This window comes from Bidens hawaiensis, unplaced genomic scaffold (assembly GCF_021521415.1).
Source record: "Bidens hawaiensis isolate Kalapana, Puna unplaced genomic scaffold, B.hawaiensis_p1.1 tig00003244_1, whole genome shotgun sequence".
Classification (NCBI taxonomy): Eukaryota; Viridiplantae; Streptophyta; class Magnoliopsida; order Asterales; family Asteraceae; genus Bidens; species Bidens hawaiensis.
The window spans coordinates 1,296,423-1,358,902 of NW_027491178.1; the positions used below are offsets into that span (position 1 = coordinate 1,296,423).

At 33.6% G+C, this 62,480-nt stretch overlaps 10 protein-coding genes and 1 pseudogene across 11 annotated transcripts in view; 9 read left to right on the plus strand and 2 right to left on the minus strand.

Annotated features, from left to right (window-relative positions):
• LOC143622980 (uncharacterized) overlaps positions 1–2,787 on the plus strand; it is a 3,926-nt gene extending 1,139 nt beyond the window's left edge. Inside the window, exons 2-5 of one of the 2 annotated variants that reach the window (XM_077093988.1) lie at positions 483–583; positions 1,511–1,624; positions 1,706–1,807; positions 2,489–2,787. In XM_077093988.1, the coding sequence (XP_076950103.1) occupies positions 483–583; positions 1,511–1,624; positions 1,706–1,807; positions 2,489–2,659 (488 nt within the window). In that variant the 3' untranslated portion in view covers positions 2,660–2,787. Of the gene's footprint in view, positions 1–482; positions 584–1,507; positions 1,625–1,705; positions 1,808–2,488 lie in introns of both variants that reach the window. The other variant, XM_077093987.1, reaches the window with a different exon arrangement.
• A 3,691-nt stretch (positions 2,788–6,478) lies between these two features.
• On the plus strand, positions 6,479–7,671 carry LOC143622982 (S-adenosylmethionine synthase 3-like). Its single transcript, XM_077093989.1, has one exon. The coding sequence runs from the start codon at positions 6,499–6,501 to the stop codon at positions 7,669–7,671; it is 1,173 nt and encodes a 390-aa protein (XP_076950104.1). The 5' UTR covers positions 6,479–6,498.
• A 129-nt stretch (positions 7,672–7,800) lies between these two features.
• Positions 7,801–9,297, minus strand: LOC143622983 (thioredoxin-like 3-3). The gene is made up of 3 exons (XM_077093990.1): positions 9,137–9,297; positions 9,002–9,027; positions 7,801–8,149 (listed from the first exon to the last, which is right to left on the minus strand). Exons 1-3 carry the CDS (start codon positions 9,278–9,280, stop codon positions 7,930–7,932), a joined length of 390 nt encoding a protein of 129 aa, XP_076950105.1. The 5' UTR covers positions 9,281–9,297; the 3' UTR covers positions 7,801–7,929.
• A 2,204-nt stretch (positions 9,298–11,501) lies between these two features.
• On the plus strand, positions 11,502–14,608 carry LOC143622984 (serine/threonine protein phosphatase 2A 57 kDa regulatory subunit B' beta isoform-like). The gene is made up of 2 exons (XM_077093991.1): positions 11,502–12,698; positions 14,215–14,608. The coding sequence occupies exons 1-2, from the start codon at positions 11,562–11,564 to the stop codon at positions 14,518–14,520; spliced, it is 1,443 nt and encodes a 480-aa protein (XP_076950106.1). The 5' UTR covers positions 11,502–11,561; the 3' UTR covers positions 14,521–14,608.
• A 2,633-nt stretch (positions 14,609–17,241) lies between these two features.
• Positions 17,242–19,148, plus strand: LOC143622806 (uncharacterized; annotated as a pseudogene).
• A 1,678-nt stretch (positions 19,149–20,826) lies between these two features.
• On the plus strand, positions 20,827–21,474 carry LOC143622892 (uncharacterized). The gene has a single exon (XM_077093911.1). The coding sequence runs from the start codon at positions 20,827–20,829 to the stop codon at positions 21,472–21,474; it is 648 nt and encodes a 215-aa protein (XP_076950026.1).
• A 9,117-nt stretch (positions 21,475–30,591) lies between these two features.
• Positions 30,592–35,356, plus strand: LOC143622807 (carbonic anhydrase Nec1-like). The gene is made up of 7 exons (XM_077093852.1): positions 30,592–31,008; positions 31,179–31,396; positions 32,165–32,271; positions 32,394–32,496; positions 34,782–34,949; positions 35,034–35,087; positions 35,193–35,356. The coding sequence occupies exons 1-7, from the start codon at positions 30,912–30,914 to the stop codon at positions 35,268–35,270; spliced, it is 825 nt and encodes a 274-aa protein (XP_076949967.1). The 5' UTR covers positions 30,592–30,911; the 3' UTR covers positions 35,271–35,356.
• Positions 35,357–37,805: 2,449 nt separating this feature from the next.
• On the plus strand, positions 37,806–40,708 carry LOC143622809 (carbonic anhydrase Nec1-like). The gene is made up of 7 exons (XM_077093854.1): positions 37,806–37,896; positions 38,083–38,300; positions 39,255–39,359; positions 39,832–39,936; positions 40,031–40,198; positions 40,479–40,532; positions 40,631–40,708. Exons 1-7 carry the CDS (start codon positions 37,809–37,811, stop codon positions 40,706–40,708), a joined length of 816 nt encoding a protein of 271 aa, XP_076949969.1. The 5' UTR covers positions 37,806–37,808.
• A 1,274-nt stretch (positions 40,709–41,982) lies between these two features.
• On the plus strand, positions 41,983–45,051 carry LOC143622808 (carbonic anhydrase Nec1-like). Its single transcript, XM_077093853.1, has 7 exons — positions 41,983–42,162; positions 42,249–42,466; positions 43,918–44,024; positions 44,131–44,245; positions 44,457–44,624; positions 44,714–44,767; positions 44,903–45,051. Exons 1-7 carry the CDS (start codon positions 42,081–42,083, stop codon positions 44,969–44,971), a joined length of 813 nt encoding a protein of 270 aa, XP_076949968.1. The 5' UTR covers positions 41,983–42,080; the 3' UTR covers positions 44,972–45,051.
• Positions 45,052–45,778: 727 nt separating this feature from the next.
• Positions 45,779–47,903, minus strand: LOC143622985 (aquaporin TIP1-1-like). Its single transcript, XM_077093992.1, has 2 exons — positions 47,457–47,903; positions 45,779–46,219 (listed from the first exon to the last, which is right to left on the minus strand). The coding sequence occupies exons 1-2, from the start codon at positions 47,838–47,840 to the stop codon at positions 45,851–45,853; spliced, it is 753 nt and encodes a 250-aa protein (XP_076950107.1). The 5' UTR covers positions 47,841–47,903; the 3' UTR covers positions 45,779–45,850.
• Positions 47,904–59,514: 11,611 nt separating this feature from the next.
• On the plus strand, positions 59,515–60,614 carry LOC143622810 (zinc finger protein ZAT5-like). The gene has a single exon (XM_077093855.1). It carries the CDS (start codon positions 59,601–59,603, stop codon positions 60,438–60,440), a length of 840 nt encoding a protein of 279 aa, XP_076949970.1. The 5' UTR covers positions 59,515–59,600; the 3' UTR covers positions 60,441–60,614.
• Positions 60,615–62,480: the final 1,866 nt, after the last annotated feature.

Here is a 62,480-nt window from a genome sequence, read left to right on the forward strand (position 1 = left end):
TGTGATATTGTTATGATGTTTGACTTGTAGACTTGTAATAGATGGTCAGATTCTTATTAACATGATTACAGATGTGAATTTTTGAAGCGTTGGTGTTGATTGGTTCTGTTCTGGTGCTCGATTTGTTTTTAACTTTGTTATATACATCTGAATTAAGAGGCAATGCTTTGACTACTGTTAATTATGAATATTTGGATATTTTAGAGCGAGTTCAATATGGAGAAAGTTATAGCTTGAAATCAAGATATTTAGGGCTTTTTTGTTGGTGAAAGTTCTTAGACAGATGATAATCATGGTCAAAGACTAGGTTATTATGATTTTTTAGCAAATTGCATATGATTAGTAAACACTTTTCCTAACATCTTATTCTTATCATGCGTTAGGTTCAAATCATATATATACCCTGCATATGTCAATTTTAAGCATCCTGTTATGTTAACATTATTTCATGAGGTTTTTAAACGTACCTAATATAATTGCAGGTATTGAATGGGAACAACAGGAAACAATTACATTGTTCACTGCTGATGGGCTTGTTCAAATTGGAGGATTAATGGTTCCTAGGCGTGTCTCTTCATCACAGGTATGTTCAAGATTAATTCTCTCTCTCTCTCTATTCTTATTAACAATGATAACAAGTTAACAACCTAGGAACCAGGTACATTTGTTGTAGTAATTTACTGTTAGATTCCAACATAAACCTAAGTGTGTTCACTCTTAATTGCATGTTCTGTCATAAGCTGGTAGAGGTAGCGTAATTGGGTGGGTAGGCAAATCGAGTAACGGGTCAAAACGAATAATGATTTGGTAACAGTAACAGTTCAGGCTAGCCAGAAACTCCCTTTTTTGGGGGTTCTTTTTGACTTTCTCACAAATAATTAGTGTCAAATACGATTACAGAAACTCAGAAAGAGGACACTTTCTCATTAGTTGATTTACTATCGAATTGTAATTGGGCTTTATCCATTCGTTGAGAAACAGGTATAAATAGTTTGCTGGTATCACGTAGTTTTGAACTTGGTAGCATGGTTCAGGATTTTTGGCGATAATCACCGTGTACAAAATAACAGGTTTGTTCAAGGCCCAAGTTAACAAACCCGAAATGTCCTAACCCTCCTTGTTTAGTACCCTTGATACCACGTCTTCAATGCAAAATTTTCCGAGGATGAAGCTTGGACATTTGATTCAAAATGATCTAAATCACCCTTGGAAAATCTTGCATTGGAGATATGTGGTATCAAGGGAACTAAACTAGGCGGGTTAAGGCCTTTCGGGTTTTTAACTTTAGCCTCGAACAAACCGATTATTTGTACACGGAAAATTTTTAAGAAAGCCCAAACCAGGTTAATGTATTTGTTTTTGTGTGTCGAGTTTGAATTTTATTGGAACAAAGTTCAAGACACGTTAGTCTTCAAATTGTTTGTTCGCTTGTTTTGATCACAATTTAGGCCTTCACGGTTTCCTTTTTATCATCAATTTTAATGATAATCTAAGTTTTTGGGTTTAGAAGAAGCAATCCAAGGTGAAGAGTTCCCCAAGAGCACATCAATTTAAGGAAAGCAATTATATGGATCCGGCTCAAGGCCTATGTTTGGGTGCACTCTTTGATATTGCAGCTACCAATGTAAATCTTCACATTGTACCAACTACAATATCTTTGATTATTTAAATTATTCTTTGTATGAATTTGAGGTATTGGTTTCAGGGACTTGATTCGGGCCGAAGACTTTGCATAATTGGGTTTTGTCGTTCCATTGAGATGTTAAGTGATGTAGTTGAGGACACTGTTTTGGAGCATGGTGGAGAGGTTTTTACTATGTACTTGTTTTGCACAAAGCATGGGCTCAAGGCCAAGCCTGGTTCTTGACCAAAACAACTGGGCTGGGTTGGTCTATAAGTTTATACAGGCTCAAATAGGGGTGTGCATGGGTTGGTTTTGGGCGAAAACACGGTTTTTAAGTTTTTAGAAACCGTTCGACTTTGATTTTTTTATTTGGGTTCGGTTTTGGTTTTTCGGTTATACCGTTCGGCTGGCTTTGAAATTGGGGAAAAATGTTGGCCCAAATTAATGAAACTGGGCCTAAATTTATTTGTTGATCTGTAACTAATTGATTATTATACATTTAAGCTAAGAATATATGGGTTACACTATTTATTAAATTCTTACAAATTACTTAAAGTTCAAAATTAAAAATGAAAATTCATAATTCGTTTTGCATTGTTTTTAATTATATATAAAACTAAAACCAAATCAAAAATTTGGTTTCTACGAAAATATAAAACCAAACAATTGGTTTTTGTTTGTGTTTGGTTGTTTATGTTAACTTTATTATTGGGCTTCAGGCTTACCCGGGCCATTTGGAGCTTTTTTTTTGCCTGTTTTGGACATGTGTCAGGCCTAAGCCCATTTGTGCATTTATAATTGTAATTCATGTTTATGATGAACACATTTCTGAACATATTTAATTATTTTGTATATTGATGTCAGGTTGTTGCAGCAGAGAAGGCTAGTAAAGGGGGTTTAAATGAAAAATTAAAGATGACGGTTGCGGTGCCACTACTTTGGGGGGTGCCTCCGGCATCTGAAACACTTCAGATTGCGGTGCGTAGCGGTGGAGGAATTGTCGACAAGATTTTCTGGCAATGGAACTTTTGGTAAATCAATCTAAAATAATGGACGATGCTTTGTACATAAATTGCTGTATAAAACTTATGTTGTATCATATCACACTAACATTAATAAGTGTATATCTAATCATTCATGTGAATATCAAATTGATTCAAGAATATTCACATCTTTGTTAATAATCTAAGAAAATGTGTATTGATCTACGACATGTTATCGGTTTTTGGTTTGTTGAGATGGCGGTTCATGTGGCATGTCACATCATCACGATTCACGAATGCCTACATGGTGGTGCATGTGACAAGCCATGTTATAAGCTCGCCTATTTAGATGCATGTATAACAAAAAGGGTAATTGTGAATGCTTACATAGTGGTGCCTGCGGCAATCCATGCCATAAGCTCGCCTAACATTTTAAATGGTGTATCGGTTTGGTTAATTCGGGTTTCAGAGGTATGGACCGAAACCGAGTGAAAAAACTGTTAGTAAACAAATCATCAGAGGATGTATCTTGCTTGGGTAGACTTTGTGTGTTTACTCTGGGAACTACTTTTGATTCGTTTCTCCCCTATTCTGACATGAAAATAACAGTTTTTGGGTAGTCATGTCTAGCCTGCTTTTAAAGCAGACTCGTTCTTAGGGTTGACATGTTTAACATGTTGAATGAACAGGTCTTGTTCGGGTTATCTAATTAAACTTGCTAATTAAACATAGTGGCATGCCGAACCCTTTGAACCAGAATAATTTTCTTATATATATATATATATATTCATATGGTCAACCAACCAACACGACCCGTTTAACCCTTTTAATTACGAAGTTTATGATTTGTCTAACCATTGTTAAATTTTATTACAACTTATTTACTATCTGACAAAATGTTTACAACTCGCCAATTCCTTTGACTCGTTTAGATAGATGGGCTATATGAGTCATGACTTCAATGTGACAGACAAGATACCATCGTGGAGTAAAAGCATCTACAACAACAAACTCATACAAACAAACACATCATTGCCACATCGGATTCCAAATGTTTTCTCAAAAACCCCACTTTTTTCCCACAACAACAAACCACAACAAACCCATTTAAAAAATATTAAGATTATATATATTAAGTGTATATATATATATATGTGTATGTGAGGAAGGAGACAAAATGGGCCCACATGTGAAGATTTTTAAAGGGTTGAAGGCAATGACTTGATCTCATTAACTTGTGACCAACAATGGTGGAGTTAGATATATGTGTTGCCATGTAGATTCAGACAAGAGGGAAACCCCCTTGTGATGCTCTAAGTTTGTGGGTGAAGTTTGTATTCAAGTACCCATGGAATGAGGTCTTCTTACATACACACGTGTATATTTATAATACAATAATAATTTTTAATAAGATTTGTGGAGGTTTGGTGTAGTTATAAATGAGTGTTTTTTAATGAAGTTTGGAATTTGATGTGAAGCTAATGTGGCCGTTTGTTGAGGTCCCGCGTTGGAATTTATTGGAGATGCTATTATTAAAGTCCTTAAAATGGGGTTGTTGGTTTTAGAGCATTCACATCTCATCCCCTAAATTTATGTGAGATTGTGAGGAGAGTATGTAAATTATAGGGTAAGGTTTTGAGTGGTTGTGAGTGTAAATTGTAGTGTTGAGAGAAAAATGTAGTGATTTTTTGTAAATTTGGGGAACATTGTTTGCCCCTATTTATTTTTTAATATTTGTTGGATTGGTTGTGAGTGAGTAGAGGAGAGATAAAACTGTAATGATAAAGGTATAAAAATATTATTTAATTAAACATGAGAGAGAAATGTAGTGTTTTTAGTGTAATTATAGAGATAAGGATGGAGAATGGGATGAGAATGCTCTTACAAATTTAGTTCACTTACTCGGATTCAAGGCATTCAGTATCCTTTACCATATAGAAACACCCACCCAAAGTCCGGTCTAGGTCGGTGTTTCCTCATAGAGGAAAGATGGATCATGGTTCAAAACATTGATGAAAGCAATAAGGGGAACGTTTTGTATTTCATCATATTTTTCCGTTATTTGGAATTTGAATATTAGCAAGGTCAAAACATTCGACTATATAGTCGTCTATTTTGACAATTCATTTCGTCTACCACCACACACACACAAGGTTGAAGGTCCTCAAGCATATAAATTGGCTGTGACTCAATGGTAGAACACTAACTTTACAAGTGAGAGGTAGGGGTTCGAATCTCACTATCACCAATTTATATGAGAGATATGAGGGATGACCCTGGCTTGCCAGGGTTCGAGTCCTGATCTCACCCGGTTTTACCGGCCCCTCGTTGTCGTGCCATTTGGCGGGCGTGGGGGTCGGGTTTTATCCGGTGAATCTCTCAATAGGTGGACCGCTAGGGGCTCCGTCCGTCCGGACTAGTGGCCGGCTCGGGCTACCTTTAGCCAATGGGGGCTACGTACGAAGTACCCAGCGTTACTTAGTTGGTCGTTCAAAAAAAAAAGAAGGTCCTCAAGCAAGTCATTTTCATCAATCCAATACCAATTCGTAAGAGAAGTTTTTAAAGATCACGTCACTAGATTAATAAATTTCTACATTTTTTATACTACGCGGTTGTTGTACATTGTAATAAACGTAATCCAAGCGCCTTTCTTTTAATAATCGTCTATAACTAAAGGGGCACGAACATGTTTATGATGCTATGCATTGTTTTCAAAAGATGTAGAACATCAAATTGACTTTTAGAATAGAGGCAGCTCAACATATTTTAGGGCCTAAAACGAACTCTGAATTGAGGCCTTCAAATAAATATTCTACATATATGTTTTTCAAAATGTTATTTTATAGAGCATCAAAACATGTTTTTTTTTTAAATTTAAGGGCCCATAAAATTTGGGGACCTAAAGCGATTACTTAAGTTATTTGTATTGTTGAGCCACCCCGAATTTGAAAAATGTGAAACAATGGACATATGATAGTAATGCCTTCGAAAAGACTTCGAAAGTTCGAAGTCACACCAAATAAGTTGTAGCGTTATGCAATAATCAAATACTTTACACAATCTTGAACATGTCAAAAAAAATAGTACCGGTCGTCTATTTAAAAAGCTGATCACTTGAACATGAGTTGCGTATCCACAATTTATATAAACACGACCTGTTTAACTGAAGAGTTTTTATCAAACAACTCTAACGCTAGCGAAAACCAATGTTTTCAGACCCGGGCCGGGCGTCGACCCGGAAGCCTTACTAGGTCAAAGGTCGGGCCGGTGTTTGAGCAGGGTGACGTCATAAATAATTTAAATATATATTTATTTATATATGTAATTCATATACATAAAGAAATTAATGATAACCAAAAATAATAATAATAACAAATTTAATGTTTATTTATGTTTCATACATCGTTTTTTGCAGGGCCGTCTTTGAGGCATGGCAGGGTAGTCGACGGCCACAGGCCCGACACCCCACTAAGCCCGAAATTTTTTTTTCAAAAAAATTTATATGTATTTTTATCAAAAAAAAATTTGTATAATCAATGTTTCAACAAAATTATGTAACCACTAGCTTAGTGTAGTGATAAAGGGGCATAACATCTAACCAAAAGGTTGTGGGTTCTAATCTTATTCGAGACAATTATAAGCTTATTTTTTTACAAAAGTTTTATACACAACTCAAATCATAATCAGGTAAGCCCATTTAAAAATAAATTGTTTAAACCCAACAAAATGTTTCTTTTACTTAAGGCCTAAAAAGAATTTCGCCTTTGGTCCAAAAAAAATTTCGTCTTCTCGGAGCCGGCCCTGACTCAGCTGAATCTTAAACCACCTTCTAATTTATCTGATTCCTATAGTTATTAATATTTTTGTTTCTTGAATCTATTTGTCACAGAGATGGAAACTTTCCTATACACATCCGAGTCAGTCAACGAAGGTCACCCAGACAAACTCTGTGATCAAGTCTCGGACGCCATTCTTGATGCGTGTCTAGAACAAGACCCCGAAAGCAAAGTAGCATGCGAAACGTGCACCAAGACCAACATGGTCATGGTCTTTGGTGAGATCACCACAAAGGCTAATGTAGACTATGAAAAGATTGTCCGTACAACTTGCAGAAACATTGGGTTCACATCCCCTGAAGTCGGGCTTGATGCTGACCACTGCAATGTTCTGGTAAACATCGAGCAACAAAGCCCTGATATTGCTCAGGGTGTCCACGGCCACCTCAGCAAGAAGCCTGAAGAAATCGGTGCAGGTGACCAAGGTCACATGTTTGGTTATGCAACAGACGAAACCCCTGAACTTATGCCTTTAACACACGTGCTAGCGACCAAGCTCGGGGCTAAACTAACCGAGGTTAGAAGAAACAAGACTTGCCCATGGCTCAGGCCCGACGGCAAGACCCAAGTCACGGTCGAGTATTACAATGATAACGGTGCGATGGTCCCAATTCGGGTCCACACGGTTTTGATCTCGACACAACATGACGAGACCGTGACTAACGAGCAAATCGCAGCTGATCTTAAAGAGCATGTGATTAAGCCTGTGATTCCAGCTAAGTATCTTGATGATAAGACTATCTTTCACTTAAACCCGTCTGGGCGGTTTGTTATTGGTGGCCCCCATGGAGACGCGGGCCTAACCGAGAGGAAGATTATTATTGACACTTATGGTGGATGGGGGGCACACGGAGGCGGTGCGTTTTCCGGAAAGGACCCAACAAAGGTCGATAGGAGTGGGGCTTATATTGTTAGACAAGCAGCTAAGAGTGTGGTGGCTTCGGGTCTTGCTCGTAGGTGCATTGTTCAGGTTTCTTATGCGATTGGTGTGGCAGAACCGTTGTCGGTGTTTGTTGAGACGTACAAGACTGGGACGATTCCGGATAAGGATATCCTTGTTCTGATTAAGGAAAATTTCGACTTTAGGCCTGGGATGATGGCGATTAATCTCGACCTGAAGAGGGGTGGCAATTATAGGTATCAGAAGACTGCTGCTTATGGTCATTTTGGTCGTGATGATCCTGACTTCACCTGGGAGACTCCGAAGATTCTTAAACCTAAAGCTTGAGTGAGGTCACACTTTTGCCGCTTGATCTGAACTTGTCAAATCTTTGTGTTTGTGTTTTGCTGGAAATGTTGTATGTTTTTTCTATTATATCAAAAGCCCATATCTATAAAATAATTCCATTTGATTTAAAATAGTTACGAGTATGAAACAAACAAACTTACACAGGTCCACTATAATCTCACTCATAGCAAATATAGTTATAAAGATTACATAAATAAAAGTGACTTACATTGCAACAATTAATTTGGGATACTTTAGTTAGGAGTGTAACCATAAACGGTCGTGTAACCTTTCTTCACCGGTACCATACATGGCATCAACACGTTCACCGTCTCTATAGAAGTGAAAAGTAGGCGTGTAACGAATATGTTGGGTTGTTTCGGGGCATTCGTCGATATCTGCATACACAAATGTAAGTTTTGGGAACTTGCTGCTAAACTGTTTGAATGCAGGGAGGACGTCTACACAACCACGACACCTGTAAACAACAAAAAGATTGAATATTAGTTAAAGCACAAAAAGACGGTCTCCAAATATATAAACAAACATGCTCTTTTCTCACTTTCACGAACTTGTTATGATATTTGTTTGGCACGACCTGTTTGGACCCGTAATTGTTGTTTTTAATGTTTACGGTTTATTGCTAACAATTTTTAGCTTTCCATAACTAGGGCCTAGGGGTGTAACTGAGCTAAGCTTATTGTGAGCTACTCAAGATCGGATAGCTAAAAGCTCAAATCGAGTCGGGCTTAAACGAGCAATAACCTAAAAATGTTTTAGTTTAATAAACAAGTCCGGGCCCGATCTGTCACTTATCAAGCTCAAGCTGGCTCCCGAGCCTAAACGAGACCAAGCTGGCTCACAAGCCTTAATAAACAAGTTTGGGCCCGAGCATCACGTATCGAGCTCAAGCTGGCTCCTGTGCCTAAAACTAAGCTTGTTTGAAAAACTATTCACTAGCAGAGCTCGAGCTCTTGTAAGTTAAATGAGCTGAGCTTGAGCCTAGCTGAGCTCATATTCAGCTCAGCTTGTGTACACCCCTACCCGTGACCAAAATTCTTGAATCTACCATATGATTGCTTAATAAAAACCCTAATACGAAGCTTACGGTAACAAATTATATTTGTAAAAAAATTTACATGATCAGGTACTACATTAAAATGCTGATCTTAAAGCAACAATAACATAATTTTGCATTCCTTGATGTGTTTAAAATTTGTTAAATAAAGGGGCTTAAATGAAACAATTCACTTGGGCATTTCATCAAACACCTTGTCTACAACTTTGGTTTCACAATAGAATAAATTTAAAACTTAAAACTGTCACATACCAAGATGCACCGAATTTGATGACCGCCTGCAATCATAGATAATAATAATAATAATAATTAACGAAAGCAAATAATTAATAAGATATATGACGAGGCAAATAGATTAAAAAGTAGTGAAGAGTCAGTCATACATACAGGGGATTTGGAAGTTCTGATTTGATGAAAGATGTCTGTCAGATTCTCATCGTTGGATGCAGTTATCAGGTTATCTTTGCCATTCATTTCCTCCTTTTGGCTGTTTGTTGCTGTTGCTGTTGCTGTTACTGTATTATTCTCCATGTTCAATAGCTATGGCGGATGAAACTTTACCCTTTCCCCTATATCGTATCAATAATATTATTATTATTATTATTATTATTATTATTATTATTATTTTATTTTAATAATAGAATTTTATTATAGAAAAGAGAAATATTATTTGCGACCACTAAGTTTATGAGCGGAAGCACGTTGCCGCCCTAATTCTCAAAATGTGCATGTTGTCTCCTCATGGTCGTTCGTCCTACCAATCTCAGTCTCTGATTAAATTATTATTTTACCCTTTAATAAATAAGTGAAATTACCATTGTTAGACAAATACAAACATAAGTAAAATTAACTACAATAATGTAATATTTAAAAAAACAAAAGAAAAAAGAAACAATTATATAATTAAGAGGTCAAACACATCGTGAAAGAAGCGTTAGAGGCTAACAGGTTATGAAATACGCGTTTGGTGGCCGAATATGTCGTGAAAGACACGTTGAGGCTAAACATGTCGTGAATTACGCGTTGAGACCAGACATATCATCAAAGACGTGTTTATAATGAACATTTCTGAAAACTAATATCTATAGCTTTAAAAATGTGATCTCTCTCAATTAATATGACATTTCGAAATATTCGTTAATACTTATTAATAATAAAAAAATAGTTATTTGTTAGATTTATTTAATTTAGGTATTTGATTCAAGTCTCATACGTGATAAAATATAGTGTTCTAAGTTTTGCATAGAAAATTTTCTTCTCTATGATGTATTTAGGGATGTCAATGGGTCTGGTTTGGGTCGGGTTTAGGTATTCCCAAACCCATACCCGGTTATTAATGTCCATCTCAAACCCGTCAGGTTTTAATCGGGTAATTACCCGTCGGATTTCAGGTTTTCCCATCGGGTTTCGAGTTTCATATCAGGTTTTGATAAAATACCTGTCGGGTATACCCGGCCGCCGGGTTTTGACAAAATATAACTAATCGATTACAAAGATGGTTACCATAAAGATAAAATATCTCAAATAATTAACATAAAGACAAAAAATATATTTGGAATACAGTATATATATATATATAATATAATATAATAAGCTATGTTGGGTACATCAGGTAGGGGTGTGCATGGATCGGTTTGGGGCATTTTGAGTCAAACCCATAATCATAACCGATCCGTTATGGCGGTTTCGGTTAATCGGTTTTGAAGGTTAAAGCGAGTTGGTTATGGGTCAGTTAACCGTAACCAAAACAATATAGTTGGGCCTAAAAGTTTGATATCAAATATTAGAAAAAATGGCTTGACATAATTCAACAAAACATATAATCCATAATATCAATATCAAATATTAAAAAAATAAACATTATATAATCTAACATTGAAATTTAAGTTAATTTGATAACAAAGTTGAACCGAACACATCAAAATGGTATAATCCGACAATATGTTTGTTGAAAATAAATCTCAAACATATTGTTGGTTAAATAAATGGGTCAGTTTGGTTATGGCGGGTTTGGAAGTATCTTTAACCAAAACCGACCCGCATTTGGCGGTTTTCAAAAATTTATTAAAACCGACCCACCGGTTATGACGGTTATCGGTTAAAGTTGGTTCGGTTATGACGGTTATGGTTCGGTTAACGGTTATGACGGTTAAATTGCTCACCATCAGGTATATAATCGGGTAAATGGGTTTATGTTATCGGGTAATCGTCGGGTATATTAGAAATCTCAAACCCGTTCCAAACCCACGAAAAATATTAAAACTAATCCCAAACCCGTCCCAAACATTAATAATCGGGTATTACCTGTTCCATTTATATCAGGTTTTGAATTTTACTATCGAGTTCGGGTTTCATTACCCCTATGTATTTCCTTCTAAAAGTGTTAGTTATCCAAATTATCCGTATAGAAAAAATAAAAAAAAAATATCTATTTGGCAAGTCTCAAGTTGCAATTAATCTTCCCCAATTTTAACTGCACTCCTCTTCCTATCAGATTTGCTTTCACTCACTCACCCACTCACTCTATCTTCTCTCTCATCTCTTCTCATCACCACCGCCGGCCACCGGATCATACACATCACACCACCGCCGGCCGCCGGATGCACTCCACTCTCAATCCACCGTCACTCATCTCCAACTTTAAACCACTTCATACTGGTACGACACACCGATTTCACTTTATGTTCGCTTTTAATTGCTAGCATAACTTTAAACTTAGGGTTTTGATATTAGCAACATAAGTTATTATGTTGATCGGATGATAGTATACATATTAGGGTTAGTAACTTCCCTCGATTGACAAATCTGGAATATGTTGAACAAATTAATGAAACGTGGCCATCGGAAGGCATCCAAGTCCGATACCGATGGTTACGGAACCTCTGAATCCGTTGCTTCCAATGTTACTCCTAATCAGTCGTCTCGTGGTGGCACTGCTGCTTCTATCCCTAATAATTTAGGCCTACCGCAGTCCGGTGGAGCTGCGACCACGGTTGAAGCTTTACCGATGTTTCGAGACGTTCCGGTGTCGGAACGACAGCATTTGTTCTTGAGAAAGTGTCAGGTTTGCTGTGTTCAGTTTGACTTCACAGATACGTTGAAGTCGGTTAGGGAAAAGGAGATTAAGAGGTTGAATCTCGTTGAGCTTGTGGATTATGTTCAGTCGGTATCGGGGATGATTGCCGAGAGTAATCAAGAGGAAATGGTTAAGATGATTTCGGTAAATGTGTTTAGGTGTTTACCGCCGAGCTCTCATGAACACACAGGGTCGGAGAATATTGAAGCGGATGAAGAAGAACCGTATCTTGATCCATCGTGGTCGCATTTGCAGCTTGTTTATGAGCTTTTGTTGAGGTATGTCGTGTCATCGGATACCGATGCGAAGGTTGCGAAACGGTTTATAAACCATTCGTTTGTTTTAAAGTTGTTAGACATGTTTGATTCTGAGGATCAACGTGAGCGAGAGTATTTGAAAACTATTTTGCATAGAATATATGGGAAGTTTATGGTGCACCGTCCGTTTATTAGGAAAGCAATTAATAATATATTTTATACGTTTATTTATGAAACACAAAGGCATAATGGTATCGGTGAGTTGTTGGAAATACTTGGAAGTATAATTAACGGTTTTGCATTGCCAATGAAAGAGGAACATAAGTTGTTTCTTGTTAGGGCACTTATACCGCTTCACAAGCCGAAATCGGTTGGTGTGTATCATCAGCAGCTTTCTTATTGTATTATTCAGTTTGTTGAAAAAGATAATAAGTTGGCGGATACGGTTATAACGGGATTGCTTAAGTATTGGCCGATTACTAATTGTCAAAAGGAAACTCTTTTTCTTGGGGAACTTGAAGAAATATTGGAAGCTACACAGGCCACCGAGTTTCAGCGGTGCATGGTTCCTCTTTTTAGACAAATAGCTCGGTGTCTTAACAGCCCTCATTTTCAGGTTTGAGAAATTTCATTATCTTTTTTTCATTAAAGTGTTAGCTGAACGGTTGTTTATTGTCATCTACATGTTTTGGAGTGTTTTTATTATTTTAAGAAACTGTGAGGCACGGTTGATATGCACACGTCATATGACATTTATAGTGTACTAGGATTGTTAGATTAGATAGGAACTTATCTTTTTTTGGTGCCACATGTTGCATGGTGTCGATTGTTAGGAGGTTGCCTTTACCGCGTGAAGTATTTTGGCGTGAATAATATCTGTATGAAGTTTAAAAGGAAACAATAACAAATAATACAAGTTACAAACAAGATTTGTTTGTTGGACTCTCTTGTCTTTTTAAAATCAAGTCTTAGTTAATCAATTAGTTAGTTAATAATATCTTTTAAAAGTAATACAAAGATAAAAAGATTGATTGGTCAACAGTATGGCATACATTACATGTCATACGAGTCCCTTGCTGCTCTTCATCGTCTTTTTTCTCAGCTCTTCTTTGACGATTCTGTTTATAGAGTGTGGTTAATTTAACTTCAATACATATATTGCAAATCTCGATTTTAATGAATGATTTGTAATCGATATTTTTTAACTGTCAATGATTCACGCTAGTGTTAGTTTTGAGTGCTCATGTTTACGTCATGCTGGTGGCAACCGATTGATGTTAACATTTATGTTAAATTGGTAATTAATTCTGTTTTAATCAAACATCAACGGTTTCTATATCGTTGATGTCACGCTTTAATAAATATTGATACTTTAGGTGTATATGTTTCTTTGTTCTTTAATGATTCTTTGTGCTTGTGTGTTAATTCTAAAGTATTGTTAAATAGTGTCTAAATAAGGGGATCTTATGTAAAAACAGTAACTTTGGCTTCCAATTTGCCAACAAAGGAAACATCGTAATTGTCATGGATAAAGGCTTATAAACGAACAGAACAAACACGAATGGACTATGGAGCATGTCCGTGTTCATTCGTCTAACTTTAACCGAACAAACGATCGAGCATGAACGGGGTTTTCTTGTTAGTGTTCATTTGTTAAGAAAATGGACATGTTTGTGTTCGTTTATGTGTGTTCATAAACAGTATAAACAAATGGTTCACGTGCGTAAACGTATACACGTAACTAAACATAGATGAACGAACAAAACTGAGATAACATTAGTTAAAAGTAACTTGAAGAACAATGTTTTAGGCTTAAAAAGTTTTTATAATAATACCAAGTTGTAATGGGCCAACAATTTTAAATGAACAACGAACAAACTTAAATGAGTGAACAAGGCATGTGTTCATGCTCATTTGTTTATCTCAATGAAGACATATTATTGTTCATGTTCGTTCGTTAGTTAAATAAAGAAATATAAACAAACCTTCTGGCCGAATGGTTCACGAACAGTTCGTTGAGCGTTCGATTTTGAGCATGTAAAGTGATATAACTAACCATCGTCATTATTACCACTCGGGTTTCGTTTTAATTGCATTTATAATGTATTTACTTTATAAAATTCTTTTTTCAGACAGCAGATCGAGCTCTATTCTTATGGAACAACGAGCACATTGTAAGCTTAATCGCTCAAAACCGCAATATTATTTTACCATTAGTCTTCGAAGCACTCGAGAACAACATTCAATCTCACTGGAATCCAGCAGTGCACGGGTTGACAGTTAACGTCCGTAAAATGTTTCAAGAAATGGATGCAAAGTTGTTTGAAGAGTGCCAGAAGCAATATGCTGAGAACCGAGCCCATGCCAGCGAGGCAGACAAGCAACGCGTGCTGACTTGGCAAAAGTTAGCTGAAGCTGCTGACAACAGAACAAAGTGAGAGATTTAACTCCGTTGTGTTGGCTTTTTTGTTTTCTGTTAAAGTTAAACATCAAAGATTATTAGGTAAAAAGAATGATAATTCTAGATAGAAGATTAATACAAACTTTTTAGTCAATCTTTGATTTGTTCTTGCTTTCTACATGAATAAAAAAGTGTCAAATCGTGTGTTGGATTTATTTCTTAAAATTGTACAATTTCTTTCAGATGAATCTAGGTGAATGTGGGCATGTGTTGTAATTTAATATTTGGGGATTGATTGTTTTTTATAAAGATAAAAAGAGGGTGTTTGGGATTGTGTTTTGAAACTGCAGATAACTGGATTTGAGTGTTCGGATTAAGCAATCTGTTGAAACAAATTAGGATGTAATAGTTCATAGTTGTATTAACAAACGATCGAAAGACGTGCATCACATACGTAAGTAAATTAGCAGGACGTCTGTGAGCGTCTGGTTTGTAAATTTGGCCGGTGGCGAGGTGGCAGATGTGGTCGGGATGGGCAGTGAGCGGTGACTGATCAGAGACTACACCAACTTTAGTTGAATTACCTCTGCATTTTGAAAAAATGTTGAATTCTTTTAAATGAAATAATTAATAAATAATTCCAATCCATTTAATTTGGTAAATATGCACATTAAAAATGAAATTTAGATTCAAATTCCAGCAAATTTTGTGAACCAAATACATTAATTCAGTGTTTAGTATTCAAGAATGACATCTAGAATGAAATTGACTTTTGTTAGAAAGAAAAAAAGAATGTATGGTTGGTCAATAAAATGTAATTACCTATTATATAAGAAATTTAATTTAATCTAAACATGTCAAAACTATTTATTCGTACACTAATGCCTCTTTTTTTTATTCCATTGCTTTTTTCACTCTACTTTCTTGAATCTTGACACCACCACATGACCACCGCCACTATCACTTGATCACCACTATTATCACCATCGCCACTGTCACGGCCTCTGACATCGTCGCCGCCGTTGTCATTTCTTTTACCTTGGTAAATTTTTCTATTTTGAGGCAGAGATATTTGTCATGTGTATCTTTTCTTTTTCGAATTTTCCTGCATACCAAATAATAAAAAGTAATAATTCAATTCATTCTCATGTGTTAACAAAACAAGATAATAGGATGATAATGATCCAATTCAACATGTTTTTCATTTCAGTCCATCGTCTATTGCATTTCGTGGGTGATAACTTAAAACTAGACTAATTTTTTTTTGGATTCAATGGTATTTTAGAATATGGTTGAAACATAATAAATATTTGAGAAAGGAGAACATGCTCGGTTGAAATTTGATGTTTTGTGGTCAGGTAAATGATTTGTTTGCTTGACCGATTAATTGTTCAATTGTTTTCTTTCGCTTAAGTGAACTCATGTCAAGGTTTGTGCTCTTATTGATTTGACCAGTTTTTACTCTGTTATGCATGTAGATCATAGCACTTCTATCATCCTTTCCTTAATATCAAGCTAAAAAAGATTTTGAACTTTAGTTAGATATGAGCCAAATTTGGTAAAAGCATAGAGTATCATGTATGTGCTAAATGTTTATCTTAACTTCAATTTCTTGAGTATAGATTACATAGTGAAAGCGCATCCCCAGTAGTACTGCATGAAAAAGTTTTTTTTTTAAAAAATCGATTCTTACTTATTGGAATCCTTCATTATCAGGCAGGTTACCAAATACATATTAACAGTTTTAGCAAATGGCATCTCAGGCCAACGGCTCATACATGATGCAAATGGCATCAAGTCATAGCTTTAACGTTTATGATAGTAGATTAGTAGGGATGAATTTTGGAGGTCAAGATAGGCAAACGTGTGCCTATTTTTTCCATATTTCTTGTGAATCTTCTTTTAACAAACAAATTCCTTTATCATTCAATCCAACTTCACCTTGGCTTTGTCCAACCTCCAAATTACCATTTCGCCCTTTACCATATAGAGTTACAATGACCTCAACTAGTGCTGTTCACGAACCGAACCGAACGCGGACATGCTCATACTTAGTTTGGTTTGGTTTGAAAGCGAGCCGAACCGAGCGGATTGAATTTAAAGAAACGAGCGATATCTTTATGCTTGAACTTGGTTTGGTTCGAAACCGAGTGGCTTGGTTTTGCTTGATTTCGTACAAAGTTTCCTTTAAATTTGTAAAACTTCAAAATATCATTCATTCAATAATTTCAATTCTAAATTTTCTAAAATTCAACCTTTAAAATGTATAAAACTCAGAGTTAACAACAAAACATTTATAAAACGAGCGGCTATAGTCTAAATTTGAACTTAGAATACAACACAAAAGAGAGAAATTTTAAAAACTTTAAAAAAATAGTATACTTATACACACACACACACACATACATACATAAATTTTATATATAAAACTAATAAATAAAAAATAATTCGAGCAAAACGAACCGAGCAAAGCTTTGCTTGTGCTTGGATTGTTTTTAAACCAAACCGAGCCGAACGGCTCACTTCGAAACCAAACTGAAATCGAACGAGCATTTTTCAAGCAATTTTTAAACGAGCGGCGAGCAATTGAACAACACTAACCTTAACACACTTGAAATGAATATAATGGTATTTATATAAAAGTTTTTTGAAATTCTATCGATTACCATTTATATAATATTCAAAAGTCAAAGCATTTGTTACTAAAAGTAGCATACCCACTCATACTCCTCCCATGTTCTTCTCCACTTGAATCAAACATACATTCCATGGAGATCCAAATTCACACTCTCTCTCTCTCATCTTCATCTCTCTCATACTACCATCACAGTCTTGCCATCATATCGACCACCAAGCACTACTCGACTTCAAACACCAAATCACCTTCGACCCATCAAACCTCTTACAGTCATGGACACCTCAAACCGACTGCTGCAAATCATGGGCCGGCGTTACCTACAACTCCGCCGGCAGAGTCGTCAACCTCACCCGCTCCGGCCTCATCTCCGGCGACGATTTCATCCTCGACACGTCACTCTCCGGTACCCTCTCTCCATCTCTCTCTAACCTCACTTTTCTACAGCTTCTTGATCTTAGCAACCTTAAAGACTTATCGGGTCGGATCCCACCGGAGTTCGGTCAACTTTCACGTCTCACCCACTTGTTTCTTGACTCCAATAAACTCTCCGGCGAACTTCCGGCCACGTTCAGATTACTATTCAATCTCGAAAAGCTTTATATTAATAATAATCGGATTAGCGGCCAAATCCCGCCGGAGATTTTTACATCTTTTAAATCGTTAACGGAGATTGGTTTCTCCGGGAATCAGTTTTCCGGCGACCATTGGGGAGATGGGTTTGGTAACAAAACTTGATTTTCATGAGAATAATTTGACCGGAAGGATACCGGAAACTATTGGGAAGTTAAAAAATATTAAATTTCTTGACTTGTCGGAAAACCAGTTCGCCGGAGCTATACCGGAATCTTTGGGATCGTTTCTGGAGTTGCAGATTTTGTACCTTAACCAAAACCAACTCTCCGGAAACATTCCGTCGTCAATTTCCGGCATGGGTTCTATTCAATTTATTCGGTTATCGGAGAATAAGTTAACCGGCAGCATTCCGCCGTCGATCGGAAACCTTACGAAGATCCAACGGTTGATATTTGAAAACAATATGCTCACCGGAAAACTTCCGGATACTATTGGGTATTTGATTACTGTCACCGATTTATACTTCTCCGGCAATAGATTCACCGGAAGTATCCCTTCAAGTTTTGCTAATTTAAACAATCTTCAAACACTTGATTTATCAAGAAACCGACTTTCCGCAAGCTTCCGTCGAATCTCGCTAAATTACAAAACTTACAAACACTTGATTTGTCATTTAATCCTTTAAACATGATCACATTACCAAATTGGTTCTCAAAATTGAACCTTTTCCGGTTAAAGATGGCGGGAACCGGAATCCGGGGCCCACTTCCGTTATTCCTTGCGTCGTCATCGGTATCGGAGTTGGATTTATCGAGCAATTCGATGACGGGTGAGTTACCAAATTGGATTGGGAACATGACGAATCTATCGTTTTTAAACTTATCGAATAACCGGTTCGTGGGCCCGATCCCACCCGAGTTCAAGAACCTATCATTGCTAATGGATCTTGATCTACATTCGAATAATGTTTCGGGTGATATAAACATTATTTTCAAGAAAAATGTAGAGGGGCCACTTGGTCATTTCAACTCGATTGACGTGTCGTATAACTCGCTATCGGGGCCTATAGATATTGCCGAAGAGGCTGCGATGGATTCGATTGTGTCTTTGGTGTTATCGCATAATCCGATAGGCGGGATCATACCGGAAAGTTTGAGTAGTGGTGATGAATTGTTGAGGATCTTGATTGCTAGTAATGATTTGATGGGCAAGATACCAAAGGGGGTGTTGAATTTGAAGACATTGAAAGAGTTTGATGTGTCTAATAATAGATTGATTGGGGAAATTCCTAAACATAATATTAATATTCCTGTCACTGCATTTTTGGGTAATCCTGGATTGTGTGGGCCCCACTTTCGCCATGTAAGCATTCTTTTTGACAGCGTGGCATTTTTGTTGTACTTTATGCAAAATTTACTGGGAAGGAAAATGAAAAAGACCATAGTGTCTTAATACCATATGAGAAACCATGTTGTTAAAAGTTAAAATCGGAGAGCATAAACAATTATCTTGTTAAAATTTTGAAGCTCGGTTTTTGGTTGGTTTTACTGATTATTTTGGTTCATTTTAGTTTTGGTTTGACGGAAAAATATTTAAACCGATAAATCACTAATTGTCAATCTGTTAGTATCTCAGGAAAAATAGACAGACATGTGGGTGGATTTGGATAATGATTCAGAATGGATTTCGATAATTATACATGATTTTATATTTATTTTAAACGAAATACATAAAGTATTTTTTTATTCATTAAGAATTTATTTTTTAATTATTCAGGTGTTAAAAGAGGTACAGGTGAACATAGATTATTATATTGAATTCATTTAATGAACTATTTATTAAACTTTTTTTTTTATTATTTTTTGAAATTACAAATTTTGTTCTAAATTAGTTAGTATCGCAATAATATATTTACTCAACTTATTCAATTTTCTTTAATAGAAATAAAATTCATATTATACCATTTAAAAGTAGGTTTGTTCATGGTTCGGTTTTAAAGGTTTTAGGTCAAAATATGAGCTAAAACATTAGTAACGGTTTTTAACTATCGAAAACCGTAAGTCGTAACCAAACCGAACTGTTAGTAAAAGTTTGGATCCGGTTTATGTTCCACAATTTGTGAAGAATTAATCTTGAATTATTAGTAAAGTTAAAGGTTTATTTTGTTAAGCCATAATTTAGTTAATTGAATTGTAGTAGGTTTAGGAAACATCTTGGCTTGGAGAGGAAGTTAAGTAATTGTCTTGGAGAGGAAAATTAGTAGGTCTATAAATAGGGTCTAGTTTATTAGTTTTATTAGTGAGAGTTGAGAGAGAGACAAGAAAGAGTCAAGGAGTCTCATCTCCATGTACGTTTGATAAGTTCGTGAAGTTCGTTTGTTATGTTCGTTTGATTATATGAAAAGAGTCGAGGGTTGTCACCCCAATATATCGTGTTCGTTTGTTTGATAAGTTAGTTTGATATAATTGTTTGATACGTCTGGGCCAACAATTGGTATCAAAGCTTTGGCTTGTTGAAGACACGGTTCGTTACACAGAAGACGAGTCTCAAAGGAGGTTCGATTACCATTCAGAAGTTGGTTGGGTTTTGTTGTTTTGGTCCACGCCAGATCAAAGAAAACACTTTTGGAGACGTGTTCGAGAAGTCTGAGAAGTTGTAATTTGTGTAGTAATTATAACACAATTATTGTGTTGATAATATTAGCCGCCGCCACCACAAATAAGGTCAATTCCTTTTGCTTTAAGTTTCTTCTGGGTGGATGCAAATAAAAGGTTAATAATTATTTTGGATAATTATAAGTTAAGTAGGTAGCTTCTCGTTTCTACAAATTGAGGAGTTTTTCCTTTTTGTTGTTTTTGGCTTTGTTGGGAGTGAATAATTTGTGAGAAATTGTTTGGGATTTTAAAATTCAAAAAGTAGTTTGATTATTGAATCATGTTCGGTGATAAAGAAGTAGGGAGTTCGGGAACAATGAAAGAATCGATTGGTGGTTTTGTTTTGCAAGCACCGAAGTTAACTTCGACCAACTATGTGTCGTGGTCGGTTATGGTGAAAATTATATTGGGTGCGAATGGTTTGAACGATGCGATTGATAAAGAAAAGGGTGCAGGAATTGAATAAAGAAAGAAGTTTATGGCCTTGGGTGTTATCTTTCAAACCCTACCTAAAGATGTGATGCTTCAGATGGCCAAGTATTTGGAACCGAAAGATGTTTGGGAAGCGTTAAGAGTTCGTTATCTTGGTGCTGAAAGAACTCAAAAAGCTCGTGTTCAAATGCTAAGAACTGAGTTAGATGCAATGAAGATGGGGGAGACAGAATGTATTTATGATTATGCAGCGAAGTTGGGTGGAGTACAATCAAAGTACAAGAGCTTGGGAGCGGTACTTGAAGAAGAGGTTTTGGTAAGAAAGTTCTTGAACTCTATGCCGGATAAATATTTACCTGTTGTTTCTTCGATGGAGCTACTCGCAGACATTGAAACAATGGCGTTTGTAGATGTGGTTGGACGTTTGAAGGCATATGAAGAAAGAAACAAATTCAAGAATGTGAATGGAAGTTCATCCCAAAGTCAGCTCTTGTTCACCCAAAACGAAAAGAAAGTTGAAAACTACCGAGGACATGGTAGAGGCCGTGGAAGATACAACGGACGAGGAAGAGGGAATCCAAGATGGAATAGTGAACGTAAGAATGTTGAACGGGGTGAATACCGGTTAAATAACCCTGAAGAATGGGAAAATAGAAGGAAGTATGTAACGTGCTACAACTGTGATAAGATGTAAAGAACCAAGCAAAGGGAGTGATGAAGTGAATTTGACAAAGAAAGAAGATGATGTTGATCCTTCTTTGTTCATGGCAATTGGTTCAATAAAGAAAGTAAGTTTGAATGAAGAAAGGGTTATCCCTGGTGTGTTTGAAAAGGATGAAAAGAATGAAGGTACACGGTACTTAGACAATGGTGCAAGTCATCATATGTCAGGAAAGAAAGAGTTCTTTACTACCTTAGATGAACAAGTTTCGGGTCAAGCGAAGTTTGGTGATGGATCCGAGATCGAAATCAAAGGTAAAGGTAAGGTGACTGTGGTAAGTAAGTCTGGTGAAAAGAAAACGTTTTTTGATGTTTTCTATATCCCTAAGTTGAAGACAAATCTTCTTAGCTTGGGAAAGTTGGATGAAGAAGGATGTAAGATTGAAATAGCCAATGGGATATTGAGGCTATATGATAAGAAAGAGAGATTGTTGATGAAGGTTCAGAGAAATCTGAATAAGACGTACAACATCAAGCTTCAGGTATGTTGTAATTCCGACAACTTTAAAGATGAAAAGAAAGATAGTTATGATGTGAAACCGATTATGGAAGTGAAGGATATTCGGTTTGGAACGATTCCAAATGATTTGTTTGGAGTTCGTGAAAGTATTGGTCAAGAACGAGTTGATGAGAAGAAGCGAGCTGAGAAAGAAAATAGCAACATGACTTCAAAGTTAAGCACTGAAGGAACGAATGCTAAGTTTGAAGAATCAGTGAAGCAAGTATGCTATAGTCAATTGAAAAGGAGGAACAAATTCAAGAAGAAATACAATTCAAGATTAAGGGGGTGAATGAAGAATTAATCTTGAATTATTAGTAAAGTTAAAGGTTTATTTTGTTAAGTCATAATTTAGTTAATTGAATTGTAATAGGTTTAGGAAACATCTTGGCTTGGAGAGGAAGTTAAGTAATTGTCTTGAAAAGGAAGTTTAGTAGGTCTATAAATAGGGTCTAGTTTATTAGTTTTATTAGTGAGAGTTGAGAGAGAGACAAGAAAGAGTCAAGGAGTCCCATCTCCATGTACGTTTGATAAGTTCGTGAAGTTCGTTTGTTATGTTCGTTTGATTATATGAAAAGAGTCGAGGGTTGTCACCCCAATATATCGTGTTCGTTTGTTTGATAAGTTAGTTTGATACGTCTGGGCCAACAGTTTGGAGTTTGTTGGAGTACTCTATATAAAATGCATAAAATTTAAAATTAAAAAAGTTGTCCAAACTTAACAAACTCATTTAAAAAAAAAAAGATTGTGAGACATACAACTTAACAGAAATTTGAAGTCCAGTGGCAAAATAAAAAGCTCAATTCTCTATCTTTTGGCTGCATCGAATTTATTATGGGAAATAAATCGGATAAGTTTAAATCAAACAAAATAATCATTTCCGGTACGTTAACATCAAATTATCAATACAAAAAGTAACAGTGAGTAGTGTACAAAATTCATTGGAGATATTTATACAACCAATGAAAATATTCTTTGTGATATATTACCACCACACTTGATGAGTAGATATACAATAATGATATGTATGGCATGAAAGTTACTATAGAAGTATAACAATTCTGAGTTGATACTAATTTAGTGATTTTCTGTTACTATTATATCTTTCAATTTATTCATGAAACTATGAAAGGACTAAATAAATACTCCATAGCGTAATGAGTAGATAAATAAATAAAATGTTTGTTTTAGGCTTTTGAAAAGAAAATATAAAGGCCATCCATGATCCATAACCCAATTGGAAAGTCAAATGTTTCATAAGGGCCTGGCAGCCCATATAGAAAGTCAATGAACAACCTCCACAAAAAACAGAGAGAATTTATTAAGACTACACCATCTCCATTAATAAACATCCTGTCAAATTTCATTGACTTTGTTGAATAGTACATGAATGTCATATATCATGTTTTATAGGTGAACCGTGAACGTTATTCATATGAATTATTATCATGACGTAGTTTTGTAATCCTGAATGTTCGCATTACAAGACATTATATGCATGCATAAAAAGTTTTAGTAAAAACGCTGTAAACTTAATCCATATAAACGTAAAACAATAAGAAAAATTTGAACATAATTTAAGGGTTTCTATAAGCTAAAGCTAAACTGCTAAAGAAGTTGCAAATTTTGAACGTATAATATTATAATATTAGGTTAGAGCCCGTGCTTCACAAATATAGAAAATATAAAAAAATAAAAAAATATTATATGTAATACCAATACGTATATTCAATTATTTCATGAAAAAATTTTAGAAACAGAAAAAATGAAAGGAATGAAATGGTTTATAGGAAAGATATTTTTTTTTTGTGTTTATAGGTATTCCGCAATTTGAAATAGCGGAACCCACGCTGGTTGCAGAGCGTGTCAGGATTTGTCTAGTGAGCTGGAGGATTTTTAGCTATTCTGCCAATTCAAATGGTGGAAGTCACTTATTTTCCACGTGTTCCGCCATTTGAAATGGCGGAACACCACTTTTACCCCTTTATAGTCTGCCCCTATACATTTGTTGCAATTCCACCATTACAAATGACGAAAGTGAATAGTAATATTCTGACACACGTCTGACGAGACGTTTGACCACGATGTTCACTTATGTCATTTCAAATGGCGGAAGTAAACAATAACGACAATTATGACAACTGACAAAACTTTCTCTCCCTTTTAAACAATACTATTCACTCGTGTTATTTTAAATGACGAAAATGAACAATACTTTATATTATTATTTTCTTTTACAGTATCATTTTTTTCAAAATTTTTCATTTGAAAAGTATATTTTTAAATTTTAATATATATTATTATTTCTTTTACAGTATTATTTTTCTTAAAATTTTTTATTTGAAAAATATATTTTTAAATTTTAATATATTTTTAAATTAGTGTTAGTTAGTATTAAAATTTATAAATATATTTTTCAAATAAAAAAAATTAAGAAAAATAATAATGTAAAAGAAAATAATAATATAAACTACTGTTCACTTCCGACATTTGAAATGACATGAGTGAATAGTATTCGTTAAAAACGAGTTGTCATTATTTTAATCATATTTTTCGAGTTTGGCCATCGAATGCAGAAAACTTCTATCTGCCTCTGTATCAGCAACGTCATCAGATCGACATATATAATTGCTCTTTTTCGCGATTAGTGATAACCGGAAGAGTTCTCCAGCGAACACTGTCGAATATTTGTTGGCATCATCATCCTGTGAGACAAGACGGTGGTGGTGGTGTGGTGGTGAACAGTGGGTTTAGATTTTGGGGAAAACAATGATGGGATGAAGCAGGAATCGCAAGTTGGGAGGATAGTTTGGCCATCGATTTAACCCATTGTGGAATGGTGGAGAGAAGAAAGAGACAAAGGAGAGACATGGTGATCATGGGAGATACAAGAAAACATCATCAAAGCGTGATGTACAACTTGCAAAGCGGAAAATTTGGTCCGATCAACTTAATATACAAAGCATGATGTTATGATTACAACTCACAGTCTCACATAAGTTGAAACAAATTGTAAGCATAAAGTACAACACAATGAAGCCAAATTCTCCCACTATTATATAAATAAATGTATTATGATAGGATGGATAGGAATAGGCATCCCATTATTTACGGTGTAGACTAATTGCAGCCTCTAGAACCCACATAGATTCCTTCATGTTCAAGCATAATGTAATTTAACGAGTTGGCCTATCCATGCGTTGCGATGGAGACTTTGATTGGTTAAATCTCCTTCTATAAGAACGTAAGGAGTGGTCCGTTTTCCCCCATTTTACCATGCATGTCATAACAGTTTTTTCCATTTTTTTCTTAGTTTCTTCCCATTTTATCCCAAAACCATGGTGTTGTCCCGTTTTTTCCAAGTTTTTTTTTCATTTTGATTTATTTTTAATATAAAAAACTTAATTATTTTTAAATTAAATTAAAATGAAACAATATTTACTACTTTAATAAAATTTGTGCCACTTGTCACTCTCTCATTAATTTTAACCCATTTTCTTTCTTGGATTCCACCTGGAGCCCAAATATTGTATTTTTGGATCTAAACCCCGATCTGTTTTCTTTCAATCTTTGTAACCCTAGGTCTCTCTCTACCGATGTTCATCCCCACCGTCACTGTAGATTTGATAAACCACTCACTGGTTACAAACCTAGGTCATCGCCATTGTCCAGAGCCTGATTGTTATTTCCCTTCTTCGTTATCTGATTGCATGTGCGATGTCTTTCATCCGCACCATAGTTGCTGATTCAAATCGTTTATTCAGTTTTGAGCCTGAACAATCATAAGCCACCTGATTTTTTTATTTTTTTTTTGTTTATTTTCTATCTAATGTTGGTTAGAATATTTTTTTAACTCATGAAACTGAAAAGGAAGTGGAATAGAGGCAATAACAAAGTATCAAACGCATAGCCGATTATCCAAGACTTATTGCTATTTCAACTCATTTACTTATCAATGGGCAACATGAGTGATTAAAATGAGGGTGAATCAGTTGTTTTGACTGAAAATATGACCCTTTGATTCCATGGGAGCAGAGCCTAAGCAACTTGCATTCTCCATTGTTCTTAGAATTACATTAGGAGGGTTCCCAAGTGTTAGTATTCTCTCAAAAGCACATGTATTAGGGTTGATGTGATTAAACTTTGTGCACTATAATATAATTAGATAACTAAAACTCCTGGTGCATATGTATGGACATTTTAGGTATATTCTTATGATTATCATGGTACTCTGGAAAAGTCTTTATAATTATTTTTGCTATTTTGGGTACTCTCCTGAATCAAGAATTAATTTGACATGATTGTTGATCCACCATTTTTATCAAAATTATTTACGCTTATTTGCAACTTATTTTGTTTATGCCATTTGTAAAGTATAATATAAAGTTAGTTAATTGATCTACATGTTGCCCTGCCCTATGCTTTATAACGTTTTTTTTTCTTTTATTTTGTGTATCGTTGATAGGATCCTCAAAATTCAGTGATGGTTATATGTGATGAAAGCTCAAGGTGCCTTTTGGAAGTGAAACCATTGCTGTAATAGATATACCTCAGTTTTTGGTCAACCATCATTTATATAAGCGATGATCTTATTGACTGGTACGTGTTTTAAACTTCTATTTTGTGATTTTGTTTTTTAAATCTATCCACATTAATATTGTTTTGTCAGGACATTATTGATTTAAATGTTAAAAGAAATGCGGACCCATTTTAATTACACTATTTTTATCCAGGTTTACAACTAATGATAGCATTCTCAGGCCTATTCTCTCTTATGAAGTAACTTGGTACTGACTGTGTTTATGCTTTATATTTTAAAACTTTTTTTTGTTCACATTGTTAGAAAGATGTTACATGGATTTGTAAATCAACTTTGAAGTTTTAATTATAATGTTGCTAGGCCTTGACCCATATACGAGCTGATGGTAATTTCAATGTGGTTGGACTTGATAATCTTTTCAAGCAATAATCTGCAAAAAGAGTTGGCAAAAAGGACCAAAGACGAAAGGTATGGATCATGCTTCCTTCAAGTTTGTTTGTATCTCCACATTATTTTGTTATTGGTATTAATTTTTTATGGTCAACAATTGTTAATGATAATACTTTTTTTTGTGTTTGAAGGGACCATGAAGAGAAGCTTCATCTTCACCGCCTCAATCAGTAAATTATTCAAAATTATAAGTTTCCTTATCAATTAGTATATTATTTTAGCTAAATATTTTTTTATGGATGAAATTGTGGATTTAATATGGGAAAGCTACAATCACGGTTTTTTGGTTAACCAGTGAAATCATATATCATGTTTACTTAAAAATATGTGTTTTTTTATTGTTGGAAAGCTACAATCATGCTTACTTAGTTTGTTCAAATGAGATTTAAGTCTACCAAATTAATTCAATATTGTTACAACTTCCTAAAAAATTCCATAATCACACTAGATTAGTATTGAAAATTTGAACATAACTTTCACGATGACCATAACCATAAATAAAAACAAGATCAATCATTATATAAGGTTGGTTTGCACTTGAAAAAACAGGTGTTCTCACACAAATAGCTATACGTAACCTTATCATAAATTACAATCAGACATGCACTAGAGATTTTGATTTTTGATAAACAAGGTTTATTGGTGAATACAATTACAAATGTAGTGTATAAGGGAATTTTTAGTTATTTGTAAAATACTCGCGTAATGCTTGTTTTGTAATTTATATAATTTTAATGTAAATTGCAATTGTATTAACAATATATAATAATTATGTTTGTTTATCAATTTCCTGTGTAATACACGAGCCTCAAACTACTATAAAAATAAAAAAATAAATCCATAAATTTAGAAATTAAATACCAATAAAATTACAATGAGAGTGAAACAAATTATTTAAATGATTCAACTGATACAAATGTTCTAAATGCTTAATGAGATCCCATCAAAGGTTGAAGTGGGTTGTTCGGGATCGTATACGTGTGAGGAAGGCAAGCATCAACCTATTTTCACCTGTTATAAAAAAACGGTTAAAATCATGCATTAACAGTTTAAAAAGAGAAGGTTGACTAATAAAAATCATCACAAATTCACAATGCATTAAAAATTTAAAAAGAGAAAGTTGACTAAAGTAAAAATAAATAAAGTTTGGATTGAAAAAAATGGTTTAAATAAATTGATAAATGAAAATTGACTATAAAACATAAATCAATAAAGTTCGGGTTGAAGAAATGTGTTCTACATAAATTGACGCAGACATATTCATGAAATTGACATAATACTATGTTACCCTATTCTACTTATTCAATCAAATTCTACTTTATTTCATCTTCAAAGCAAACCCCTCACTCACGTATCAACGATTACACGGCTTTTAGGGCTCACATATCGTTTATTATGACTTCTAACTTCCGTGTGTCGTTTATCAGCTACAAATACATGAATTTGTTGAAAATGTAATATTTAAAGTCATATTAATTCTAAACTCATGATCTATGTTCGGAGGTTTGACAGAGGTTTACTATATGATATCATATATGTAATAAACTTAGTCTGTGAGCTTAACATAACTAAACCCTGCCTAATTCTCTAATATTGAGGCAAGTAATTAGAAACAACGATTTCTATTGATATGAAAAAGCTTTACAATGTATCTTTGAGTTGTGTTTTGATGATGTCTTGTTCAAATGAGTCATCCCTATATTCATAAGTTGCTAGCACATGTTTTATGTGTGATCTAAAGTGTTCTATGTCTAGGTTATTCTTTCTAGCATCTAAGATATTCACGAGGGATGATGGATGGGATGAGAAATTGAAAATACTCTAAGGTATCACGAGGAAGAATTCAGACATATGCAAGCCTTTTTTTCATGATTTCTTATAGTATTTCTATATCTTTTTTAATAGTTAAATTACATTAGATCTGCCTTCAACGGGGCACAAATCCTAGAGCTGGGTCACACCACACTAGCACCTAACTCTAGTGACTTTGTCAATTGCGCCAAACCATCAAAGTTTAAATCTTTGAGAAGCGTATTAGACTTCACGTTGATGTCTTAATCCTTTTGGGCATCCTATTAATTGTGGAATTAAAGTACATTGATCAATATTTTTACGGTTCTTGATAACAAATAATGTATTTTTCAACAAATATTATTTCTCAACGACACTTGTGAAACGTTGACAATTGAATATAAAGTCTCAAATAATTGGATGGATTATATTGCACATGCAAATATAATCAATGTTCAAAAAAAGTTATTTTGTAACGTTGACTACGCATTGGTCCTTTTGTTCTCGTTTCTCAAGTTTCTGGAACCATTCCATAGTGGACTTCTTTTTTGTTCTTTGTAATTTAGATTTTAGGATAATTTCATTAAAGTAACTAACATATATATTTATTTCTCACAAATTAACCGTGCCAAGTCTCTCATGTTAAATTACTCCACCTTGCTCGGTTCTTAATCCATAAAAAACCCGAGCGGCTTTATATCTCCCACCACATTTGGTAGCACCACCGGCCTTCTGTTGAACACAAACTCATTTCTAGACTTCCAAATACTTCATAATGTGACTAGACAAATAGCGTAAAAAAACCTTTGCTTTCTTCCTACCAAAACCCGTGTGCCTTTGTAGGTCAAGAAGATCGCGGACCAAGAATGCATAGACGGATGGAACTTGCACCACATAGACACAATTTGCCATACATCTTGCGTGAGACTACATGAAACAAGAAACAAACACATGCTCAATGGTTTCAACTTAGTCCTCACAGAACGGACACATTTCCAAGCCAAAGTTAATGTTTATTTTTGCCAACTCCACCAATGACGGGTAACCTTTCCAACGACCCCACTCGCAAAGCCAATATGCACACCTTTATTGAGATACATGCGTTCCAAGTGAAAACAAAATCAGAACTAGAATAACATGTCTCCCCCCGTCTATCATTTATACTATTCACCATGAACCCATCCTCGTCGTTCAATCCCCACTTCAATCGGTCTCTTTCCGTCCCAATCTGAACCCCTTCACATAATTTTAAAAGGCTTATAAGTTCTTCAATCTCCACCCCTAGTTCTGGCAGCATAAACCAATTCCAAACGCCACACAACTCATCTTCATACACCATCAAACGATCAGCAACAACCATGACCGTCTCTAAGAATTGTATACCTCGGCCGAGCCAGAATAAAAAGGTCCGTAGGCCATAACAAGTAACAAAATATATAAGCTAATATTTTTACAAAGAATGTTGCAAAAATATAGTAATAAAATCAAATACAACGACAGCTAATGGCTTAACCGATGACTCGTGAAACTCTCCTAGCATTCTTGACAACAAAATGTTTGATCACCTCTTTGCGCAATTTGTATTATTAATTAATTTATTTAAGCAAAGCCAGTTATGTTAGTAGACCGAAAATGTGATTATTTTTACGTTATAATTAGGATCATGTTTGGAGTTACCACCTAATTGAGTATACTTAGATGAGTGTAACTTATAAAAGAGGTGATTTTATTTTTATATAAAAAAGTTAGAATACATATAATAATTCTCTATTATAGTTCCTTCCAGGCGTGTAGGATGCATCCTTTTGACTTTCAAACTATGGCAGGCACGACCACGTTGACACGTTTTCCTCTTCGTTTAAAACAATAAACACTCACCAAATGGTGTTCACTTCTACAGCTGTGTTTATTTTATTCACTTTACCTTCTCGATACTATCTATCATTTTCACTTTTTGAGTTTTTTCACACATGAAGCTTCCACGTAATTAAAATATTTCACACACACACACACTAGGTCAAGGTGTGTAATATTATATCCTTATATATAGTCCTTCCACCATAAAACATGCCACACATTCATCTCTCTCAAACACACACACACATATATCTCTCTCTCATAGTTGTGAAGTATGAAGAATATGAAATCAAACTCCATTTTGGCACTTGGGTTTCTTTTATTTATGCTTATTTTCTCTAATCCATCATCAACTAAAGCTCAAGAAGTTGGTAATGCTATGAACTTGATAATATATTAATATACTCTAAGTTTAATTCCCATTTTGGTTTAATAATATCTAACCTAGTAGTAATTAATTTACATGTATTTTCTATTAAAACTTTCATGATTTTTGTGAGTAATTAATAATATCTATATATGCATGTGTAAATTAATGTAGAGGATGAAAGAGAATTTGATTATGCTAGAGATGGCAAGATGGGACCGGAGAAATGGGGCGCGATGAAGAAAGAATGGTCGTTGTGCAGCAATGGGACGATGCAGTCTCCCATCGATATGTCGAGTCGAAGGGTGGAGATGGTGGTCAGCTCTAAGAAGCTACAGAGAAATTATAAGCGTTGTAATGCTACCATGCTTAATAGAGGCCATGACATTATGGTAAATGTCACTAATTACTATCGCATATAACTAATCAATATTAGTGGTTTTGGGTTTTTATATCATTAATTCGTTTTTTTTTGTTGAGTTTAAATGGTTTTTAGCGTTCTGCTTTGTCTCTCTCACAGTAAAAAAATCGGCTTTAAAATGCGTCTTTCCTCCACCCTTTAGATACCTTGTATTGAGGCGTTTTTAGCCAAAACATCTCGATCTCCTCCATATCCACGAGCTAAAACCGCCCCGGATACATTAACAATCGGCATTTGTTACCTAATCATTTGAACAATTATAAATTATATATGAGTAGTTGGCTACGCGTGATCCATGGTGCCACCGGGTCAAATCAATAAAAATAATTAAAAGTCTCAATAATATATTCTCTATATATTATTGTTTTATCAATGATTATAGTAAGTAATTTTTAAAAGATAATTTGAATTTTTTTTATAATAAAAAATGACAGGTAGGTGATTAAACTATAAAATATCACAATTAAAAACCTACTTAAATGCAATATAAAACTTCATCAATGTATATTCTCTATATATTATTGTTTTATCAATGATTATAGTAAGTAATTTTTAAAAGATAATTTGAATTTTTTTATAATAAAAAATGACAGGTAGTTGATTAAACTATAAAATATCACAATTAAAACATCTACTTATATGCAATATAAAACTTCATCAATGTATCTACTATCTAGGTAGTTTTTTTCTTTTATTTCAATAATTTGTTTACATGTTTCTCATGAATCTAATGTTGCAGCTTCAATGGGAAGGAGATGCGGGATCAATTCTCATCGATGGCACCGAGTATGCTTTGAAACAAGCACATTGGCACTCGCCCTCCGAACATACCATCAATGGCAGAAGGTAAACTACTCTTCTAACATTGTTTATACTATAAAGAAAATATGGGACAGGAATTATTTGATTTTCCAAAAAAGTAGCTTTAGTTGTTGAGCAAACTCCAAAACTTATGAATATATGAACAGGTATGACATGGAACTACATATGGTCCACCTCAGCATCGACAACAAAATAGCTGTCATTGCTGTTCTTTACAATATTGGCAGACCTAATCATTTTCTTTCTAAGGTAACTAATTCAATTATTTTCATATATACACTAATATAAATTTTAGGTTCTAAAACTGTGAGTGTTCATAGTTTTTAGGCCAAACCGTTAACAGGCTTAGGGGGGAGGGGTGATGGATGTGATGACATCACTCATCACACACACCACCCAGTCATTTGGTGTCACATCACCAACCCCAAATCCATCACATGTGATGGTTTTTACTAGGGGTGGTGGTGTGTGATGAAATATTTTTGTTTTTTTTGCAACTTAAAAATATATATATATTTTACTAAAACTTAAAAAAAAACAATAGTTTAATAGAACATAATTCAACTTAAAATTTAGAAATAAAAAAATAAAAGTTACAATAAACGTCTACTCCTCGTCTGACTCCGGAAATTCCAAACCTGAAGTACCTATATGCGCAACAAGATCCCACCTCAACTGATGATGAATATCTTCATCCCGCAAGTCTAATTGGACATCATCGGGAACGGGAACCTGAGTCGGAGGATCCGGTACCCAATCTGGAGAAATTGCATTTCCATCTTCTTTTATTGACATATTGTGTAATATGATGCATGCATACATGTAGCTAGAGATCGTGGGTTTTTTCATTGCACGAACCGGTCGATTGAGTATGCACCATCTACCCTTTAAAACACCGAAAGCTCTCTCGACATCTTTTCTTGCCGATTCTTGCAACTTCTTGAACGCCTTTTCATTGGTCTCGACAGGAAACGAAAAGGCTTTCACAAAAACAGACCATTGCGGGTAGATACCGTCGACAAGATAGTAGCCACGTCTGTAATATCTCTCGTTGACAAAGTACAGACAGAAAGGTGCGGTGCCATTTGTTACGCTCTGAAACAACGGTGATGTGTACAGAACAGTGATGTCGTTGTTTGAGCCGGGAACACCAAAATAAGAATGCCAAATCCATAAATCATTTGACTCAACCGCTTCTAGTGAGATGGTCGGTCGTTTGATATCACCCCTAACATACGCCCCTCGCAACTCCCGTGGACAATTCCTCCAATCGATATGTGTACAATCAATGCTACCGAGCATCCCTGGAAAATGCCATCTAGCCTCGTGCGCGGCGTAAAGACGTGTAATGTCGTGTCTTGTTGGTCTTCGTAGAAACTCTTTGGCATACAATTTTATAATCGCGTTACAAAAGAATTGTAGACATTCACGTGAAGTTCTCTCAGCCATTTGTAAGTATTCATCGAATTGGTCAGATGGGTTACCTGTCGCTAGTTGACGAATAGCGGATGTGCATTTTTGAATCGTCGTAAAACTACGTTTACCCCTCGCGTCGTAAGATTCTTGAAACCATTCTTTGTTTGCTTCGACGTCGGCTACAATCTTTAAAAATAAAGATTCGGCAAACGAAAGCGTTCCCTAAACGTCTCGTCATTGTATTTCAGCTCCTCCACAAAATAGTCGTTCATTAGCACGTCGTGGGCATGTATACGATCACGCTCCACCATTTTTTTCTTTGGACGGCTCGGGCCTTCAAGTTCTTATATAGCAACGGAAACCATTCGAGAATGTCATCGTCCGAAGACGAAGAGCTATCGGTGTCTAAGGGCATTGAGTGTTTCGGAAATTCCATATTTTTTGTTGTGAATGAAGGGGAGGCTTTTGAGTTGGATTTGTGTATTTTGAAGATATATTGCAGTTATTTATATAGGTAATTTTTTTTTTAATTTTCCAAAGTTTCCAACGGTCATCCCAACGGCTCTTTTTCTTGGTTTTCACCCTTCACCACGCGTGATGGTCATCACGCAAACTCCCTCCTACACGCGTGATTAGCTAGTGGCGGCGGTGTAGCAAATCCCATCACGCGTGATGGTTTCTCCATCACGCGGTGCCCCGGGTACTCTTATAGCAATCGGGTACCCTTGAAAATTGAAATGAAATAAAATCAAACAATTACTAAATGATTTGTTTTAAGCATATTAAACGTGTATAATAAATAAATTTAAATACGATCATAACATAGAAATTAAACCAACTCTGTGGTCTGTATTGTTAAATAATTAAAGCTCGTCATGTGGATGCTCTGATTGTTTCGATTCTAAACCATAAACTAACAAAACCGTTTAGTACAAAAATTTATTTCTAAAAGTTGCAAAACCAAACTGATGATTGTTGGGCGGTTTCACGTTTCAAACCGAATCATGAACACCACCTCATACAATCTCCGCGCAAATAATATAATATATTTTGTCATTTTTATAAATTATATCATGTTTGTTTCAAATTTCCTTACATTCTTATTATTGGATTTGCAGTTGGCTGTAAACATATCATCTATGATAGATCAAAAGGGTATGCATGGACACAGTGGGATAATAAATCCTAGAGATATTAAAATGAGCAGCAGGAGATATTATCGATACATAGGTTCACTCACTGTCCCTCCTTGCACCGAAAATGTTGTCTGGACAATAAGTAGAAAGGTAACAATCAACATGTTTCGTGATATACGCAGATCGAAAACCATTTATTTTAATAAATGACTAATGATTTTTATGTTTATACAGATCAGAACAGTTTCAAAAGATCAAGTTAAATTACTTCGAGAGGCTGTACATGATGTAAGTATCAGTAGAAATCAAATAAATACCAACTTTTTATTGTTTTCTTTCTGGTAAGATGAAGTAGTTAAATGCTAATTATATCGACGCTTATGCATGCTGTAGTATGCAGCAAATAATGCAAGACCAACACAACCGGAAAATCAACGAGACATTCTTTTATATGGTCCAGCCTCGAGATAGAGATAGTACAATAATACGAATGTAACACATGATATCTATTTTATAGTTTATGTTATATATTTTATAAAGTTTTGTTTTCTACTTGTACCCTGTTTATATGATCATATAATTAATTTTGAGGAATTAACCCAACGTCCCAACTCACACACTCACTAATCGTACTACTATATCTACACCTTTTATCCACTATTGTAGTCGAACCCTCAATATTTCATGAGGATGGACACCTTTGTATTATTGGATATTGATCCATTAGTTATTTCAATTTTTTCAGTCCATTTAGTTTTGGTCTAGCTTATTCAAACATATTTTGTTATATGGTTTATGTTCATTGGGTTAAGACTTTATGCAATGGTTTAAACTTATATTTTAGGCTAACCAACGCCCAAAACCATATATAGCTAGAATAGCTGGGATCGAGTTATGGTGTGAATTAAGTAGTTATCGATTAGCGTGGTGATCGACTATTATCATACCGACATGACGCTTCACAAAATACAACGATTCCAATTCATATTTAAGTTTCATTAGGGATAAACATGAACGTTTGTATTATTTGTGTTGAAATATTGAAATGCAGATCTACTTCTATTCATTTGTGTGATTATTTTCACTCATACCAATCATGGCATCATCATCTTCGTTCCTTGAGATATTATTGAAGCCAATGGTTTGCTTGATAATGTTAAAATTGGTGGCTCACTTGGAACCAAAAAGAACTATATGACTATCAATGCCCAAAGGGCCGCGGGTGCTTATGGCCGATAGACATGCTGCCACAAGTTATAACATGCTAAAGTTAAAGGGAACATAAATATTTTTTTTAAAGTAAGTAACAAAAAAACAGAGTTAAAAATTGAAGGAAAGTTTTGCAAATATGTTTTTAGTTAGATTGGGTTAACTAGCTAGGATAAATAACCTTTTAATAAATGTGTCATGTTCAAGTTGATGATTTAGTTAACTAGGAATCTAGGATATCTCATTTGATAGTTTCTTAAACATAATTGTTGTTACCATATGTCGTGCTATTTAATTGTTATAAACCCGATAACTTTAGTTAGTAAAATTTGGAATATTGTTCATTGTTGGATTTATCATTAATGTAAAATTACTTTGCATTAGCCAAATGTAGTCTTCTTTCATTCTTGAGGATAGAACATGTTAGGTGCATCTAACATATATCAGTGTATATGTATCCTCTGTGTGTAGGCTTTTGTTTTTAGGTTTATTTAACACGTGTTGTTATATATATTATCCTAGATGAATACTTGATACCTATAATGATGATCATCACACAACAAATCGAGACATTGGCACATGTAGTAGCGGAGATGTGAAAACTGCATAAGATATACATACACATTCCATTTTTTAAGAGATCAAACATGTTTATGGTCTTTTAATAGTGATTAGATAAATAATTTATATACGCAATGTTCAGATTTCATGGTTTTAAGAGTGTATGAGTTGATTAGTGTCTTTGACACGAATAACTATAATTTTAACCCCTAAACCCGATAGTCCACATGATATAACCTTTAAAGTATTCATGATAGTATGGTTATAAGTTTAATTAAAGAACTTAATAATTCGTCTTATACATTATCCTCTTTGATTAAAGAACTTAACCTTTTATTTTTGTTGCAAAGACCCATTTCTCTTTTTAAAACGCAAGACTTAAAAAGTTACCAATTGTGGCCCATTGCCCCAAACTCACTTCTATTGGTACGTTCTTTCAATCTCTGTCCTCTCCCTTCACATTCTAGATATTTACCATTTTACCCCTATCTATAAGAATCTTCCAGATCATTGTGTTGAATATATATACCAAACTACCGGAATACCCGAATGTGTTTCAACCAATCATAACCAACAATCATTCATGTTAGTGAATGATTCAGGTTAGGGAAACCGATTTCCTTAACCAAATTGGTAAGGGTGAGATGGTAACCAAAAATTATGCCCTACTACCTTTAGGGTGAACTTCCTTACGTAAGACTAAATTACTAGCCAAATAAAATAAACAAACTTAAATAGTTAAGTAGTTTAATTTCTTTTATATACGGTTCATAGTTTTCATCTTTTTTACTTCTTGCAAAATAATGTGTATGTTATATGCATAAAAGAACCACTAAACATAAATGTTAATATACTTTTACAACAAAATTATCACTACTCACACATGTATGCTTTATTTGTATATCATTGCTTGCAACACACATCATGCATATCAATTTGTTGTGAGATGAATAAATACTACATTTAATTAAACATTTTTTTTTGTAGTCTAAAAATTCTTCTCATTGAAAAACTAACGACGCATTTTATTTTGTATGTTCTCGCAGTATATAGTATTCAGTGTCAAAACGCCTTGGCCAGTTGGCCATATATACATTTCCCTTTATTCAACCTTAAGAAAAACCACATGATCAACTCTTAACATTTTTCTCAAACTCAACATATTATCAACTCTCTATATATAATTCACACACATATATATCATCTCACCCTCTTTGTGTGTGTGTGTTATTGAAGGATATGCAATCAAACTCCAGTTTGTCACTTGTGTTTCTTTTGCTTTTGCTTGTTTTCTCTCATCCATCTTCAACTCAAGCTCAAGAAACTGGTAATGCCATAAACTTAATTATATACTTCACAATAATTAGACAATTAGCACACTATATAAACACGTCATATAAATTAAACAATCTAACGCCACAATATCTAACAAAAATTCGAAACAGTAGTCATTCACGTTTTCTTTGTCTTTCGTTTAATATGTTTGTTCGTGTATGCATGTGTGTAAATGTAGAGGATGAAAGAGAATTTGATTATGTGAGAGGAGGCCCCATCGGACCAGAGAAATGGGGCGAGATACAGAAAGAATGGTCATTGTGCAGCTATGGGACGATGCAGTCTCCAATCGATATGTCGAGTCAAAGGGTAAAGAAGGTGGAGAATTCTTACAAGTTTAACAGAAACTATAAGCCGTGTAATGCTACACTTACTAATAGAGGCCATGACATTTCGGTAATTACTACTGTACTTCATAATTAGTTTATACAAAAACCTTTGATAATGTGTATTGTTTAATATGGTAAATTAAATTGTTAGATATTGAGTTCATCATTTTTTGCTGTCTGAACAAAAAGAAAATCGTATAAAAGCATATATAATACTAGTTAAGAAAAGGATAAAATAAAACTAACTGAAAAAATTAAATAGAAATCAGGAAAAAAAAACAAAAAGGAAAAGAAAAGGAAATTAGTGGTTCGGTTTCAGCGTTTCGGTTGGATGGATTGGCAAAACAACCCTTTACCGGTTTGGCAGTTTAGTGGTTCGGTTTTAGCTGATTTAATCCATTTTTAGAGCATGTTTGGGTTTGAGTTTGAAAAATGCTTATTAGCTTATTAGCTTTTTCAAAAAGGTATTTTGAAAAGTCATGATTTTGGGCTTTTAGAAAACTGATTTTCAAATTTCAACCATTTTATAAAGCTAAAATAAAAAAGATTTTTATGATTGCCAAACACATTTTAACTTATTGGCTTTTTAAAAACATCAATAAGCAAATAAACATTTTTAAAACTCAATCCCAAACATGCGCTTAGTCTTTTTGTTTCTTTTCTCGCGCAAAACAAGTAGCGGGCATGAGGGGCATTTTTATTTATTTTTTATTATTTCATATATTAACTTATTAAGCAATCATTTATATCCACCATATCTCACAGCCATATTGCTCATTTCACCCCATCATAAATTAACACACTCTAGTTAGGGTGAAATAAGAAAGCCTTTTTAAGCAATCATTTATATCCACCCTTTCACGCCTCTCATAATACATAGCATAAAAGAAATTCAATAAAAAAAATATTAAGGAATACTTTAGTAACGTATCTTGGGGGCTTTGCTCTTCTATATCAATTTGTGATTATATAAATTTATAATAGTTCATATATCATAAATGTATTGGATTTAATGTTGCAGCTTCAGTGGGAAGGAGACGCGGGTTCAGTTGTCATCGATGACACTGAGTATGCTTTGAAACAAGCACACTGGCATTCGCCTTCAGAGCATACCATCAATGGCATAATGTATACTTTCTTTCGACATTTAGGGTTAAGTAATTAAGGGTGTAAACGAGCCCAAGCGAACCTGGATCTCGGCTTGTTTAAATTACGAGAACGCAAGTTTGAGCTCGGCATATTTATGTAAAAATATATAATATTAATTTACTAAATAAATATTATAAGATATATTATAGGTTTGATTAGAGTTGCGAGCTTTACTCGAGCTCAATAAGTGAAGCTCTTCCTTGGGCTCGTTTATTTAACGAGCTTACTTTTCAAGCTCGATTGAACTCGGCTTGGTTCAAGCTAGCATCTAACGAGTTGATCTCGAGTAGTTCACGAGCAGGGCAGCTCGTTTACACCTCTGTTAGTAAGCAATACTAAACTAACAATAACAAAGTTATAAATATTTAAGACAAAATCTAATTTATTTTCCAAAAATAGTTGGATATATTAGTTGTAGACCAAATTCCCAAACTCATGAACATATGAACGGCTATGACATGGAAATACATCTGGTACACCTCAGCATTGACAACAAAATAGCTGTCATTTCTGTTTTTTACAATATTAGCAGACCTAACGAATTTCTTTCTATGGTAAATATATCTACCCTCAACTATTTCTTATTTTTATAAAATGCTCTCATTTTTGTTGCAACTTATACTGGTATCTACCCTAATTTGTCTATAGTTGGAAGCAAACATAACATCTATGATAAATCAAAAAGGCAAGCGTGTACATGCTGGGATAATTGATCCGAGAGACATTCGGATGAGCAGATGGAGGTATTACCGATACATTGGTTCACTCACTGTCCCTCCTTGCACAGAAGAAGTTGTTTGGATGATTAGCAGAAAGGTAACAATCTATGTTTTAATAATCAACGTACATAGTACATGTAGTGGCGGACCGGGATTTTTTTACATGGAGACGATAAGGAGGCTTAACCAAAATTTTATGGGGGCGAATGAGATTTTTGGGTATAATTAACAATAAAGAAAATGAAATTATGGAGGGCAGGACAGCTGCCCCCCCCCCCCCGGACCATCTTATTAGTATAGGTCCGCCCTTGGCCCCTGCCTACATATAAAACCAATTATTTTTATACTCGTTAAGGATTTTGTGTTGATGCGTACAGATAACAACTGTTTCAAAAGATCAAGTTACGTTACTTCGGGAAGCTGTGCATGATGTAAGCATAAATTAAAATCAAGTTTGTGTTGTTTTATTTCGCAATCAATAAGATGAAGTGCTAAATGTCTAAATGTTAATCGGTGTTAATGTATGCAGTATGCAAAAAATAATGCAAGACCATTACAACCAGACAACAAAAGAGACATTGTTTTTTATGGTCCAGCCTCGAGATAGTAAACTGGAAGTGTATTAGATTCACGAATAAACCGTTTTTAATTTATGTTAAGTAGTTTAAGTTTTCGTTATCTACCATTAAACGGCTTCACCCGGACATGACTTGTTTAACAAAATGGGTTAATATGAATAAGATCCGTTTTAATTTTTCATCTTAAGCCATGTTCACCATAAACCCAATGACCCATTATGTGTTTTGACTTTAATTTGGAGCTAAGTATATTAACTCAAGTTGTTAAATAGGAAAACAAATAAGAAACAATAACAATTAAAAGTATAAATTTATTTAAATTTCTGCATTATTATTCATATTTATAATTGAAAAATAAACTTTGGATTCACTATTTGTGTTAAAGCAAAAGAATATTATATGACAAATTTGTAAAATATGAAAAGTACAGGGGTTAAAAGTAAAAAAAAAACTGAAAAAAATTAATAAAAAATATTTACAAAGCACAATGAACAACATTTAATACGCATCAAACCTGCTAATTATATATATGGGCGAAGGAAGAGTATATGTTTTGTCTTCCCATATCACTACATACGTTTAGAGGGCATCGAATTTGTAAATCATATCTTTTGCACCTTAGTCACAACCCAATATTGATATTGATATTAACTTATAAAACTTGCATAGAGATAATTTACAAAGTTACAAACTTCACTTATTCCATTGAACAATTTCGCATGACTGATAAACAAAGTCCCAAAGATACAATAAAATGACATAGCAGAATAACATGATTGCATATACTTCCATTCTTGATCGTATTAAAACCATGTGTGGTGAAGAGACTTTAGTTGTTATAAACACTTCACAGAAATTGACTAAATTGTTTTTCACAAAATCAATTCACACAAAGATATAACAAATCTTAATCGTCTAAAATTATTAAAATCTTTATAAATTTATTCTAAAACAATATTATTACAATACATATTTTTTTATCATAAATTTATTATAACTTACACCTAGATACTCTTATAATCAAATACCTGTATTTTGCAAGATTTAAACCCTTAATCTCTAGAATACAAGACACCTTACCAACATCATGTCCAATTGATCCGATTTATGTTAAGTAGTCTTTGATATGCACCTATTATAAATAAATTATTATATTAATATTAATATACTTTAATTAAATTATACATCAAGTATATATCAAAAGTAATAGTATCACATTTGTACTAGGAAAAAGAAACGGTACTTGTGATTCTTTCCTTGGTTGTATCAACTATCAACAACTAAATTACTTCTCTATTGCCACTGCCACCATACCTCTTTAATCTTTCCAAATATAAATATACCACCTAACTCTTAATTCAGTAACCACCGGCTGCACCACCATACCTCTATAACCGCACAATGTGCATTATTTCACCAATCAGATCTCTGTTATTTTTAATTATTGTTTTGCTTCCCATTTCAATCTATGCTCAAGAAGTTCGTAAGTTCATTTTTAATCCATTTATGATCAAGCCATTAAGGTCCATCTTTTTATTTTTTCTGATATAATGTTTTGTGTTTATATAGAGGATGAGAGGGACTTTGATTACAATAAATTGAGCGGAAAAGGACCCGAGAATTGGGGAAAACTGCACAAAGAATGGTCTGCTTGTAACACCGGCAAAATGCAATCTCCAATTGACTTGTCGAATAATCGAGTTGATGTTGTTCACAAATCAAAGAAGCTGTTGAGGAACTACAAAGCATGCAATGCAATAATAATTAACCGTGGCCATGACATAGAGGTGAGACATATATTCCATGACATACAACATTCACATATTATTCGTACACATACACGCACACCTACACATATATGACATACAAATTACACTCGTCTATTCATCCGCGTTTACACAATCCCTTGTATTAATTTTCTGTAAAAATACAAGAAACAAATCCTAATTAAAGACTAGGAACTAATTTACAACAATAATAAGAAAGTTGAAGCTAGAAGATATTAATAGATACAACAATTCAAATGTTGTATCAATATTTTTTGATCAGTTTGAAAATTCGATATAGCCTTAAATTGTATTTTTTGTATATCTTACTCTATTTATATTAGAAAATAAAATGAATCAATTACAATATAGAGGCAAGTAAGCGGACAACAAATTGCACCACCAAATTTCTGGTAATTGCTATGTTTTCTTAATTGTATTGAAATAATCTTTACCCTTTTGAGATTAGTGGCCTATGTGTATAAAAAGGAGGGAGACTACCACCATGATTATTAGTTAATAAATCATGATTATTCCGTTTTTTAATGAGTATAAAAACTAGCCGTTGCACAGGAGAACGTGCACACAATTATATTTATATTAGCTGTTACACAAGAGCCCTTCACGACGATAGTTTTTTATTGTGTATATTCATTTGTCTGTGATCTATAGACACATGTTTTGATGCATTTAGTACTCATAATTTATATTTTAGAATAACAGTTGGATTCCAAATCTACCATTATACGATATTTAATATATATAATATATCCACTTAGATTTCATAGTTGGTGTAAATTATGGTAGATAGAATATAATTAGAATTCACTAATATAGATAAAATTTTGTATTCACAGAAAGGAAACTATGTATACTAAGTGCAGTTCGGCTCGACAATACAAAATAATAAGTTTAATCTAGAGGCCCCTATTTAGAAGATTCTGATCAATTGTTTTGATCGAATATGTACTAGATTCGTATATTGTTTTCGATTATTTGAAATATGGTTTAGTAATTCTTGGTCTTAATGTCTTATCACTTTATCAGCCTATTAGAAAATGTTAGAATAAGGACTTTCTGCCATTTATCTTTGTGGTATTTTTGTGTTTTTAGTTGGATGTGAATGTTGATTTAAGGTATGTATTAACTACGTTTAGTTTTCAACTTTTGACAAGGAAAACAAAGAATCAGTATATTTGAAAAGATTTTTTTTTCACTAAAACTCATTTCAATTCTAATATTTGTGATTTTGTGCTTTTTAGAAATCGTATACAAAAATTGTGCCACATCATATTTTCAATTATAAGGATCCTGATCGAATATAAAATATTTTACTTATAAACGAACGGGATCAAATTTTAGAATTCATTTTGGTCCCGGAAGTATGAGTCTGGTCTAAGTGCGTACTTATGCAAGAAAGAACTAGCATGCTTGACATTCTTATTCAAATTCACTTGTTGGGGAGGATATAGGTTCATTGGGAGGGCTATGCAGGTTCGATTAAAATAAATGGAACGATTTACGCTCTTAAACAAGCCCATTGGCACTCGCCTTCGGAGCATACCATCAATAATAGGAGGTCAAATTCTCCCTTCTTATATTGCATCATTTGAACTTAACATATAACTAATAACCGTTGATGTAGCAAAGTTTTGAGCAAATTCATTGTAAATTTAACCTTGCAGGTACTCATTGGAACTACACATGGTTCATAAGAGCACCGATCCAACCGCCAAACACCAAATTGCAGTCATTGGTATCCTCTACAAAATTGGAAAACCAAACCATTTTCTCTCTAAGGTGTTTCCCTTACAAACGAGTGTTTGTTATCGATTATAGTTATAATTTTATCTCTAATTTGAATATCAGGATACTTATTGACGTTTTATCATTATCATCGGTTAGTTAGCTTTATAAGTAGTTATTTTCATTAATTTTTTTTTATATAAAGAGATCTGATTTTAACTATACAATGCCACTTCTGTTGAATCAATTTTGTACCAAATTTCAGTTGGGCCGCAACATAACATCGTTGGTGAAACAAGAAAGCGAACACAGGCACCCGGGTGTAATAGATCCCAGAGAGATCCGTATGAGTTGCCGAAGGTACTACAATTATATTGGCTCACTCACTGTGCCTCCATGTACCGAAGGGGTCATTTGGACCATTAGCAAGAAGGTACATACAACTTTGTCTTTCATTTATTTTATATGATCATTTAAATTTTACTACTAGATATTGCAATTATTTATGGATGTGTCATGCAGGTGAGGACCGTGTCACTTGATCAAGTTAAATTACTTCGAGAGGCAGTTCACGATGTAAGTACATAGATTAAATAACTCTACTATAAGATTACAAACAATATTCTTCTATTATAATTAAAAAGGATTTGTTATCTAATTAATGCTAATTTGTTTGGTTTTATTTGACGAAAATCGATGAAATAATTGCAGCATGCAGCAAAAAATGCAAGACCACTGCAACCAGACCATAAGAGAGGCATTCAGCTTATCAGTCCATAGCAACAAAACTCAAAAAGGATTTTCTACTTGCAGTAACTATATGAACTATACCATGAACATGCAGAAATAATCTTTGTTATTTTGTATTTTATCTTTTAAGAATCATTCAATGATCACTATGTATATCCAAAATTAATTAGTAATAAGGACTTCCAATCAAGAAGAATTTGAAAAAAATATCTTCGTAATTGGCAAACCAAAAGTTCAACCAACAGAAATTAAGTTTTCTATCTAGTAAGTCAGATAAAGCCTTTTGTTTTTATAAAGTTACTCGACCTTCATTAGATATTTTAATATTTTAAAACTTTTGTAATAAACGGAAAAACTTTTAAAATTATGTTACATGTCTGGAACATATATGCATCCTAATAATTGATTAGTGACTGTTTATTCAAATTTAACTTGAAGTAACAGATAATCGTGAATGAAAAAAATTAACAAATAACCACCAAAGTTTGTAATTGTTCGGTTAAGCCAAAACTAAATTAATCACTAAATAGTATACAAGATTCGTATATTTTCAAATTCGTGTCAAACAAAAAATTATGATCATGATTATATTAGCCACTAGCGTTTAAGCAACGGCCTAAACCGCTCACAAATGTACGTTCGTTTTACTGTGTTAGTATAGAAATAAAACTATAAAAATAGAACTTAGGCAAACATTATTTTCACTCATTTCTCTTGAAACATGTCCAATGCATAAACAAATTAAAGAAACAAAAAGAGACACATTATAATATTCAACACAACAAGCAAATTTTACAAATTATCAAATTATATGGAGAATTCACAATCCAATACCAACAAATGACAATCAGTCAAGACACCAATCACCACAAATTAAATAAACAGAAAACATATTTTTTTTAAATAAATTTAGGCAGATGTGGGCAAATGGTCATGGGTTTGGTTGATGTAGAGGAGCTCATAGATAAGCCCAGCAAGCCCACCACCAACCAAAGGCCCAACCCAGTAAATCCAGTGGTTGGCCCAGGTCCAGCTCACCAAAGCGGGTCCGAAAGATACTGCTGGGTTCATGGATGCACCGGTGAATGCTCCACCAGCCAAGATGTTTGCTCCAACAATGAAACCAATTGCAATTGGTGCAATTGTTCCCAAACTACCCTTCTTTGGGTCAACTGCGGTGGCGTAGACGGTGTAGACAAGCCCGAAGGTCATCACGATCTCGAAGACCAAAGCGTTTGAAACTCCGACACCAGCGGACAAAGAGAAAGCACCAACAGCCTGTCAACAAATCATATTTAATTACCCTTTTATATGAGTACAAGACTTGTGACCTTCAAGTTATAGTTTACAAGAAAATTTAAAACATATATTTGATAAAAAGAAAGTTTAGAAAATCTAAAACATACTTGAAATTAGTAGAAGCATGATATGGACACATATTAATTTTTTTATTATTGTAGCTCTACAATTTTCACAATATTTATTTTGTTTCAACAACTTTTTTTTATTTTATTTCTAACTTTACTTTATTTTTTGTTTAGTTGATTGTTTATTGATGATATTATATTTTCTTCTATTGAGCTGCCTGACTCAAATCTGACACGTTTAAAGTTCATCATCATCATCGTACTCAGTATATCCCACCAATAACAAAGCTATGGTAGGGTCTGAGGAGGGTAAGATGTAGACAGCCTTACCTCTACCCCATAAGGATAGAGAGGCTGCTTCCGGTGAGACCCCCGGCTCGATAGTAGTTTTGCATCAAGCCTTGGACATAAGGCACATAGCACTCAATCATCGGGACACCGGCTGATCGCTGCATGTACCCTTGTCTTTCGGCTATCAACGCCACTACATGATGCCTGATTAACCGTCCGTCACTTTTAACGTTATTTTCACGAGATTAGTAAAATAATGTCAAAATTAGTGCAATTTCACTTTTGCCCACCCGAGGGTTCACACATATATACATCATATGTGCGCACCGCAAGCAGGGCTTGACACGTTTAAAGTTGACCTAACTAATTCTGGCCTATATGTCTAAGATCTAACGTGTCAAAATAGTCCATATTTAGTTTATCATCTTTTCCTAGTTTCATAAATAATTATAAAAAGGGTCATCTTATAGCTACACCACCTCATATTATTAACATTATCAAACTGTAATAACTGTTTAAATAGAACAATCAAACTTTAAAAATTATTGGTTATAAGTATCGTCTAGTTAATATTCGACGGTCGGTCTGACTATATATACTCAAAACTTTGAAAAGTTTTGCTCCAAACTGTCGTTCAACCTCAATTCGAACTTGAAACTTTTTTGTTGAAACGGTCGTCAAACTTCTATCCTGACAATCGTTCTAACTATAGACACCTTGGCTGTTAAACTTTAAAATTTGGTCAAAACACAGTCCTACCTCTATCCAGACGACCGTTTATAACGGTGTGAAATTAGATATCAGGCGGTTTAAAATATTTTTTTTTAAATTAAAGAATAGTTTTGAACCACTCTTACCATATCATTAGTGACAAACTTGAGTAGCAAGCAAGCAACGGTAGATCCAAGCAACTGAGCGATGACATACACAACACCACGGAAAAACGTAATATTACCACCAACAAAGGCACCAAAGGTGACAGCAGGGTTAACATGTCCACCAGAGATATTCGCACCAACCGAAACCGCAACAAACAAGGCAAAAGCATGCGCAATAGCAGCCGCCACAAGCCCTGTAGGAGTTGCAGCACCATCACTGGTCAGCTTGCTAAATGCCATGCCGGAGCCTGAACCGGCAAAGACGAAGATGAGGGTGGAGATGAACTCAGCCACACCGGCCTTGACGGTGTCCGGGTGGGTGAACTCGTGGTGGTGGCCAACGGCGACTGAACGGATCGGCATGATGGAGATTGGTCGGACGGTGGTGATAAGGAAGAGAGTGGGTTGAGTTGGTTTGCACTTTGCATGCAAATGAGGTGTTTATATACTGCTTTAGGGTTGTGGTTTACCTGCTATTGCCGGTCACAACTTAAGGGTAAATCTACTTTTGGTTTTTATTTATAAAGATGTAAGTTTAAGAGTTCGAAACACCTCTTAATCGACCATGACTCTTAATAGTTTAAAACTAAATTCCCAAACGACTCTTAAACATGTGAGCCTTTGACCAATATCTATAGAATGATGAAATAATAAAATTAGTTATTTTTAGTAATTTGTGTTTAAACTTTAATAAAAGTAAATCAAACTAGCTAATTAATGTGTCTAATGTTATAAAGAAAATTGTTTGTTTTTAAATAATAATAATAATTATATGTTCTATTGATAAATAACAGTCATAACTTAACACTTGGTTGGTGGACGATCTTAACTAAAGGTGTATTTGTTTACAGCGGTCTGCGACTAACAAAACATAACATCGTTAGTTATAGGTTCCCGGAAAAACGTTTTTGACATGATTACTCACATTTTTTGCTAAAACTTTTCAACAGAAACATCTTTGTAACCTTAGAGTGGATCTTTATGAACATTTTTTCTAGTAAAAACTCGTTTATTGAGGTTGTTAAAACCCTAAAACCTCTGTCAGGGTCAATTGATTGGTGGTGAGTCAGTTGATGGTGGAGGTGTTCTAGTTGAGTATTTAACAAAAAAAAAATTTGTGAGTCTTCTGACCATAAATATGTAACACATGGACCACGTGTAGTAAATGAATACACTTTAGTTTGAACTATCACCAATCAAGTATTAAATTGAAATTGTTATTTGCCTATAAGGTTGTAATGCATAGTTTATATTATTTAATCAATAGTAGAGAGAAAAAGGAAAACAATCAATAGTTATTAGATGTTATTATGTAAACCGGATAACTTTGCTTCAATTTTTTTTCTTTACTCTTTTAAGAAATTCTAATATTTTCTGATAAGTCAATAGTTTAATAATACTTTGTTGTTTTGGATTAAGTTTGTATTTGAATTATTTAACGAGTCCACTCTGTCAGTCCAGCGAATCAATGGATAAACTAAACAGACACATCCACGTTGTGGATATATATATTCAATCAGACAACTACCCCCACGACGAAGCTACTTTTGATTAAATAATTAAACTGTTATATATATTTAATTAAATAAAAATTCTAACTGGATCTAGAAACAAGGTGTTTTACTTCATAATCATAAAAATATCATCATAATTTACCACATGTTTTCTCTTTCTAATCAAATCGCCGCGTGAATTAAGAGATTTGCATATATATTACGAATACCGGCTTCTAATTTACTCCATTTGTATGATATTTTTAATAATATTCCAATTGGTGAACGACATCAAATCTCCCGGCCCAGACACGACACAATTATCAAGTGCGTGCTCTATTAACTGAGCTAATAGCCCGTCGTGTGAGCCCCCCACCGGGGCCTACTATGGCAAAAGCGAGAAAAACCCCATCTCTCTCTTTCCTTTTTTCGTCAGCAATTATCATACTAGAAATGATTGTATTTTTAATAATATTCCATTTGTATTATCAAAGTTGGTGAACGACATCAAATCAGCATCCTTCATGTGGGTGAAGCAAATGAACATTCTTAGAGTGGGAAAAATGGAGCCGGTTCAATTTGTATATTTTCCAATTTAACTAGATGTATGTTTTGATTTTGTTTTTTGCTTTTGTTTGTTTTTTGGCTACTTTTATCTTGTAAATGGTCATTCTTTTAGTTTAAATAGAATTGGCCTTTCAAAAAAAAACTTGAAACGCAACAAAATGAAAACTAATATTTAAGTGCCTCGACCTATATATATAGCTTTGTGTTTTTTCTTCTTTTGAAACTTAAAAACAGTGTGTGGTTTAAATTAAGCTCCATATCCAAAAATGGTAACCTTTTACTAAAGATGTGGGTGATATGGTTGGCATTTACCTTTCTCATAGTATGAAGCCTCAATTATGTTGTTTTTTGAATAACGTGAAGCCTCAGTTATGTATAATGACATTTCAATGATGGTTAAATTATAACTTTTAACACTAAGTGTGGCGAACATTTTATTATCATCTAATAGAGGTCTTCTAGATTCAAATGTTTTCATTGGTTTTCTTGTTATAACCATTTAAAGGACATTTGTCTAACACAACATTTACTTAATCTCATTAGTTAGCAGGATACTAATCGGGTATACCTGCTAAAATTATCAGTAAAAAGGAGTGCACGTGTGAAAGTTAGGAGAGTATAGAGTTAATGAAAATGATGAATACAACTACAATATCCTCATAGCTTCACCAACCAAAGAGCCGGCCACATTGGTAAGGAAAGGAAATTAATTACAAAATGATGATTTAGGTCTTAAATTACTTGGTAAATTTTATGAACTATAAACGAGTTTTTTCCCAAAAAAGTGTCGGTAGAAAAAGTATTTAACAAAATAAGGTTGAATGATAAATATTTACAAAAATAGTGTTATATTCAAGTGTTAGTTTCTCACTCTTAATCTCATTGGATTACTTAAATTAATTAAATAGTTGTTGACTTAATAATATTAATTACCATACTAAAAATATATTTTATTTATTTATTTATTTACAATACAAAAAATATATCAAATTGTGATTTATAATATAACTTTTATCTTATCTTCATATTAAAGAAAAGAGTAAAGTGTCCTTTTCGTCCTTATGATTTGACAAATAATGCGAATCTAGTCCAAAAAGTTTATTTTTTGCATATGGACCCTCCACGTTTTTCAGTTCTTGCCAATTACATCCAAATCGCTAACTCCGTTAAATCTAATCGTTAAGTCAGGGGTAGACATGTCTTTTCACTATTTCTTTATTATAATTCTTATTTTAGTGAACTGCGGTTTTCGTCCTTGTGGTTTGTCCAAATCTGAGGTTTTAGTCCAATAGTTTTAAGTTTGCAATTTTCGTACCTGTAGTTTCATTTCACTTGCAATCAAACCCGAATTTATTAACCTCGTTAATTTTGGTCGTTAATCCATTTGCGTGCCCCTCACGTGACGACCAGTTTTGTTGTTTCTCTCCCTAAATAAACTTCAGTCCTAATTCGCAAGCACCCTCATGTGAGGGGCTGGGGTGTATTTGGGGAAAAAGAAAAAAAACAAGGAACAAAATTGCCCCTCACGTGAAGGGCATACTGATGGGTTTAACTACCAGACATAACGATATTAGGAAATTCGGGTTTAATTGCAAGTGAAATGAAACCATAGGGAAGAAAATTGCAAATTTGAAACTACTGGATTAAAAATGCAGATTTGGACAAACTAGAGGGACGAAAAACGCAGTTCACTAAAATAAGTATAATAATAAAGAAATAGAAAAAAGACACGTCTACCCCTGACTTAACGATTAAATTTAACGGAGTTCGTGATTTGGATGTAATTGACAAGAACTGGAAAACGTGGAGGGTCTATATGCAAAAAATAAACTTTTTGGACTAAATTCGCATTATTTGCTAAACCACAAGGACGAAAATGACACTTTACTCTAAAGGATAAGAGTAGAGATAATCTTGACTGAAAGAATATTACATTCTTAAATCAGTGTTATTTATTTCAATTTCATATACTTCTTTGCATGCACTTGTAATTAAAAAACTAAATAAAAGTCTAAAACGAATTATAAGTTATTATATAAATAAAAACTATGAATTAAACCATTATTACGTTCTAGTTTTAGTCATGTGACGGTTATCAAAGAATTTTTTTATCCAATTACCATGTACAATAAAAGTTTAGATATAAGTTTATTATATTTTAATTTTTTTTTGCGTAACTACATCTTCGATAGATATTCAAACTACAACGATGGAAGACACAAATGACAATTTAGATATCAAATTTGAAAGCCTGATAATTAGGAGGGAACACCTTATTAGAAGTATGTATTTCTAACACGATATAAATTTAATATAATTTTTTCAGGTTTGTTTGAGTCTTAGCCGATTGTTAGTTTAAATCCAGCTCCTACATGTAGCCTCATATTTAAATCCAGCTCCTACATGTAGCCTCATATTTATAGCCTGACGGATGAATCCATTAAAAAAATGATATATTTTTCCTAGTTAAGCCCAAAAGAGAAATTATAATCGTATATTATATTGTAGTTTAAACATAATCACTTAGACTTATTTATATAGAATTTAGGTTCAATCTAAAAAATACTAATAAATTTAAGAAACATAAAAAATTATAATGATTTAGTAATATGTTAAAATATTTAAGAACTTTATTATACTTTTAAAATTGTGTGAGTAAAAACATCGAACTGTACGAAATAAAAAACCACTTAAATAAATAAATTTCCTTTTTTTTAGAAATATAAAGAAAGAATAGCAGACGCGACAAAAAATGTATTATAAATAATAATCTTTTTATAATATATATAAATTACTAGAAATGGTTAGATCACCATTAAATAAAAGAAACTAAAATGGCTGGAAATTTATAAGGTAACTAAGATCATTAAGTCAATAACTATTTAATCTATTGAAGTAATTCAATAAGACGCGGAGTGACAAGCTATCATTTAAGTAAAACACTAGTTTAGTAAATATTTCTCAACTAACACTATTTTGGTAAATACTTTTCTTATTAACACTCTTTTAGAAAAAAAAAACTTAACTATAAACATTTGAAGGGTTTTTTCATAGAGATTTTTGTTATTATATATCTTGTAGTGATTTAATTGAAGCAGTACTTGTGACTTCTTCAAATGAACTTTTTTGGTGTCTTAAGAGATCGATTATGTACAAGTGATTTTTCAATATATTAAGTATCGGTAGAGAGAAACTCATTTATAGAATTACCAAGCATACCTAACCCACAAACTTTCCAATTATGTACGTTAATCAATGACATTAATTACATATTCCTTGTAGACGTAGTTTCGAAAACGAACGAAGTGCCCACAATTATTTAAATGGGATTGGGCAATCACATTGCAAGCACTAAGTGGAAATATTTGATAAACTAATCATGATTGATTTGTGAATTTTTATTGAACCTGGATAATATATTTTAATTGCAAACAAAATGCGAATATTCCATCTCTCCAGGGTATTATTAATTATTAATTTTTATATAAAAAAAGAATGGAAGGCGTCAAGGCGATAACATAATTAAAGAGAAGTATATAAATTACCAATATATCATATTTAAAATACATATTTTAAATAAAAAGTATGCAAGTTATATAACTAGATTATCTAAATGGATCAACGTATTGACATGTTAAAATTGGTTTGCAGATTGCAAAGAGGTTTGCAAATAAAGTAAGTTGTAAACTTATTAAACGGGTAGACATGTTGAATTTATAAATTATAGCTTCTTTATTCTAGTTTTAAATATGTAAATGTGCTGTCCCATATATAATTTAGTACAACCTGTAAATATAACATGTTTAATGCATAAGTTAGATCTATCAACCTAAACATCATAAGTTAGACCAGCAAACACAGAACTTATTTATTTTTATGTTTGGTTTATGTCACATGTCAATGTATTCCTAAAATTGCCAAACCTAGCATTTAATAATCTCAAAGCTAATGAAGAAGTTAATAAAAACATGGTTCATCTAGAACCATTTACTTGATAAAGTGAGATAATTTAACAATTTCATTTATTCGGGTTTTCTATTGTTTATTTAGTTTTGTTCATATTATATATTGATATCAGAATTAACTTGGTTATAGAATTTTCAGTTCGGGTCAAATCGAAAAATAACTTTTCAGTCCTATACATAGTTGACCCGGGACTATGGATTATTCTAAGAGTATCCCTTGACACTCGAATGATGATGATGCCATGTAAGGATGATTCACTTTACTTGCAATCTTATGCATATCTTCTAATTAATTAATTCCATACGCAACAAAAACTCATTTCTACATTTCATTAATCTTTTGTAATGCGTTTGTCAAACACATTAATAAATCATTTTAATTAACAATAAGAATGTGACCTATGATTGTTACATAAAACTTATCACAAATCAAGCTCGAGCATTTCGACTTAAATTATCTTTTTTGCATTGATTTGGATTTCACTGGAGTTGAGTTGATTTCTTTAAACATTTTTGAGCTAACAAATTGAGCTTGGAGAGGGTTTGCTTGTTTAAAAGCGGTTTCTAGTGAAATATCTATTGAAAATTTATTTGGGTTGAGCTTGAATCTGACATTACACCGTGAGGAGCCTACTTCATAATAAGTTTTTGAGTTAAACTAGAGCGTGTAATGACTAACTTTCGACAACAATGTATGATTCTCCTATGAGTGTCCTATGATGGAAGTTGAATTTCTAGGTATACCAGTTTACCTGAAAAAAAATTAGGTCACTCAAAATTGCAGGGATATCCCTGAGAGGTGAGAGCATGCGGATCCTTAAAGGCCCTGCGTGAGTAAAAAAATGGACCCTTAATAAACTCAAACACAAACCAGTAATAAAATGGTAGGTGTGATAACATTAAACAAAACAATACTATTGTCCCATGGGTCTAGCGCGCCATATGCAGCTACACACCTTGCATATGCCCAAGCCCAAAGGTCCTGCAAAAATTGTTTTGGACAATCTATATTTGCTTATAGAGAGTAGGGATCGGAGTGGTCCGGGGAAAGGCAAAATGGGGGAAAATGGGAGTTGAGGTTTAGGTAGAAGGTGATGAGGTGGAGGGTGAAAAATGGGGAAAGCCGGAGAGCATTCACTAGATTCCACCAAATCGCAAGAAGAGAATCATGAAAATCGGGAAGAACCGAGAAGAAATAGAGAATTTGGATCCAAGGAAAACCGGTAACACCATATCCCATAAACCAGGAATATTACACTCCCTAATTTAGTGTGTGCGTGAGAGGGACTGTGGTTTAATAATGGGTGGTTTTTTAATTGGATTTTTGTTTTGGTGATTTGGGTCAGGGACTCAGGGTTCTCATTGGTTTTTTTGTTTGAAAATAACAGTTAATATTAAACTAAAGTGAGTAGATCAGGCTTTCTAATATGCGTTATTCCGTACTTCCACCAGCCCAGTCCATCACTAAAGTTGGGCTGAATTAAAGACTTGGATTTTATTTTAAGTTCATATATAAATTATTCTGAACTGGGCTTTATTAGTATAGGTTTCTAAGTAGATGTGCTATAAACATGAAGGTTAGATGGGCCTGTAGCTGCAGTTGATCAAAATGGGCTTAAAGTTGTCTATTGGGCCTCATGTGTTCCAGACATGTTTCGATTTCATCCAAGTTATTTTGCTAGTGTTTAAAATGTCAAGATTAACGACCAAACTCAAAGTATTCACTTGGAGTTGTCATCATCATCTGGTGAAGATTTCTCTAGCCGGCCATTCTCGATTAGTTTCTTTTGTGATTCCGAGTGTATATATTCCTTCGTCCATCAAATATCGTTTTGTTAATGATCTGATATTTTGGTTTTCTGTTTGTTCTTGTTCATATTCATTCTTGTATTGTTTCTGAATTAAACAATTATGGTTTGTGTTTAATACAATCAGATTCAGTGTGTTCGTGTCACACTAACTATCTATAAGTAAACAAGAAACGTCAGTTCATTTATTAAATTCATTTCCTATAGGGTTCTATGCTTTTGGGCCTCTATAAATATTTGTGACCCATTAAACTGTTTCCTTGATAAACAAGGAGAAAACTTTGCCAGGGATGACAAAACAGGTTTTGTTAAAAAGGTTGTGTAAGACATGTTATAATCAGCCGAACAAGACAGATTAATTAGCTATACCTCATTTCTAAAACGCCACCCCACATTTTAAGCATATGAGTTATATAACACGACAAGCTTAACACGATACATAAAGTTAGCGAAAAATTTTCTTTAATTATACATTACACAAAATAATGCCTTATATTCATTAATGCTTAAAGTACTAGTGAGATTATCATATAAAAAATGATAATAGAAACCAAGAAAAGCCTCATATAAGTTTTTGATAAATGGTTTTATCTTCTTTTTTTTTTTCAACTGCCAGTATGATAAAACGACATTCTAAGACCATGTGTAGTCATAAAGTCTCACCCCTGGGCGTTATACGTCACGTGGCGCCTAGTCAGAGTTATGACTTTTTATAAAAATAGGGTGTAGTCATAAAGTCTCCATAACTTTGTTTATTTAATTATTTTTAAATTTGTGTGCCTTCCACCAACGTTTTTTACAAAACGCCACCCAAAAAGCCTTAACCAAAACGTCTCCATGTATAAAGCCGAGGAGGGGTGTTCTCAGGCTTTATGACCCCATAACGCCTCCAGTACGCATGGTGTAAGCGCGTTGGTCTAAACATTGACGTACGCTAATCGATTTTCATGTTAGTTTAAACGGGTTAATGTCATAATTAAACAAGTTAAATAAAAATGTATCTGTGTACGTGTGTATATATTACAACAACCCATATTATCCCTTGCTTAGAAAGTTCCTTACGCCAAGAATCTTCACATCTTAAAAGCCATTGTTTTTTTTAAGTTCACACACTATTTGCATACAACAGCAATACACCTCATACTACGAGGACGAAATCTCGTTGAAGCCACCGCCAATTTATTTATTACTCTACAGTCTACATAAAAAAAAAAGAAAAACTAATATTATTATTATTATTATTATTTTATGTACAATTCTAAAAATTGACAAGCAAACGAACTTTCTTCTATATATACATATAAGTAAATTCTTTTTCAAGATCCAATTAGTTGGAAGCGTGTTTTTAATATCGGTTGAAGAATAACTTACAAAGGAAACAATAAACTACACGTTAGTTATAAACCTCATCATATTATTATTAATCATTTCCAGGTTTCCACTCCATGGTTGTATTTAATCATATAATTACAGAGAGTTAAGATTATTAAATCCAATATTAACCGAAATATTATTTTATTTCAAATTAATGGAAAAATAGAAAACCCAAAATTACTAACAACAATATCAAATTAACCGAAATATTATTGTATAAGATGATCGATAAATGACTCCGGATTGTCAATATTCTTATTAATTTTGCTTCATTTCATTATAAAACAGTATACGGTGCTGAAAATTAGGCCGGACGGGTTAATTATAACTTAATTCGACTACGCTAGCTTCTTGCTAGTCTATTTATTTAAGAGTTATGAATAAAATTGGCTGTTAAAAGAAATAATAAATAATAAAAAGAAAAACTATAGTCGTGAGATTTAGTTTCGAGCAGGTTTTAAAATCAATGGAGATAGTTACTTATTAGTGGCCGCTCATAGAAAAAAAATGTTATTAATTGGTGATGTAGTTGGAAATGCATTATCTAATACAACCATGTGGGTTGATCATTGAGACCTCATTATCTTTTTGACTTATATACGACAAGTCAATGAAATTTAGGTAATTATAAATCTACATAACACCTGATCATTAATTATATTTATATAGATTGTATATGATTGTAAATGAGTTAGGTAGTTTATACGTACCGAAAAACAAGATTTTTACTATGGACTGTTCAGTCTAAGATCTTAATTATAGTTTAATAAAAAAATATTATAATTCTTAACTCTCCATTATTTCTTATTTTACAATATTGGTTGATGGCAACGTATAAATCTTCGTGTACATGTTGGATTTATCTAATTATCCAACCTATGTACGTAGACATGTAGTTACATATATATAATATATGCGACTGTTTAATTAATATAATTCATCAATGATCATGCATAGGGTATTCATAAACAGATATCCATAAGATGTATGGGAATTTATATTTTTTTAATATATACTGCCTGCGTTTACATACGAGATTAATTTAAAATTATTCCCAAATTACTCAACTAATGATTATGTACGTATTTAAAATTTAAACTATTTCTAAATTACTCATATAATGATTAACTAAAATAATTGAAGGAGACTAAACCCGCATGATTTTTGGGTCATTGTCTCATTTTACAAATTATAATTTCAAATACAACCATTAAATGAACTGTTATAATTACTATTTTTCAACACATTTGTATTAAAGTGATATATTCTATAGTAGTACTACAAACATTCGAATAAATTGATATATAAATTAATGTATTTACGTATAAAATGGTTTTAAGACATTTAATCATATACATTTGGCATTATACAATTAATTTTTGAAATAAAATAGAAATTTATGTAATTTAAAAGACATAAGGTATAATTGGGAGGAAAGGGTGCCAGGCTTGCACTCCAATGCACCACAAGGTATCCGTTATGGCATATAATATTAAACAATAAGCAAGCAAGCCCTTCTTATCTGGTTTACTTCAAAGCCAACCGATTCTCATCTTTATTACAGATATATAACTTGTTATCCACAAATACCTACATGCATATATAATGGATTGAAAATATATTATTAATAAACTATGTTAATACAAAGAGTTAACCAAGAAATGCTTTTAGGGTCTTCTAAACTTGAGGAGCTAAAACAATTACGTACCTAAATCTGTATATATATATAACATAGAGCAAAAAAAATCAGCAATGTGAAGATAAAATTCAAAGAAAATAATTCAAAGGAGCACAAATATATTGAAAGATAACAAGTTAAATGATAACGAATTGAAGAGGAACACAAATGTAACAAGGATTAATGGATTGGATAATACGTTGAAATAAGAATTCATTACATTGCGTATAGTCATTGACGAATACATTTATAAAGTTCTCAAAATCCAGAAGTAGTGTATTACATGGAGAATGCATTAATTTTGTGAAATATGCAGTTATAGTGTTTCACCTACATCAAATTATGTTGTAATTTACATATGGCATTTGTTATAAATACACCTAAACGAGAAATCAGAAGTACTACACACGTGTATTCATCCGTGAATCCTATAAACTATGTTTAGAATCTACATAGTTAGATCATTAATTATGAATACACCAACTATGTTTGCCCCTCCACAACGTTATGTACATAACGTTTGGCAACGGAAAATATTGTCCAAAACGCCCGGTGTTTTGGGATGTTTTCCCATCCCACAAGAGTCCATTACCATTAGTCTTATTAGTGTTTCACTTATTTGTGATGTATTGTCACGTCAAGAATATTCATTTCATGTATCTAGGAAAAAGTTAAAAACATGTCTTTATTTTCGTTTTTTAATTATCTTGAATATCCAACTAACTAAACTGCCTCCCATTGAATAAAAAAGTTCTCAAAGATTGACTGATTTTTATTATCAATAATGTTAAACTGCTCATTTTGTTGTACAATTCAATTCTTAATTCATAGCTACTTAGCTATAGTATTCCCTTAATGAGTTGTTTTAATAGAAGTTTTTCAAATGAATAAATAAATTTAAAAGGTGATGGTAAAGAAAAAAAAAGATTTGTAGGGTTTAAACTAAATAAGAGTTTTTAAAGAACAAATGAAATTCTGGTGAGTCTATTTGTTGATCTTTAACTTATAAAAAGTTGAAAAGAAAGAAAGAAAGAAAGACAGCAAGTGTGAGTTGCCTTTTTATAGTAACTTCCAAGGGTGGAAAGGCAGAAGTTTGATAGATTAGATCGGTGGAAGTACTCTTCGATCTCCTTCTCTCTCTCTCTCTCTCTCTCTCTCTCTATAAAACTCAACTTCTATTCCATTACTTCTCTTACTCATCTTCAATCTCTATCATCTCTCTTGTTTCTCTCTCTAAAATGGAAGCTAATTATGATCAAGATTATTATAGCTCATTCATGACAGATTCAAGAAACATGATGATCATCAAGGGCAAAAGAACCAAGCGTCCAAGACCCTCTTCCCCTATATCCCTAACCATGGCCTCCACCTCTTCCACCACCACCACCACTACCACCGAAGATGGTGATCATACACAAAACCCTAATAATAACACTTTCCATACGATGAACGGTTCCATCGAATTCACAAAAATCCATCAAGAAAACGACGAAGAAGACATGGCCAACTGCCTGATTCTTCTAGCTCATAGCCAGTCTTCACCACCTCCACCGCCCCAGGCTGGGGCAGTGGACGTGGCAAGGATCTCGGAGTTGCATATTTATGAATGTAAAACATGTAACCGCGAGTTTCCTTCGTTTCAAGCCCTTGGTGGCCATAGAGCCAGCCACAAAAAACCTTCTAAACCTAATATGTTGAAACAAGATTTGCATATTAATCACGGTTCTATAGAGCTATCACTTCAAATTGGTTCTAACCAGATGGATCATTGTAACAACCCTAGTGGTTCGATCAAGGTGGCTAAGGTTCATGAATGTTCGATATGTGGTGCTGAGTTTGGTTCTGGACAGGCATTAGGTGGTCATATGAGGAGGCATAGGTCAACGCCCGTGGCCACAACCGTTTGTGGTGGTTCGGGCGGGTGTCAAGAATCCAAGAAAATGAAAACCCTATTGTCGTTGGACTTGAATCTTCCGGCTCCGGTTGAAGATGATATCCGGGAAACGAAGTTCAGGTTTCGATCCGAAGATCAAATGATCGTGTTTGCAAATTCTTCTCTTGTTCATTGCCATATCTAAAATTTGAAAGTTCTTACTTATGATTCTTTTTTTTATTGATAATCCATTGGTTGTTCTTATGTAAAGGTGATTCTTTATAATTCTTTTGGGTTGCTAATAGAATTGATGATCGGCATGGTTAAATTCTTTGAATATCAATGTGTTTAGTTAATTACAACTCATTTATTTTATTTTATTTTTCCATGTTTCTTTTCAAATTGTTGGTTCTTTGAAAATTCTTCTAGTTAATTTGTTACTAGAATTAAATGATGATCGACATGGTTGAATTCTTTGAATATCATTGCTTACTATTTTTTATAGTCATTTACACACCACTCTAATTACACCATCAAATGATCGTGGACAAAAAATTATAAAAGAAAATAAAAAGTCAAAATTTGAAAATTATTGATCTAATAAAGTCATTGAACAATACTCATGATGACAATTCTAATAATAGGGGGCTAGCTTTGAAATTATTGGTTAAGCCGTTTAACTAATATCTAAAGGGCCCTTCTTGCCATAGACGATCAAAATTTGAACTTTTTTTTTTCTGTCAAAATGGTCATCCGAGTGCTAATTAAACCTCTAAAACGATATAAAATTAGAAGTCAGACGTATGTGTATAGTTGAATTTTTTCCACTTAAAAGCTTGTAACTTGGCTCTATCTTATACTCATAATAATCTAAAATGGCCTATATTTCCTAATTCATCGTTGAAGCGAATACTTTTATATTTGAAAAAAACTAGGTCTTTCCTTGTTTTCCATATTACCCAATATGGCAACACGATTACCTAGTGAATCATCTTCGAAGTTAAGTCATTTTTGTGGATGGATATTTGTGAAGACATGAAAACACGAAATTGGGTGGAACCTTACACCAAAAGCTCACATATTGTCATATTTTTAAACATTTGTTAATTTCTTATAAAAATAACATCATGTGTTATGGATGTAAGTTTTCATCGTGAAAATAACTGACGTCGACTCCAATTACTATAACATATCAAAAGTGAAAGCGCGTTAACTTTGTGGCGCTATTGGTTTTACGGGTGCAAGAGTACTTACATAAATATTCTTTTGTAGCTATTAAATAAGTATTAAGCTAATAACACATCTCTATTTCATCGCACGCTCACATTTCACATCACCATAACACATCTAACTTAGCGTGAAACGTGTAAAACCATGTAGCTAACGTGACGCTTACGTGTCACGGTTTGCCCTTTTCACATTTTGCAACTCAAATCTTCCATAAAACATAACCTCAATACAAAAGAAATTAATAATAGCACACTCTTATTAAATTTTTGACTAATCACTTTCATAGAAATTAAATACCATACCGTTGAATTGTAAGAAAGGAAGGAGGCTGAATGCCATGATTCATGGTAGCAATTACTTCACATAAAAGTTAGTAACCTTTATGCTCTTTTTCCTTGTGGGTTAGTGATTCATGTGAACTAAATGCTAAAGTCCTACAACTATGGCTAAAGAATAAATTCTTATTAATTTAATTTGCAAAATAATTAATTGAAAAGTTCGAGTTTATCATCTCATACACTTGAAACAAAAAAGCGTGTATGGGAGGTCATATCTTATGTTCGTGCTGACCGATCACGTGAAACCTAAAGATCAATTGGTGATGATCGTTGCAACATATAATGTGATCATGTCACATTTTCATCGAGCATCAACGTGCAGGTGTTCGAGTACTTTCTCGTGATATAATACATGCTTGTAAAAAGACAGAATTTGTTGTAACAATGATTTTACAACAACTGTATCTTAATCGGTTACTTGAAACAAGAAGACCGAATGACCGATCATAAGTTTAGTGGCCTTCTTATCCTAGGTAAGGTAGTTTCATCGATGACAAAGAGATTGTCTTAATGTCATTAACCAGCTTCATTATCATCCAATGACCCAATTTAACAATATATCGTGAATTACAACTTTAATGGTGATATCTATTAAAATAGTAAACAAATACCTAATTAACACGTATATAGAAGCGTGTTTGGTTTCTCCAATTAAATGACTTCATCAGGGGAGAAGA

Excerpts from the sequence above, each read along its gene's own strand:
- LOC143622807 (XM_077093852.1), top strand. The coding sequence starts at position 30,912 with ATGAAGAATATGAAATCAAACTCCATTTTGGCACTTGGGTTTCTTTTA. Across the intron at positions 32,497-34,781 it reads CTAATCATTTTCTTTCTAAG|TTGGCTGTAAACATATCATC; the intron begins GTAACTAATTCA and ends TTGGATTTGCAG. Across the intron at positions 34,950-35,033 it reads TCTGGACAATAAGTAGAAAG|ATCAGAACAGTTTCAAAAGA; the intron begins GTAACAATCAAC and ends ATGTTTATACAG.
- LOC143622892 (XM_077093911.1), top strand. The coding sequence starts at position 20,827 with ATGGCCTTGGGTGTTATCTTTCAAACCCTACCTAAAGATGTGATGCTT.
- LOC143622982 (XM_077093989.1), top strand. The coding sequence starts at position 6,499 with ATGGAAACTTTCCTATACACATCCGAGTCAGTCAACGAAGGTCACCCA.
- LOC143622984 (XM_077093991.1), top strand. The coding sequence starts at position 11,562 with ATGTTGAACAAATTAATGAAACGTGGCCATCGGAAGGCATCCAAGTCC. Across the intron at positions 12,699-14,214 it reads TTAACAGCCCTCATTTTCAG|ACAGCAGATCGAGCTCTATT; the intron begins GTTTGAGAAATT and ends TTCTTTTTTCAG.
- LOC143622983 (XM_077093990.1), bottom strand. The coding sequence starts at position 9,280 with ATGGAGAATAATACAGTAACAGCAACAGCAACAGCAACAAACAGCCAA. Across the intron at positions 9,028-9,136 it reads TCAGAACTTCCAAATCCCCT|GCGGTCATCAAATTCGGTGC; the intron begins GTATGTATGACT and ends CTATGATTGCAG. Across the intron at positions 8,150-9,001 it reads ATCAAATTCGGTGCATCTTG|GTGTCGTGGTTGTGTAGACG; the intron begins GTATGTGACAGT and ends TGTTGTTTACAG.
- LOC143622985 (XM_077093992.1), bottom strand. The coding sequence starts at position 47,840 with ATGCCGATCCGTTCAGTCGCCGTTGGCCACCACCACGAGTTCACCCAC. Across the intron at positions 46,220-47,456 it reads AGTTTGTCACTAATGATATG|GCTGTTGGTGCTTTCTCTTT; the intron begins GTAAGAGTGGTT and ends ATTTGTTGACAG.
- LOC143622809 (XM_077093854.1), top strand. The coding sequence starts at position 37,809 with ATGCAATCAAACTCCAGTTTGTCACTTGTGTTTCTTTTGCTTTTGCTT. Across the intron at positions 37,897-38,082 it reads AACTCAAGCTCAAGAAACTG|AGGATGAAAGAGAATTTGAT; the intron begins GTAATGCCATAA and ends GTGTAAATGTAG. Across the intron at positions 39,937-40,030 it reads CTAACGAATTTCTTTCTATG|TTGGAAGCAAACATAACATC; the intron begins GTAAATATATCT and ends ATTTGTCTATAG.
- LOC143622810 (XM_077093855.1), top strand. The coding sequence starts at position 59,601 with ATGGAAGCTAATTATGATCAAGATTATTATAGCTCATTCATGACAGAT.
- LOC143622808 (XM_077093853.1), top strand. The coding sequence starts at position 42,081 with ATGTGCATTATTTCACCAATCAGATCTCTGTTATTTTTAATTATTGTT. Across the intron at positions 42,163-42,248 it reads AATCTATGCTCAAGAAGTTC|AGGATGAGAGGGACTTTGAT; the intron begins GTAAGTTCATTT and ends GTGTTTATATAG. Across the intron at positions 42,467-43,917 it reads ACCGTGGCCATGACATAGAG|GTTCATTGGGAGGGCTATGC; the intron begins GTGAGACATATA and ends GGGAGGATATAG.